Here is a 60,366-nt window from a genome sequence, read left to right as displayed (position 1 = left end):
CCTTCCTAGGTAGGGCATTAATTTAAGTATATTTACCTAAAATTGGTTTCTTATAATTTTGTTTTAAATGTAAGCTACTATTACCTAACAAATCAGCTTTTAATTATAATCTTATTTTAGCCTACAAAAAAATATGTATAAGGTCCTTTTGTTTGAAATGTCACTGTCTTCATTTTTCTCTTTATCTTCCGTTTGGTGAAATGACATAACAAACTGCTGCAAATTCTGTTTCTCACTCTACTGTTGGTTCATATTTGCAGATCATCATAGCTTAATTGATACAATGAACAAATGCCTCTTAAACAACTGTTTTACTGGCCAGCAGAAATAAAAAACCCTTCACAAATTACACTGATAAAAGTCTCTGTCCGTAACACTATCATAACTCTCAAGAATCTTAACAATTTTTTACCAAACTAAAATCTCTACTCTTTTTTTTTTTTTTTTTTTTTTTTTTTTTTTTGAGACGGAGTCTCACTCTCACCAGGCTGGAGTGCAGTGGTGTGATTTTGGCTCACTGCAACCTCTGCCTCCTGGGTTCAAGCGATTCTCCTGCCTCAGCCTCCTGAGTAGCAGGCACCACATCCAGCTAATTTTTGTATTTTTAGTAGAGACAGGGTTTCACCATGTTGGTCAGGATCTCCTGATCTCATGATCCACCCGCTTCGGCCTCTCAAAGTGCTGGGATTACAGGCGTGAGCTACCGTGCCCGGCTAAAATCTCTACTCTTTAATAATTATTAATTATCCATCCAGTAGAAAAAACTGAGGAAAATAAACCTGGGTAATATTTACCCAAGTCTCTTGTTTTTGAATTGCTTCTGTCATGGAGCAAGGTGGCACAGATTTTGATCACAAGAGATTTTGATTTTTCTAAACATCCTTGAATCTATCTAGAGAAATGTGCTAAAGGTACAGTTCAGGAACAAAAAAAGAAAAAGAAAAAACCCAACACCCAATGGTCCCAATTCAACACTGCTTTTTAAAATTAAGCCTATCACACAACGATTTATTTTTGTTAGACATTTTATCATTCTAATTCATATTCCCAAACTTTTCAGGATTTTACTTATCTATCAAAAAATCCCAATTATATTCCTGTTCTTTCCAATCCCACACCCCTCCCCCACAGAAAAAAAGCAATACCTCTCATTCTCTTCTCTGCTGATAGGAGTGTAGAACGGATCACTCCATGAAGGGCAACTGTAAATATCTATCATATTTGCAAACACATTTCCTCTTGGATCCAGCAATTCTTTAATTCTTTTCAGAATCTGACAGTTACCCCTGCAAATGTAGAAATGACATGTATTCACTGAAGAATTGTTTCTAATATCTAAAGACTGGAAACAACGCCAAGTGTCCACCTATGTGTGATTTACTGTATAAACTGGAGTATATCTACAAAATGGAGTGACAGAAAAAATAAGTTTAATTGAATACTGATAAGGAGGAATATCCAGAATATACAGTAAAACGGGAAAAAAAAAAAAAAAACATAAACAGTGCAGAAAATATTGAAGGACAGACCGAGTGAAATGAGACTGTATATTCTCATCTGCTTGTATCTCTGCATGAAGACCGGAAGGATAAACAAGAAACTAATTTAAAATGATTACCCGTTGAAGACTATTAGGAATGGTACTGTACAGGGACTAGGAAGTGTTTCTCGCTGCATTTCTTTTCATGTAGTTTGAGCCATGTAAAATAAATATTTGCTAATCTTTTGATTAAAAGCTTTAAAAATCCAGTGGGAGAGGCTGGGTGTGGTGGCTCACCCCTGTAATCCTAGCACTTTGGGAGGCCCAGGCGGATGGATCACCTGAGGTCAGGAGTTTGAGACCAGCCTGGCCAATATGGTGAAACCTCGTCTCTACTAAAAATACAAAAATCAGCCGGGCGTGGTGGTGGGCACCTGTAATCCCAGCCACTCGGGAGGCTGAGGCAGGAGAATCGCTTGAACTGGGAGGCGGAGGTTGCAGTGAGCCGAGGTTGTGCCACTACACTCTAGGCTGGACGAGAGTGAGACTCCGTCTCAAAAAAAAAAAAAAAATCCAGTGGGAGAATCAAAATTTTTAAAACATTTGATTGTGTAATCCTACAAGAAGTAAGTAGCTTGAGGAAGAGAAATGCTGATAAAGTCGCATTAAGTTTCAGAGTTGAAATTCAAGTTTCTGTATCTAACATTTGTTTCCCTGCTTCTTTAAGGTAGAATTTAAAAAAAACCATATGTATGACATATATGTCAAACCAAAAAATAAAGGAGTATATATTATAAATATATAAGAATATATATATTCTCCTTTATATATTTTGTTTCATATATATGTACACACATAAATATATATATATCTCAACCAGAAAAATACTTGGTTTGTGACAAAAATGCACTTATTCGCACGAATCTATCTTGTTAATGACCAAGAAATATGCTTTGTTACAATCATTAGAGGACAGAAATATACATACATATTTAAACCTATGTAATGAAATGCAGGTTTATGTTAAAAAACCAATGACCTGCTAACTGAAAGAGTCGCACACTAATACTATGATTATTAAACACAATGCTATTCTCTAAAGAAGTAAATAGGTGAAACGATATCAAAGTTCAAAATTCTCTAACTCTTCCACAAAGACTGAAAATCACCTTGGAGTGTATGAACCAGCGTCCTGGCCCCACCAGCTCCGGGCTGGGGCGGGCGCGGGCCGGGAGCGCTTACCCGCGGCAGGAGCGATTCAGCGCCACCACCAGCTTCCCCTGGTTGTGGTGCGGCTGCTGCGCCAGCCGAAAGGTCTTCTTAATCCGCAGCAGTCTCTTTTCGCTCCCATGGCTCTGGGACTCTGTCCGGACAAATCCTGTCCGCGTTCAGCTACAGCCGACCCGCCCACCAACCTAGAGGCAGAGCTCTCCGCGGCGTCTCCTCAGGCTTCTTGTCAGAGAGCACTCCCCCCTCCAGGCCCCTAGGGAGTCTTTACCGCTCAGGCATTCAAATAACTCCCGCGAGAGGAGGAAATCCCGCGAGACTGCCGGCACTGTGTAGGGAAGTGGAAAAGTGGAGCCTGCACCGCCGGCTCTCTCGACTCCCGGACGCCGCCCCGGTCTTACGCATGCGCAGAAGGCCTACCCAGGTCTTTCCGGCTGGAATGTGGAATTTGTGAGGTAAGCCGGAAGTGGTGTTGCGGAGGGAATTGTGGGGAGAGTCGAGGTGCACCTCCGCTGTAGAGACCTGAGGTTTGCGGCGCTGGGCCCGGCCAGGTTGCTGCGTCTGGGCTGGAGGTGAGGCGAAAGAAGGACAACCTCTGATGGGAGTGGACCGGAGTCCGCTAAAGCGAAACACTCCAGGGTTCGTTGCGGGGAAATACAGTCTTGTTTTGCCCCCCATATGAATTGAGGGAAGGTGAGAGCAGCAGCAATCCGGGCCTGAAGGGCGATTATGCTAGGGTCGGCCGAGGGGTTCAGGCCAAAGTTCTTTGGAATCCTAGTTGGGTACCTGGAGGACGAGAAAACCGGTCAGGAGTCTCCTGGGAAGAGGGTCATGTTTTAATCTAGCTAAAGCTGGTACCTGGCAGTTTCCACTCTTAAGGCCTAGTGTACTAACTAATGTGTGCGCAATATCAAAACAGGAAACAAAGGGAAATGCAAGAGGTGGAAGGTAATTTTAAGTTAGTGGCTGTATGACAGTTTTGCAGTGCCTTCAGGAAGGTATCCAGCCTTATAAATCCTTTTTTAATATAGACGATTTTAGACAGACAAAAGGTAAACACGAAACTGTAATACATGTGTACTCACCACTGAACTGGAGAAATAAATCATTATATTAAGTGATTGAAGTCCTTTGTCAGCTCTGCCCCATCTCATTCTCTTCTCTTTTGCCCAAGGAAACCACTCTCCCAACCACCTTTATGCAATCAGTAATGTGTACATCTTTATGCAGCTAGCTTGTTTTACATAATGTTTTTGAGATTTGTCAGTGTTGTGTAACTCCACCTCATTCATCTTAATAGCTGAACGGATATTCTGTTATTTTAATATGTCACTGTTAAGTATCTCCAGTGTCTGACATACTTTAGGACTGTAGGTAGCTAAATGTTAGTTGAATGTATGACTGCTGTAGCATCTGAACTAAGTAAAAAAGAATAAATAGGACTTCGTATGACCCAACAAGAGTATTCCAGGCAAAGGGAATAGTAGCCAGAAGCAGAGACATGAAAGTGCATGAACTATTTAAAGAATTTCCATACTTTTAGCACTGAAATGTGGAATGTATGGAGATCATGTGATGGAGGAGAAACCTGAAAAGATGAGGCTTAACCTTAGAGGATATTATCCTGAAGACGTTACACAAGCTCGGTGCCATTAAATGCTTTTCCAGTTATGAAGAAGCTGATTAGAGCTGTATTTTCGGAAGATGATACAGCACACTAGAGATATATCTTAGGATATAAAAGATTAGTGACAGGGAATTTTAGACTATCAAACATTATAACAACAATCATTGCATTAAGCAAGGAAGACAACCCGCCAGACTAAAAATCTTTTTTTTTTTTTTTATTGAGACGGAGTCTTTGCTCTGTCGCCCAGGCTGGAATGCAGTGGCGCGATCTCGGCTCACTGCAAGCTCCGCCTCCCGGGTTTACGCCATTCTCCTGCCTCAGCCTCCCGAGTAGCTGGGACTACAGACGCCCGCCACATCGCCCGCTAATTTTTTGTATATTTGGTAGAGATGGGGTTTCACCGTGTTGGCCAGGATGGTCTCGATCTCCTGACCTCGTGATCCGCCCGTCTCGGCCTCCCAAAGTGCTGGGATTACAGGCTTGAGCCACCGCGCCCGGCAGACTAAAAATCTTAAAACATTCTCCTAGTCCATCATATTATCACATTCCTAAACAATTATTAATATTTCATGTTTTCTTCTGACAAACTTGGAACATTTTCTACTTGGGCCTCTTGCTTAGATGATACCTCGCATCCTATTCAGTTAAAAAAGAACTTCCCCATGCTTTCATCACCACATCTACGAGATCTGTTCCCTAATATACTGCCACTGCTATATACTACTACGATATATAGACAGTAGTAGGTGAACTGTCTGATTTAGGAGGGAGAGTAAACCCTTTAAAAATAACTTTTTAATACAATAGTAACTGAACTAGTGTTATAAACTTTCAAGGGGGCATTGAAACATGTAAAGTAAGAATATGAAAGAATGGAATGGTTAAAAGACAATTGCTTCTAAGAGAATAATGATCCATATATAGAGTAATGTAAAAATAAGATACTTTTTAATGTATGTTTCTTTTTTTCAGGTAGATTTAGGTTCTAAGCTTTAAAAGCTAAATCTAAATTTACATGTATGTTTTTATAGGATCTTTGTTTCTACTATTTCTTAATATAAGCAGTTTATTATGAAATAGAATCTTCGACAATCCTTTTTTAAATAATATGTTGTATTAGCCTTTGTCTTACATATTTCCAAATTGTCCAAATATAGTTGGATAACTTATTTGTTACTGACTGTGATAAAAATAGAATGTACATTGTACAGTTTACTACAGGTGTCATTAATTTTCTCATTCTTTCAAATACGTTGAGTAACTACCATACAGCAAGCACTATTCTAGGAATAAGTAGATAAGATTTATTAGTGGAAAATCACTAACCTCAATCATATGACCATGTTAGTACACCTTGGTGTATGGGAAACTTTCAACTACAAATATTTGATTACCTTAATTGTAATTCTTAAGGGAGGCTAAATAGATGGATAGCTGAATGAAGTTATTACTTGGAAATGTTGCCATGTAGCCACAGGAGCCAGTTTCAGTGCACACATTTTAAGCATCAGTGTACACATTTGTAGTCTTTGTTGTTTTTGACCAGCAGAACCCACCTGAGTTATGGAATCACACTGGTGTACTTGATCGTGTTGGGGTATGAACATGCTCTGATTTACATTGAGTACTAATTGAGAATGTCTATTTAAAGTAAAGTTCCGGAACTTGTGGTTAGGCCAGAACCTCAGGTTTGAACTTCTCCCCTAAAATTCCTCTGGCTTCTCATTAAAGCTGCTTTCAGAGATGTAAGTAAAGAAAGTCAAACAAAAGACTTTGTAGCACGTTTTGTTTAGCATGTTTTGTTTAGCACTTTTTCTTGAGCTATATATGATAAATAGGGAGAGATGGCAGAAGGACAAAATTGTAGTAGTTTGAGGTTTCTTGGGGGAAAGTTGAAGCATTAAAACATGTTAGCATCCTTATATGAACTTCTAACTATGGAAGAAAGAGTCAATATTCCCTTTCAGGCAGGTGTTTATCTGGTTTAGACTGCCTCAAGGCTGTGTATTGCCCTTCAACTTTTCTTATGCATTAAAAAGAGATCTAGATGCATTTGCTTTCAGCAGTGTAGTTCTGGTCTAATATATTGATGACCACCCACTGTGCTGGGACATCCAAGACATATGTACCATAAACTCTTTAGTCCTGCTATTGTCTTTGGCAGAGGACATAAAACCTAATAAGAAAAGCTTTGTCCCTTTCCAGCCAAGGTTCAGAATTTGTAACGTCATCTTTCAAGGAAGCATCTAACCAAGATTAAGTCAAACGCATCTACCAGGTCCTGAATTCTCTCCGAGCTGCACACCTTTTAAGGTACAATCAGGTGCCATATGTAATAAATCTCTAGCTATTTAACCATCATTAAAGCATTTAGGACTTTGATTTCCTAGAAGAACTCATGGTCTGCAAAATAATTGTATTAAAAGGTAAAAACTGATCAGGAAAAAGAGGTTTAGGGCCAAACTATACAACTTTGTAACTAGACCAATAACACAAAATAACAGTGTTTTTAAATGTACCCAGGATTTATTTTAGTCAGATATGGTAAGAGATGTAGATGTGAAAATGATTATCATGAAAGAAGAAATTTTTATACTCCTGGATCCCTAGAAACAGGAAGCATAGCACCTTACACCATGCAAGGGTACCATACCTAGAAGCAGCAGGGTCAGTGGGGAGAGGAAGTACAAGGAAGCTGCAGGAAAGCCTTTATTCGGTTTTCTTAGGAAGGGATGGGCAAAACTGGATAAGCAGGCCTGAACAGTATTAAAATTGGCGAGTTTAAATAATTTTGGCTGACTTGGGGCACAGGGGATATCCCTAGTTGCCTGGTAGCTGGTCCTGGAGTGATTAGGACAGGGCAATATTGGCCAGGAGTATAAGAACCCAAGATGTCTGTGTTAGGGGTGGGGGGATTCTGGACTGGTTAGTTTGCATAGGAATTAGCTAACCCTGGGAGAGGTAGTACCTCTGCAGTCATCGAGGAACCACCTAGATACCAGATCATTAACAATACAAAAATAAGAAAATACAATTAATGTAAACAGTCATAATAAACATACAGTATTAACACAGTTAAGACATGTTGAATTTTTAATAAACACTACAGTAAATGTAAGACTGCACCCCTCCCAAAAAATTTGAGGTAATTTGATGGAAAAGTGTATAAGGAAAAGTTGAAACTACTGTTACGGTCATAAGACTGAAATATACCATGATCCAAGAGAGCAGTGCAGCACTACCGAGGCAGGCATGACCAAGATAGGTGCGGCCAAGCAAAAAGGAAGTATGTATGGTGAATAAGCTATAGTCCTTCATGGCTTGCTGTATTCTGTTTTGCTAATATACTTTCCAACTCCTGATGCCAACTTCTGGGTTTTACTGTTACTGTTTTTCTGTTTACCAATCTCAAAGTGGTTTGCCTTACAGAAATAGGCCTAAGCCAATATAAGATAGTGATAAAGAGAGCTATAGACTTTTTGCCTCACCATCCATGATCTCGGATATCATAAAGGCCCCCATAGCTGGCAGTGATATTACTTTGTACTGTGATTCTTTAATGTCTAATCTCTGGTCTTATTCCCAGGTCAAGGATGCATTCCAGGAAAGTTCCATAAAAATATACCATCAGCTCCAACCCGATATTTGACCTAGCCATGGAAAACCTCATTGGCTCCTCACTAGATCAGACCATAAAAATGATTCAGGAATGAAAATCTAAGATAAATTCCCACCACTTCAAGATGTTCTTATACAAGTCAACAGTCTAGCAGATCAGCTAGTCTCTTTCATCATCAAGCAGACATACTCAAGGTACCAACACAGCAAAGGCACAAAATGTCTCTATATCAGTGTTTTTCACAGTATATGTGAGACCCATTAGTGAGGCATGAAATCAATTCTGTGAGTCACAATGAACTTTTTTTAAAAAAAACAAAATAAAATGTAAAATACCAAAGTGTTTTGCATGAATCCTTTGCCTGAATTGTGCACATTACAAGGAATGCTGAGTTCAATTTCAATATGTGAGAGGGTTATTTGATGGAGGGGATATGATGAATAGAATGTATATTGGCTAAGAAATGGTTTTCAGTCATTTATTCAGGGGTGTCTTGCTTGATTTTTATAATAGCAAGGTTAATGTTTTACAGTCACATTTTATATTATAATTACTTGCAACTAGTTGTGAAGTCAGATATTCAGTTGAGATTCAATTGCAAACTTTGAGGGTAGTTTTTAAAAATATGTTATTTAGACTATATATTTTTTTATTCTTTTTTGAGTTAATGCCAATTATAACATTTTAATCAAACGGGAACAAATTGCTATTAAAATGGATCATTTCTTTATTAAAAGAAAGAGGAATAGTGAAGTGAAATACACAGAAGCATGTTCAAGTTCATCTGTTGAATCTGGAATTGTGAATAGTGACAATATTGAGAAAAATACTGACTCCAGTCTGCAAACTTCAAGTTCATTTGAGCCGCATTTCAAAAAGAAAAAAGTAAGTGCAAGACGTTATAATGAAGATTACTTAAAATACGGCTTTATCAAATGTGAAAAACCCTTTGAAAATGACAGACCTCAGTGTGTTATTTGTAATAATATTCTTGCAAATGAAAGCTTAAAACCTTCAAAATTAAAAAGGCACTTAGAAACTCAGCATGCTGAACTTATTGATAAGCCTCTTGAATATTTTCAAAGAAAGAAAAAAGACGTAAAGTTATCAACACAATTTCTTAGTTGTTCTACTGTTAGTGAGAAAGCCTTATTATCATCATATTTAGTTGCATATCGTGTGGCAAAAGAGAAAATAGCTAACACAGCTGCTGAAAAAATTATTCTTCCAGCGTGTTTGGATATGGTGCGTACAATATTTGATGATAAATCCGCTGATAAATTAAAAACTATACCTAATGATAACACAGTATCTCTTCGAATTTGTACTATTGCAGAACATTTAGAAACAATGCTTATTACTCGGTTACAGTCTGGTATAGATTTTGCAATCCAGCTTGATGAAAGCACTGATATTGGAAGCTGCACGACACTTTTAGTTTATGTCAGATACGCGTGGCAAGATGATTTTATGGAGGATTTTTTGTGTTTTTTAAATTTAACCTCACACCTAAGTGGATTAGATATTTTTACAGAATTAGAAAGGCACATAGTTGGCCAATATAAATTAAACTGGAAAAACTGTAAAGGAATTACAAGTGATGGCACAGCAACCATAACTGGAAAACATAGTAGAGTAATTAAAAAATTACTAGAAGTTACTAATAATGTTGCTGTGTGGAATCATTGTTTTATACATCGTGAAGGTTTAGCATCCAGAGAAATTCCACAGTCTCTCATGGAAGTATTGAAAAATGCAGTGAAAGTTGTTAATTTTATTAAAGGAAGCTCATTGAATAGCCGGCTTCTTGAAACATTTTGTTCAGAGATTGGAACTAACCATACCCACTTACTTTATCATACCAAAGTTCGCTGGTTGTCTCAAGGGAAAATACTAAGCAGGGTTTATGAGCTCAGGAATGAGATTCACTTTTTTCTCATTGAAAAAAAATCTCATTTGGCAAATATTTTTGAAGATGATACTTGGGTAACAAAATTGGCATATTTAACTGATATTTTTAGCATTCTTAATGAACTGAGTTTAAAACTACAGGGGAAAAACAGTGATGTATTCCAACATGTTGAACGTATTCAGGGATTTCGAAAGACATTATTGTTATGGCAAGTAAGACTTAAAAGTAATCGTCCTAGCTACTACATGTTTCCAAGATTTTTGCAGCATATTGAAGAGAATATTATTAATGAAAACCTTTTGAAAGAAATAAAATTAGAGATATTGTTGCATCTCACTTCTCTATCTCAAACTTTTAACCATTTCTTTCCAGAAGAAAAATTTGAAACATTAAGGGAAAACAGTTGGGTAAAAGATCCATTTGCTTTTCGAAACCCTGAATCAATAATTGAGCTAAACTTGGTGCCTGAAGAAGAGAGTGAATTATTGCAGCTTAGTTCTTCATATACATTGAAGAATGATTATGAGACCTTAAGTTTATCAGCATTTTGGATTAAGGTAAAGGAAGACTTTCCATTGTTAAGTAGAAAGAGTGTCCTACTATTACTACCATTCACAACAACTAGTTTGTGTGAACTAGGGTTTTCCATCTTAACCCAGTTCAAAACAAAGGAAAGAAATGGGCTAAATAGTGCAGCAGCTATGCGGGTAGCATTATCTTCCTGTGTTCCAGACTGGAATGAACTTATGAACAGGCAAGCACACCCATCATAGTAAATAAAATCTTACCTAGTTTTTGTTTTTGCATTTCTTATTTTGTAGTATTTTTCTATGTTATATTTAAATGGTACTATAACATTGTGATACTTTTGTTTTAATTTTGGTTGTATTTAATAAAATTATGTTCATTGAACAAAAATTTAATGAATTTCTGTTAGAGGCCAGGAATTATTCCAGAGACATTTGGGATACAAAAGTGAGCAAAACAGATAATTCCCTAGTAGAGTTTATATCCTGGCAAGGAGAAATTGAAAATAAACCTAATAAATAAGCTTTATAATATGTAGAAGCTATTAAGTGCTACAGAAAGAGTAGTAAAAAGGAAGATCAGGGAAGTATTGGGGAACCAAACCATGAAGGGTTCTGAAGACCATTATTGGGCCTCTGGCTTTTGTCAGTGGACTAGAGAACAGTTGAAGGGTTTAAGCAAAGGAGAGAAATGATCTGAGCTAGGTTTTAATAAACACTCTGGTCACTATTTTAAATGCTTAGGATAAGTGAATTAAATGTTACTTTCCCCTCACTGGGCATGGTGGCTCAGACCTGTAATCCCAGCACTTCGGCAGGCCATGGCAGAAGGATCAGTTGAGCCCAGGAGTTCAAGACCATCCTGGGCAACATAGTGAGACCTTGTTTCTACTAAAATTTTTTAAAAAATAAGCCAGGTTTGGTGGTGCACACCTGTAGTCCCAGCTACTCGGGAGGCAGAGGCAGGAGGGTCGCTTGAGCTCAGGAGTTTGAAGTTGCAGTCATCTGTGACTGCACCACTTATAGTCCAGCCTGAGCAAGAGAGTGAAACCCTGTCTCAAAAAAATTAAATGTTACTTCCCTAAAAAAAACCTTTTCTGACCACCCTAGGGTAAATCCTCCATTATTTTATTTATTTGTTTTCCTTGTAGTATATAATATGTAATAATTTTGATTGCTAATTGTCATTCTGCCACCTTGGAGTATATAATTTGTAATTATTTGATTACTAGTCTTCCATAGTGGGGGAGATGATGTCCATTTGCCTGATACATAGTGTGTATTCAATATACATTTGCTAAAGAATACATGAATCAATAATACCTAACATCTCTAATTTGCAGTCATTCCCAAGAGTAATTATTAAATATGTGGCAATTTTCTTTGCCTTTTTTACTTTCAGAAATCTAACTTTGACATAACTTCTGTAACCATCCAGAAATGACATTGATGTTGCTTCTTCACATTGTTGCTGATGCTTAAGCAATGTATATTGTGTAATATACAACATAGTCTTCAAACTAATTTCAACCTCTGCTTCTCTGTGTACTCCGTTATCCCACTGGGTGATATCATTTGGCATGGTCATTCTCATTAAAATCATACAGGGTAGCAATACCTTTCCATCTGCTACCATGCCTAGCCTTATTTAATTTTTCAGATTTTCTATTCTATTGAAGGTAATTGATTTTTTCTTTTTTGATGCTTGAAATAAAGTGTTGAAAAACAATTCTCTGTGAATAGCTCGTATTTCTGCACAGTCTGAATCCCGTGTTTGACCGTGTTCACATCCAAATTAAGAATGTATAAAGGAAACATTCCAGGATAGTGAAGCTAGAGATAGCACCTCCCGTAAACACATCCCAGGGAAGTAAAGATAAAGCCTTCTCTTTTCTCACACCAGGAGGTGAATTTGCCAACATTCCAGAAATAATGAGTAATCTCTCTGGAGAAGATGGGCAGACATGTCAGCAGCCCTATAAAAGCCTAGAAACTTAAAATTTGGGGCTCCTCTTTTGTAGTGCAACCCACTCCACGCAGAGGTAACACCTGGCCCTTAGTGTATTACATTACAGGAATTGGAGCATGGGGAACACACACAATGCTACTCTGGCTGCTGTTGTGTGTGTGTTTTTTTTTGTTTTTTTTTTTTTTTTTTTTTTTGAGGTGGAGTCTGGCTTTGTCGCCCGGCTGGGGTGCAGTGGCGCGATCTCAGCTCACTGCAAGCTCCGCCTCCTGGGTTCACGCCATACTCCTGCCTCAGCCTTCAGAGCAGCTGGTACTACGGGTGCCTGCCACCATGCCTGGCTAGTTTTTTTTTGTATTTTTAGTGGAGACAGGGTTTCACTGTGTTAGCCAGGATGGTCTCGATCTCCTGACCTCGTGATCCACCTGCCTTGGCCTCCGAAAGTGCTGGAATTACAGTCGTGAGCCACCGTGCCCGGCCTCTGGCTGCTGTTTTTATTGTAAATAAGAAATTGTGTCTCTGATCCAGAGGTTTGTGTGTTTCTGTGTCTCCTTTGTAAAATCTCTTTTACCATGTAAGGTAATATTCATGGGTTTCAGGGAGTAGGATGTAGACATCTTTGGGGAGGCCATTATTAAGCCTACTGTAGTCCACCCTCTGGTCCCCAAAGACTCATCCATCCCATGTGAAAAATACATTCACCCATCCTAAGGTCCCCATAAATCTTAACCCATTATAGCATCAGCTTAAGTGCAAATCTCATCTAAGTTTCAACTAAAGAGTCCCAAATCTTGTATCTAAATTAGATATGGGTGCAGTTCTGAGTATAAATCTATTCTGGGGCAAAGTTTTATATCTAAGGACCTGTGAAACTAGAAAGCAAGTTCTGTGCTCTAAAACAGTAGTGGGACAGAAATACGGTAACAGTCATAGACGTTCCCATTCAAAAAGGGAGAAAATGAAAGCCAAAAAGAAAACAGCCAATCCCTTTCAAAGTCCCATGGGCAAACTCCATTAGGTTACTAAGCCTGGGAATAGCTGTGGCTCCTACACCTGCCCTCTGTACCTGGGGCTCCAACCCTCAGAGCCATCCTTTTTAATGTGGAGTACCACATGTCTGCTACTGAATAGTTTTATCAGCCCATTTCCTGCTGGTAGAATTTAGGGAGCTCGATTGTCTTCTTTCATTTCAACCACTCTGTCTCTTTTAGTCGAATTTCACAGTGTTTCTATTGGTAAACAAAACATTGTGAGTCATAGGGATTCACTCCATTGAGAGAGAGGCTCCTCAACAGATGTTTCCTGAATAATCCTAGCTCTACTTGGGGCTTGTGCTGAGATTGGTTGAGGTGGTTTGTGAGTCACATGCCTCTTCAAAGAGCCCTCTGTGTATCAGAATACTGTAATCTTTTGTGCTTCCTAAGCAGCAGCAAAAGACTTATCCACACTTACAAATAGTTAAGATAATAAATTTCATATTGTGTATATTTTACTACAATTTAAAATTCAAAAACTTTTTAAAGAAGGATGTGCAGCCACATTGTTGGCTTTCTCGCCACAGCATGTTTTCCTTACAGTGGATCTCTTAGCTTTGGCATCTTTTGCAATCTGGATAGGGAGATGTGCTCTGATTTTTTGAATTTCCAGCTTTTCTGCACTGCTTTTTCCCCATCTTTGTGGTTTTATCTGCCTTTGGTCTTTGATGATGGTGATGTACTGATGGGGTTTTGGTGTGGGTATCCTTTCTGTTTGCTAGTTTTCCTTCTAACAATCAGGACCCTCAGCTGTAGGTCTGTTGGAGTTTGTTTGAGATCCACTCCAGACCCTGTTTGTCTGGGTGTCAGCAGCAGAGGTTGCAGGAGATATAATATTGCTGAACAGCGAGTGTTGCTGCCTGATTCTTGCTCTGGAAGCTTGGTCTCAGGGGTGTACCCTGCCGTGTGAGGTGTGAGGTGTCGGTCTGCACCTAGTGGGGGATGTCTCCCAGTTAGGCTACTCAGGGGTCAGGGACCCACTTGAGCAGGCAGTCTGTCCATTCTCAGATTTCAGCCTCCATGCTGGGAGATCCACTGCTCTCTTCAAAGCTGTCAGACGGAGGCATTTACCTCTGCCGAGGTTTCTGCTGCTTTTTGTTTAGCTATGACCTGTCCCCAGTGGAGGAGTCTACAGAGGCAGGCCGGCCTCCTTGAGCTGTGGTGGGCTCCACCCAATTCGAGCTTCCTGGTGGCTTTGTTTACCTACTTAAGCCTCAGCAATGGTGGGCGCCCCTCCCCCAGCATCACTGCAGCCTTGCAGTTAGATCTCAGACTGCTGTGCTAACAATGAGGGAGGTTCCATGGGCGTGGGACCCTCTGGGTCAGGTGTGGGATATAATCTCCTGGTGTGCCGTTTGCCAAGACCCTTGGTAAAGCGCAGTATTAGGGTGGGAGTTACCTGATTTTCCAGGTGTTGTGTGTCTCAATTTCCTTTGGCTAGGAAAAGGAATTCCCTTCCCCCTTGTGCTTCCCATGTGAGACAATGCCTCGCCCTGCTTCAGCTCTTGCTGATCGGGCTGCACCCATGGACCAGCGTCAACTGTCTGACATGCCCCAGTGAGATGAACCCGGTACCTCAGTTGAAAATGCAGAAATCACCCATCTTCTGTGTCGCTCACGCTGGAAGCTGGAGGCTGGAGCTGTTCCTATTCGGCCATCTTGGGCACGCCCCCCCATGTAATTTTTTAAATGTGCTTTTCAATTTCTATTTTTTTTTTTAAATATTTGGGATTTTGATTGCAATTGCACTGAATCTAAAGATCAATATGGAGAAACTTTACATTGTAACAGTATTGAGTCTCCCAATCCATGAAAGTGATATATCTCTCAGAGTAGTCAAGTCTTCCCTCAATTCTTTCTCTCTCTCTTTCTTTTTTTTTTTTTTTAAGAGACAGGGTCTCACTGTGTCACCCAGGCTAGACTGCAGTGGTGTGATCTCAGCTTACTGCAACCTGGGTCTCATGGGTTCAAGTGATTCTCCTGCCTCAGCCTCCCAAGTAGCTGGGACTATAGGTGTGTGCCACCACACCCAGCTAATTTTTGTATTTTTAGTAGAGATGGGGTTTCACCATGTTGGCCAGGCTAGTCTTGAACTCCTCACCTCAAGTGATCTGCCTGCCTCAGCCTCCCAAAGTGTTCTCTCAATTCTCTGAGCAGTGTTTTGTAATTTGCAGTGTATGTGTATTGAGTGTCATTCTTGATCTGGGTGCTGGTTATTCTTTTTGTGAACATTCATTGACCCATTTAAGATTTGTGTACTTTTCAGTATGTTTGTTTTATTTTCAATAAAATGGTTGAATTAAAGGATATGAAATACCTACCTTAAAAGTCCAAAAACCTTCTATTAGGGAGAATCTCAAACATATATAATAGTAGAAAGAATTTTATAATCAATTCTCATATACCTTTCAACCAATAATGATAAACATCAATGCAAGGCCAATCTTGATTTATCTATATCACAATTCCTTACCATTCTCCCCTTTCCTAGATTATTTTGAAACTAATCCCAGACCTAATTCCATCTGTAAATGTTTCAGTGTGTATTTCTAAAAGATAAGCACTATTTTAAAACCACAATACCATAAAATCATTATTGTAACTAGAAAAACTTAACATCGGTTACTGAATATTTAGACTGTCTAAAATTCAAATTCATTGGTTGTGTCATAATTTTTTTTTTTTACAGTTTAAGTTAGTATTTAAACAAACTTCACAAAATGCATTTATTTAGTCTTGTAATTATCTTTTAATTTTTAGGTTTCCCTCCTTTTTCTTTACATTTAATTATTGAAGAAAGTGTTCATTTGTTCTGAAAGATTTTCCACATTCTGGATTTGTCTAATTACAATACCTCCAGCCAGTGCTGTGCTAGTAATTATATAATAATATTTCTGGGTAGGGTTGAGATGGGGTGAATGGGCTCTGCTTTGTAGTATTTTCTGATTTTCTTGATGTAAATACTACCACCATAGTGATTTCAAGCTACCAACATGATGCCACTGAATGCAGAATTGGGAAAAGATATGTAGTAGCACACCTTTACATAATATTTCTACTGTAAAAATAAAATAGATATAAATATCCCCAAGAGCATAAATAATAGCAACATGTAGTAAAATAATTAAGAAGTTGCGTATTTTGGATGTTTATTACCTTTGCATTTATTTATTTATTTATTTATTTATGTATTTATTGAAACAGAGTCTCGCTTTGTAGTCCAGGCTGGAGTGCAGTGGCATGATCTCAGCTTACACACCATTCTCCTGCCTCAGCCTCTCAAGTAGCTGGGACTACAGTTGCCAGCCACCACACCCAGCTAATTTTTTGTATTTTTCGTGGAGATGGGCTTTCACCATGTTAGCCAGGATAGTCTCGATCTCCTGACCTTGTGATCCACCTGCCTCAGCCTCCCAAAGTGCTGGGATTACAGGCATGAGCCACCGCACCCAGCCTGCTTTTAATATAATTTATTTTGTTATAAGTTTATATAATTTAATTTTTAATTATGACTGTGTTTAACAAATGGCTCACACATTTTTGAAAATGTATCTGTCAAATATTGTCAGCCCAGTTTCAGTGCATGGCTGCCTGTGGTATCATTTAACATGTCCCTCTATCCCCTATATTTCCTGAAAACTGTAGTTAAATCTGAAGGTTTGCTAGATTCAGATTAGACAGATAGATAGACAGACAGATGCAAGGATACTTCAAAAGTGGTGCTGTGTATTTCCTGTTGCCTCACACATCAAGATAAAGTCATGTTTTGAGGGTTTGTGAGGTATGAAAGACTTCCTCCCTCAAAACAAACTCATCCCACATTACAATAAACAAGATGAATATGAACAAAATGAAAAAGGAGTAAACCATGAGGGAAAAGAGAAAAGAAGAGGAGTTGTCAGGAACAGAATTTGGGATGGTGGAAAGAAAATGAAGAAGGGGTAACAATTTAGTGGGCCAGTGAAGGCCAAAACCTCAGCTGGCTAGTGGGGAAAGAGAACGTAAGCTGTGAAGAAAGTTGTTTGATACCATGAACCCTCAAAAGAAAGAGGAATTGGAAGAACAGTCTGTCACTAAGATGGAAGTGGGAGTGAATGTAGGGCTGGAAGTCAAAAAAGTAGTTGGAAGTCCAAGAATGCCCTCCCTAATCCTATGCAGCAATATATTTCCTGAAGAATGAACCAAAGATTCTAGGTTGTGGGGTACCAGGTATTGCTGAGGCCAGAGCTTCTACTAAAAATGTGGTGAGAGAGGCGGGATAAGTGAAAATCTTTATACTGAATAGTGAGATTCCTCCATCCACCTTCCCCCACTCAGCTCCACATTGCTAGCATCCAGGCTTATATCCTTCCAGGTAGAAAATAGGAATATTAGGCCAGGCACAGTGGCTCATGCTTGTAATCCCAGCACTTTGGGAGACCGAGGCAGGTGGATCACGAGGTCAGGAGATCGAGACCATCCTGGCTAACACAGTGAATCCCCATCTCTACAAAAAATATAAAAATTTAGCCAGGTGTGTTGGTGGGCGCTTGTAGTCCCAGCTACTCAGGAGGCTGAAGCAGGAGAATGGTGTGAACCCAGGAGGTAGAGCTTGCAGTGAGCCGAGATCACACCACTCCACGCCAGCCTGGGCAACAGAACGAGACTTTGTCTCAAAAAAAAAAAAAAAAAAGGCCGGGCGCGGTGGCTCAAGCCTGTAATCCCAGCACTTTGGGAGGCCGAGACGGGTGGATCACGAGGGCAGGAGATCGAGACCATCCTGGCTAACACCGTGAAACCCCGTCTCTACTAAAAAATACAAAAAACTAGCCGGGCGAGGTGGCGGGCGCCTATAGTCCCAGCTACTCGGGAGGCTGAGGCAGGAGAATGGCATAAACCTGGGAGGCAGAGCTTGCAGTGAGCTGAGATCCGGCCACTGCACTCCAGCCTGGGTGATAGAGCGAGACTCCGTCTCAAAAAAAAAAAAAAAAAAAAAAAAAAAAAAAAAAAAAAATAGGTGTATTACTCTCTGGAAAAATGAACTGTGGAAGAGAAAATGACAGGGATCTCTTAGTGATAAAGTGCAGTATGTTCATCCTACAGGGCAGCCCACCCTTTGATAAATTCTAACCATGTGCCTGAGCCTGCTTCTAATTAGTGCCTGATATGGTATGGCTGTATCCCCACCCAAATCTCATCTTGAATTGTAGTTCCCACAATTCCCTCATGTCATGTGAGGGACTCGGTGGGAGGTAATTGAATCATGAGGGTGGGTCTTTCCCATTTTCATAATAGTGAATACGTTTCACAAGATCTGATGGTTTTATAAAGAGGAGTTCCCCTGCACAAGCTCTCTCTTGCCTGCTGCCAGGTAAGACGTGCCTTTTGCCTTCTGCCATGATCATGAGGCCTCCCTAGCTATGTGGAACTGTGAGTCCATTAAACCTCTTTTTCTTTATAAATTACGCAGTCTCGGGTATGTCTTTATCAGCAGTGTGACAATGAACTGATACAGTTCCTTATATTTTTCTGTGTTTGTAAAAATAATCAGCCAAAAGTCATCAGTTTATTTGAGGGAAACTTCTCACATTAAAGTCAGTCACCAAAATAGAAATATGGCATTCAAAGGAAACAGACGTTGGCAGAAGAAAATTTAAAAGAAAAATGAAAAACCTACATCTGTAATAAAAGCCTCAAAAATATTCACAAAACAGCAAGAGAAGATTATAAAAAGCAAAAAGACCTGAACAGGTAGAACACACCTGTATATATGTATATATAGATATATAGATATAGTGTAAATTAAAAAATCAATAGAGAAGTTGTAAGATAATGATAAATTTATATTCAAGAAAGTATAAGAAGGCAAAGTAAATAAAAAATAGAAGGGGAAAATATAGAAAATTAGAGACTAGGAAATCTAACAAGGAAATCATTCCTATATGAGTAATAAGAATTTCAGAAAGAGAAAACAAATTTGGAGGAGGGGAAATTACCAAAAAATTGAAAAAATATCTCAGTATTTAAAGACATGAGTTTGCAAGTTAAAAGGGCTCATGGATTGTCCAGTACAATGAAAAACAACTACCTTTGCCCAAGTTCATCTCTGAAATTTCATACTCCTAAGAATAGAAGGAAATTCTGAAAACTTCCAGATGGAAAAACAGGCCAAAGAATAAAAAACAAAACAAATAACAACAAAAAAAGGTCAAATAAACAGGAATAGGAAAATGGGTTCAGATTTCTCAACAGCAACACAGAAAACAATGGAACACAGTCTTCAAATTTTTGAAGGGAAATGCTTTCCAATGCAAAAATCTTCCCAACCAAATTCTCAATCAAATGTGAAGTTAGAATAATGATACTTTGAATTCTTATGCAAAAATCTCAGAAACCCAACCAAATTCTCAATTAAGTATGAAGGTAGGATAATGATATTTCAAATTCTTATGCAAAAATATCAGAAAGTTTAGTCCCTATGTATCTTCTCAAGAAGCTATTGGAAGATGTGCTCCATGAAACAAGAAAGAGGAGGAAGTGAGATCTAGTGTATTAGTTTGTTTTCATGCTGCTCATAAAGACATACCTGAAACTGGGAACAAAAAGAGGGTTAATTGGGCTAGGTGCGGTGGCTCATGCCTGTAATCCCAGCACTTTGAGAGGCCGAGGTGGGCGGATCACGAGGTCAGGAGATCGAGACCATCCTGGCTAATATGGTGAAAAGCCGTCTCTACTAAAAATAGAAAAAATTAGCTGGGCGTGGTGGTGGGTGCCTGTAGTCCCAGCTACTCAGGAGGCTGAGGCAGGAGAATGGTGTGAACCTGGGAGGCGGAGATTGCTGTGAGCTGAGATCACACCATCTGGGCCACAGAGCAACTCAGTCTCAAAAAAAAAAAAAAAAAAAAAAAAAAGGTGAATTTGACTTACAGTTCTGCATGGATGGGGAGGCCTCAGAATCATGGCATGAGGTGAAAGGCACTTCTTCCATGGCAGCAGCAAGAGGAAAATGAGGAAGAAGCAAAAGTGGAAACCCCTGATACACCCATCAGATCTTGTGAGACTTAATTCACTATCACAAGAATAGCACAGGAAAGACCAGCCCCCATGAATCAATTACCCCCACCCAGCTCTCTCCCACAACACATGGGAATTCTGGGAGCTACAATTCAAGATGAGATTTGGGTGGGGACACAGCCAAACCATATCATTCCACCCCTGGCCCCTCCAAATCTCATATCCTCACATTTCCAAACCAATCATGCCTTCTCAACAGTCCCTCAAATTCTTAACTCATTTCAACATTAGCCCAAAAGTCCACAGTTCAAAGTTTCATCTGAGACAACGCAAGTCCCTTCTGCCTATGAGCCTGTAATATTGAAAGCAAGCTAGTTACTTTCTAGATAATGATTACCTCCAGGGTAAACAAGAGGTTTACAACAAATAAAATGTAATAATGTCCCAAACAGAAACATCAAAAAATAGCATATAGGCATTGTATTAGTCTGTTCTTGCATTGCTATAGATACCTGAAACTGGTAATTTGTAAGAAAAAGAGTTTTAATTGGCTCACAGTTTTGCAGGCTGTACAGGAAGCGCAGTGGCTTCTGCATCTGGAGAGGCTTCAGGAAGTTTCCAAATGTGGTGGACGGCAAAGAGGGAGTGAGGGGTCTTACATGGTGGCCGAAGGGAGCAAGAGAGAGAGGGAGGAGGTGCTACACCCCCCCCCCCTTTTTTTTTTTTTGAGACAGAGTCTCACTCTGTCACCAGGCTGGAGTGTAGTGGTGATATCTCAGCTCACTGTACCCTCCACCTCCCAGGTTCAAGCGATTCTCCTGTCTCAGCCTCCGGAATAGCTGGGATTACAAGCACGCGCCACCACACCCAGATAATTTTTGTATTTTTAGTAGAGATGGGTTTCACCATGTTGGCCAGGATGGTCTCGATCCCTTGACCTCATGATTCCCACCCACCCCCCTGGCACCAGACTCCAAAAGTGCTGGGATTACAGGCGTGAGCCAAGGTGCCCTGCCAGTGCTACACAGTTTAAAGCAACCAGATCTCACTCACTATCATGAGAACAGCACCAAGGGGATGGTGCTAGACCATTCATGAGAAACCCACCCCCATGATCAAATCACCTCCCACCAGGCCCCACCTCCAACAGTGGGGATGACAATTTAACATGAGATTTGGTGGGACAAGCCATACCAGGGATGCACGAAAGGAAAATCTTGGGGCTCCGAAATTACTAAACTAAAGGGAAAAGTCAGGCTGGGAACTGCTCAGGGCAAACCTGCCTCACATTCGATTCAAAGTCATTCAGCTGCTCACTGAGATATATGCGTAGTCTGATGGCCTCCTTTGGAAAGGTTTATCAGAAACTCAAAAGAAGGCAACTATTTGTCTCTTACCTACCTGAGACCTGGAAGCCCCCTCCCTGCTTCGAGTTGTCCCTGCCTTTCTGGATGGAACCAATGTACTTCTTACATACATTGATTGATGTCTCATGTCTCCCTAAAATGTGTAAAACTAAGCTGTGCCCTGAGCACCTTGGGCACATGTTGTCAGGACCTCCTGAGGCTGTGTCATGGACAAGCGTCCTCAACCTTGTAAAATAAACTTTCTAAATTAACTGAGACCTGTCTCAAATTTTGGGTGTTCACACACGTTATTTAGAAATATGGAAGTAAACACCAGGAACAAAACTTGAAAGGATTAAAATACCTCTGGAAAGTGGATTTAACTTAAGGAGGAACTGAACAGGAGAAAGCAGATTTTGATTATAGAAAGAAAGAGATTCAAATAAAACAGTACAGAACACCTGTTCTGTCCTCCCTTGTGTTTATCAAGTGCTTGCCAGGCGCTCAAAGTTCATTGCTGTCATTACTTTAAGAATTGAGGACTTGGGCCTCCACGTGGTATTCTATTAATACTGGCTCTCTTAAACTGACTGTCTCCAGGATTTTGCATCTATCAGGAAGGGAGATTGTGACCTCTAGCAAGTTACAGTGGGCAGTAGGTATCCATGGAGAACTGGTTCCAGGACCCCCCTGGACAGCAAAATCCACAGATGCTCAAGGCCCTTGTATTAAATGGTGTAGTACAGTATTTGCACATCCTCTCCTGTAATTCACATCATCTTCAGATTCCCTATAATATCAAGTACCATGTAATTGTTACATAAGTAGTTATTACATTGTATTATTTAGGGAATGATGACAAGGAAAAAAAGTCCATACATGTTCAGTTCAGAGGCAAGCATTCTTTTTTTCCTCAAATGTTTCTCATCCGTGGTTAGTTGAATTTGGATGATGAATCCGCAAATCTGGAGGGCCGAACATGCTTAACTTCCCTAAGTTTAAACATTGCTAAAGTGAGAATAATTATAAACTTAGCTAGGAAGGGTGTTGCGGAAAGCAATGAATATTATACTTGCAAAGTGCTTGCCACGTTGTTGTGGTTATTATTTCCTGAAAACAAACAAAAACCACTTATTGGTTGGTGTGAAAGAGGGCATCTGTCAAAGTTGTTGTCCTTTGGAGCCAGAAAAGTCTTTCTTCTATGATGACTCACCTCTCCTCACCTCTCCTCTAACCTCGCGGCTTCTTTGGGGCTCCCTCCCGGAGGCCACCGGTCAAGATTAGCCTGGGCCACAGTGCACCGGTCCTGTTCTGGGTGATGTTCCAAGCTCACTGTTTTTATTTTTATTATTTATTTATTATTACTTTTTTAGACAGGGTGTCACTCTGTCGCCCAGGGCTGGAGTGCAGTGGTGCCATCACTGCTCGCTGCAGCCTCGATCCCCTGGGGTCAAGCCTCCTCCCATCTCAACCTCGCAGGTAGCTGAGACTACAGGTGCGCACCACCAAGACCGGCTAATTTTTATATTTTTTTTTTACAGAGGAGGTTTGTTTCCTATATGTTACTCAGGTTTGTCTCGATCTCCTAGACTCAAGCGATCCGCCCTCCTTGGCCTCCCAAAGTGCTGAGATTACAGGCATGAGCCACCGCACCCTGCCCCAAGCTCAGTCTTGAAATAGACTGGAACGGGAAACGGAAAACAGCGAGGTTTTCCTCCGACGAGCGAGAGTCATTGCGACGAGCGAGAGTCCCGCCCTGCATCAGTTTGCGGAGCCGCCTTAGTAGAAGGAGAGAAGGGGAGTCGAGGAGGCACGGGACTGGAGGGACCGAAGTTCACCGATGGCGGCCCGGGGGTGCGCGGCCTCGCGGCTGCTCCAGCTTCTGCTGCTGCTGCTGCTGCCGCTGCTGGCTGAGGGCGGGGCGCCCGCGCCGTGGCACGGGGAGGGCACCAGCCCACAGCTGCGGGACATCTTCCTGGGCCGCTGCGCCGAGTACCGCGCACTGCTGAGCCCGGAGCAGCGGTGAGGCCGCGGGCCGGGTGGGAAGGGAAGCGGGGAGCGGGGAAAGAGGCAACGGTGAAGAGGGCCCGGGGAGGGGAATACTGGAGCTAAAGGTCAGGGTGAGGGGTCAATGAGAGAGGCCTTGAGGGGAGAGGTGAGTCTGGAGACAGCGATGGTCCTGAAGGATGCGGGCAAGTGAGGAGAGGACTGTGAAGTGTGTCTGCAGGTGAGGGGTGCGCTGTGCGGGGTCTAGAGATGAGGAGTGTGTGTGTGTGTGTGTGTGTGTGTGTGTGTGCTCTAGAGGTGAGGGGTGTGAGTGTTCTAGAGGTGAGGGGTGTGCGTGTGTGTACTCTAGAGGTGTGTGTGTGTGCTCTAGAGGTGAGGGTTTGTGTGTGTGTGCTCTAGAGGTGAGGGGTGTGAGTGTTCTAGAGGTGAGGGGTGTGCGTGTGTGTGCTCTAGAGGTGAGGGTTTGTGTGTGTGTGCTCTAGAGGTGAGGGGTGTGTGTGTGCGTGTGTTCTAGAAGTGAGGGGTGTGTGTTCTAAAGGTGAGGGATGTGTGTGTGTTCTAGAAGTGAGTGGTGTGTGTGTGTGCTCTAGAGGTGACAGGTGTGTGTGTGTTCTAGAAGTGAGGGGTGTATGTATGTGCTCTAGAAGTGAGGGGTGTGTGTGCACTCTAGAGGTAAGGGGTGTGTGTGTGTTCTAGAGGTGAGGGGTGTATGCATGTGTTCTAGAGGTGAAGTGTGTGTGTGTGTGTGTTCTAGAAGTGAGGGGTATGTGTGTGCTCTAGAGGTGAGGGGTGTGTGTGTTCTGGAAGTGAGGAGTGTGTGTGTGTGCTTTAGAGGTGAGGGGTGTGTGTGTGTGTTCTAGAGGTGAGAGTGTGTGTGTGTGTGTTCTAGAGGTGAGGGGTGTGTGTGCATGTGTTCTAGAGGTGAGGTGTGTGTGTTCTAGAGGTGGGGGTATGTGTGCGTGTGTTCTAGAGGTGAGGGGTGTGTGTGTATTCTAGAGGTGAGGGGTGTGTGTGTATTCTAGAGATGAGGGGTGTGTGTGTATTCTAGAGGTGAGGGGTGTGTGCATGTGTTCTAGCAGTGAGGGGTGTGTGCATGTGTGTTCTAGAGGTGAGAGGTGTGTTCTACAGGTGAGGGGTGTGTGCCTGTGTTCTAGAGGTGAGGGGTGTGTGTTCTAGAGGTGAGGTGTGTGTGTTTGTTCTAGAGGTGAGGGGTGTGTGTGTTCTAGAGGTGAGGGGTGTGTGTGTGTTTTAGAGGTGAGGGGTGTGTATGTGTTCTAGGGGTGAGAGGTGTGTGTGTGTTCTAGAGGTGAGCGATGTGTGTGTGTTCTAGAGGTGAGGGATGTGTGTGTGTTCTAGAGGTGAGGGTGTGTGTGTTCTAGAGGTGAAGGCTGTGTGTGTGTGTTCTAGAGGTGAGGGTGTGTGTTCTAGAGGTGAGGGGTGTTTGTGCGTGTGTTCTAGAGGTGAGGTGTGTGTGTGTGTGTGTGTTCTAGAGGTGAGGGGTATGTGTGCGTGTGTTCTACAGGTGAGGGGTGTGTGTGTATTCCAGAGGTGAGGGGTGTGTGTGTATTCTAGAGGTGAGGGGTGTGTGCATGTGTTCTAGGGGTGAGAGGTGTGTGTGTGTTCCAGAGGTGAGTGATGTGTGTGTGTTCTAGAGGTGAGGGGTGTGTGTGTGTTCTAGAGGTGAGGGTGTGTGTGTGTGTTCTAGAGGTGAAGACTGTGTGTGTATGTGTGTTCTAGAGGTGAGGGTGTGTGTGTGTGTTCTAGAGGTGAAGGCTGTGTGTGTGTGTGTTCTAGAGGTGAGGTGTGTGTGTGTGTTCTAGAGGTGAGGGGTATGTGTGCGTGTGTTCTAGAGGTGAGGAGTGTGTGTGTATTCCAGAGGTGAGGGGTGTGTGTGTATTCTAGAGGTGAGGGGTGTGTGCATGTGTTCTAGCAGTGAGGGGTGTGTGTGTGTATTAGTCTGTTTTCACACTGCTATGAAGAAATACCACAGAGTGGGTAATTTATACAGGAAAGAGGTTTAATTGACTCACAGTTCCTTATTGCTGGGGAAGCCTCAGGAAACTTACAACCATGGCGAAAGCCAAGGCAAAGGAGAAGCAGGCGCCTTCTTCACAGGACGGGAGGACAGAGCGAGTGCAAGTAGGGGCAAATGCCAGACACTTATAAAACCATCATATCTTGTAAGACTCACTCACTATCAAGAGAACAGCATGGGGGAAACCACAATCATGATTCAATTACCTCCCATCTGGTCTCTCCCTAGACACCTAGGGATTATCAAGATTACAATTCAAGATGAGATTTGGTTGGGGACACAAAGTCTAACCATATCAGTGTATGTGTGTGTTCTAGAGGTGAGGGGTGTGTGTGTATTCTAGAGGTAAGGAGACTGTGTGTGTTCTAGAGGTGAGGGGTGTGTGTGTGTGTTCTAAAGGTGAGGGGTGTGTGTATATTCCAGAGGTAAGGAGACTGTGTGTGTTCTAGAGGTGAGGAGGGTGTGTGTGTGTTCTAGAGGTGAGGGGTGTGTGTTCTAGAGGTGAGGTGTGTGTGTGTGTTCTAGAAGTAGGAGTGTATGTTCTAGAGGTGAGGGGTGTGTGTGTGTGTGTTCTAGAGGTGAGGGGTGTGTGTTTTAGAGGTGGGATGTGTATTTGTTCTAGAGGTGAGGGGGGGTGTGTGTGTGTTCTAGAGGTGAGATGTGTGTGTGTTCTAGAGGTGAGGGGGGTGTGTATGTGTAGTCTAGAGGTGAGTGATGTGTGTGTGTGTGTGTGTGTGTGTGTGTGTGTGTGTATGTGGTCTAGAGGTGAGGGATGGGTGTGTGTGTGGTCTGGAGGTAACCGGGGTGTGTGAGTGTGTGTGTGGTCTAGAGGTGAGGGATGTGTGTGTGGTCTAGAGGTGTGGGGGGTGTGTGTGTGTGAGTGTGAAGGAGGGTGGAGAGGTATCCCTCTAGAAGTGAGGGTGGGCTAGAGGTGAACTGGGTAACAGCCCATTGCCACCCAGCAGATGTTCAGTCTGAGCCCTCAGAACCCAGAATGTGGTCTCAGGTTGGAATTCCTTGAGTCCAGTCCTTCCGGAATTCAAATATCAGAACCTCTAAATCTGGAGGATTTCTGAAGTTTGGTTCTTTCTTGCCAGCGCCACATTTCTTACTGGTTTTTGTTCCTTCTGTGGGCCCCCGTTTTCTTCTGTTTGCGATGTCTTTCTTGTGCTGATCGTTTTTATTGTCGCACATTTCAGGCAAATAAAAAACAGCAGAGAATAATATAAGAACCACCTGTGTTACACACCACCCAGTATGAGAAACAGAAAGTCACAAATGCCATGGGAAATATTTTTTGAAAACTAGGATGGACGTCAAGAGGGGCTGGCACTGGAGGGTGCACCTGCTTTGCCAGGGGTGGAAGCCTCTTGCAGCATTGGACCTCCCTCCTAACATCACACATCCTGCTGGCTGGCCTGGCCTGGCCTCACCTGGTCCCCTAGGTCCACAGTGGACCTGAACAATGAGACTGCCCCCACTGTTAATTCTAAATGAAGAGGCACCTGCTGTATAGTTGACTGAAATTGTCACCTCCTGCTAGGTGCCATTTCTGCTTGTCTTTGTGAGCCTAGGGCAAGGCTGTATTCCTTAGCTCTGAGAAATCTGTGCAGTACCTTCTGAGAGGCAATTCCAGTGTCAGATTTCTGAATCTGTCACCTGAGCCGTGATAATTTGTTGTCTTTTTTGTAAGCCTACTTCTGCAGAGTCACTATGTGACAAAATCTCTTGTAGAGCTCTTAGAGAAATGGAAATACTTCACATTACATCGTGATGTGCATGTGTGTGTTCTTCCCAACTTGTACTTTTGCACAGGAACAAGAACTGCACAGCCATCTGGGAAGCCTTTAAAGTGGTGCTGGACAAGGATCCCTGCTCCGTGCTTCCCTCGGACTATGACCTTTTTATTAACTTGTCCAGGCACTCTATTCCCAGAGATAAGGTAATGTTACAACCGTCTGGGTAAAACTTTGTTCTCTGTCTCTACAGAAGTGGATGGTGCATGGGCCAGGTGTGAGATTAGCTGTCCCCTGCATCCTGCAATGTCACAGAAACATCAGGCAGCACACATAATGTGTGTGCTGAGCTCTCTGTGGGAAGCTAGCTTTGTTTCTGTATTAGTCCGTTGTCACATTGCTATAAAGAAATGCCTGAGACTGGGTAATTTATAAAGAAAAGAAGTTTAATTGGTTCACGGTTCCACAGGCTGTACAGGAAGAATGGCAGCATCTACTTCTGGGAGGCCTCTGGGAGCTTTTACTCCAGCAGAAGGCAAAGTGGGAGCAGGTGTCTTACATGGCACAAGCATGACCAAGGGCAGAGGGAGGTGCCACAGGCTTGTAAATAACTGTATCTTCTGAGAACTCCACCAGGAGAACAGCACCAATGGGGGAAATCCACCCCCATAATCCAATCACCTCGCACCAGGCCCCACCTATAACATAGGGGATTAAAATTTGACAAGAAACATAAATCTAAACCATATCAGTTTCCAACAGTGATTCTAGATCTCCAGCTGGTTGTGGGCAGAAGAAAATTTCCTAAGTTTGCAAGTCAGTGTGAGAATCAGCACAGGGACATCAGGACATGGCGTACCTGTCACACTGGGCCTCCACATCTGGTCAATTCTAAATAACCTTCATCCTAACTGGCCAAGTGGCCTGAACCTTGAGTAATTCAGAAAACTCTCAATCTCAGTATCCTTCTGGGAAACCAGTCTCTCCATTTAATGGGTCTTAAGATTATATTTATTCAGTACCAGTTGATTTAAGAAAACCACATATCTGTATTCTGTCTACACTCTAAGGTCTAATAAAGTGAAAATAAATGAGAAAATTTCCATAAAATCCTTGCTTAAAAAAATGCCTCAAGTTTAAAGAATGCTAGACACCATTTTTGTTTCTGTGACATAAACATTCTTAACCTGATTTTTTCCACTGTGTGTTATTTGTAAAGGCAAGTAAATGGAACTGTGAGGTTCAAAGATAGAATAGGCTGAAAACATGATTTTGAGTATATGCTGTTTTTTGAACCTCGCTGTCTTCCTGTCACTAAAAGCGCGGAAGCCAACTTTTTTACCTTCTCTTTCAGAGATTCGGTGCTAGTTGATGAACTCAGTAAAGACTTCCTGGGCTATTTGTTTGCCCAGTCATTGGTGCTAAGGGTTAAGGCTGTGACAGTGAAAAACAGCCCCCACCATTGGGGACCTTCTAGTCTAAATATAAACTGATTGGACTACTGAGGGTCAGATGAAATAGTGACTGGGGGATTTGGGTTATTGTTATACGAAAACACTATAGTGGAAACTATGAAGTATAATATGAAAGCAATGTGTTTTTGAGGCACGTGACACTTTAGGAAGTGCTTTCTGTGACTGCATATTATCCTGGCCACAGCTGTGGAAGAAGAGAAAGGGCTCGTGCTCTGCATTTTCCAGAAGTAGAAACTGAGAAACAGGGAGATTGCATGCCTTGGTCAAGATTACATATCTAATACATGACAGAGCCAGGATTCCAGCCCAGGTCCCTTGATCATTTTTAATATAGGGAATCTTACCACATGCATGTATATTTAGTACTAGTGAGAAAATATTCCATTAACATTTGCATGATACCCTGGGAATAAAGGGAGGAGAGATGCTAGCAGTCTTTGAATAAATAAATAAAGACAACGAATAAGAACGTTCAGTTGTTGTGCAGCAGGTCAGAGTTGAATGAGAACTGGGTTGCCCGACCTGCCTTGATGATGTTGTGCCTGAAGAGTCTGATTTTGTGTTGTATTTTGATGTTTTGTTTGTCTTTCCTTAGTCCCTGTTCTGGGAAAATAGCCACCTCCTTGTTAACAGCTTTGCAGGAAACACCCGTCGTTTCATGTCCCTGAGTGATGTTCTGTATGGCAGGGTTGCAGATTTCTTGAGCTGGTGTCGACAGAAAAATGCCTCTGGTAAGACTCCTGCACAAATCACAGGAGACTTAAGAGCTCCTATTTACTATGTATTACCATTTGTGCTAAATGCTTTCATATGCATTTATTTCACTTGATCCTCTCCGAGTCCTCTGAAATAAGTGACAAGAATAGTTAATAATAACAATACTAGAGAATACTTATCTTTTGCGGGTGCCAGTCTAAGCACTTTATGTGTGTGTGTGTATGTGTGTATATATATATATATATACACACACACACATATACTCATTTAATGCCCACAACAGCCTCATGGGATCCTATCATAATCCCCATTTCGATAAATGAGGAAACTGAGGCACAGCAAGATTAAGAAAACTGCTCGGGGGGCATAGCTAGTAAGCAGCAGACAGTCTGACTCCACAGCCCATTTTCTCAACCTTGCACAACTCTGCCTTACTATCCTCATTTGTCCAGAGGGGGAAGATGAGGCTTAGAGAGGTTAAATGACTGGAAGTGGTAAGGCTGGGTCTCAGCCCTGTCCTGATGGATTCTGAAGCCTGTGCTCTTTAACACCACGGCAGGCCGCCAGCAGATATTTCGAGATCCAAGTCACAAGGAAAGTTAGAGTCACAAGAGCTGGCCTGAATGCTCTGCAAACTCTCCTCATTCGTCCAACTGTGGTGCTAGGAGCTGGAGACACAGCAGTCCCTATCTTTGGGGAGCTTATAGTCTCATGGGGGGCATTAGCTCGAGTGATACAGGCAATAATGCAGGAAAAATGGTGTTCTGAGGAGTAGCAGAGTGAGACACCAGCCTCCACCAGGGCATCAGGGAAGCTTCAGGAGGGAGGCTAGCAAGGAAAGGAGGTGAGGGAGTGTTCTCATCATGAAGACTGGAGATCCTTCCTGGGTATCAGAGTCACTTCAAAAGTTAACCTAATATCAGGCCGGGCATGGTGGCTCACGCCTGTAATCCCAGCACTTTGGGAGGCCGAGGTGAGTGGATCATTTGAGGTCACAAATTCGAGATCAGCCTGGCCAACATGAAGAAACCCCATCTCTACTAAAAATACAAAAAAATTAGCCAAGTGTGGTGGTGCATGCCTGTAATCACAGCTGAGGGGGGCTGAGGGAGTAGAAACCCTCGAACCCTGGAGATGAAGGTTGCACTGAGGTGAGATCACACCACTGCGCTCTAACCTGGATGGCAGAGTGAGACTTGGCACAAAAACAAAAAAAAAGAGTTAACCTAATATCAGTTCTGTTTATTTCTCCTCCATTCATTTGTCCATCAAACTAAAATTTATAGTGTCTACTATGTGCCTGACCCTCATCTTCTAGACAGTAGGAACACAGCAGAGAATGAGAGGAAATTAATACCCCATGCTTACATTATAGGAAGGCAGAAAAGACAATAAACAGGCAAGTGAAATATACAGTCTGTCTTAAGATTATAAGGACTATGGAGAAAAATAAAACAGGTCATAAGGACAAAAAAGGTTGAGAGTGGAGGGCTGGGGAGAGGCAAGTGTTGCATTTTTACCTAGATGCCTAAGGAAAACCTCACTGAGAAGCTGATATTTGAACAAGGAGATGAGAAAGAACATTTTCTGATGGGAGAACAGCAATTGCAAAGACCCTGAGGTGGGAGCGTGTGTGACATATTTAACAGCAGAGAGGACAGTGGGCAAAGAGGAAAGTGCAAGCTATGAGGCTGGAGGAATAAAGGAGGGCCCGGTGGCACAGGATGTTGTGAGGCCTCTGCTTTTCACTGTGAGTGAGATGGGCAGCATTGCAGGTTCCAGGTCAAATGGACACAGCCAATCTTTCAATGAAGAACTTCCAGGAAGCTTTTGTTTGATGATGCTGCAGAGGGTGGGGAGAAGGAGGGGAGGAATGTGATGAAAAACACATAAAGAATGGAAGAGCATTCCAGAAAACCACCAGTTATTTCTTCCTCACTTCACTGCCCTTTTCTATCTATGCCCACCTATCAGGGCTCTTTGTGTCAGAAAGAAGCGAAGTCCAGCAGTTCAGGTCAGCCAAATAACTGTATGTGTATGTCGTGGAATCCTGTGGGGCCAGTAGCAATGGTGATGGGGTTTTTTATTTATTGACCCAGAAAGAGGCATATTTTTAAGCGAAAAATAAACTTACATAACCCTGTGATTGGTATGAGGCTATTCAAATAAAAACACATATACACAATACATCTATGAAAATATACACACAGAAAAAAGTCAAGAAAATAGCAAACCCAAACCATTGACAGCAGCTCTTTTTTATTTTATTTATTTTTATTTTAAAATCATTGTTAATGTTTGAGACAGGGTCTCACTCTGCCGCCCAGGCTGGAATGCAGTGGTGTGATCCTAGCTCATTGCAGCCTTGAACTCCTGTGCTCAAGGGATCCTCTTGCCTCAGCCTCTTAAGTAGCTGGACTACAGGCACACACCACCACACTAGGTTGTTTTAAAAATTATTTTTGTAGACATATGGTCTTGCCATGTTGCCCAGGCTGGTCTTGAACTCCTGACTTCAAATAATCTTCGTGCCTCAGCCTCCCAAAGCACTGGGATTACAGGCATGAGCCACTGTACCTGGCCTTGGTTCTTTTTTCAAATTTGTATTTTTATTTTATTTTTGATTGACACATACAAATTGTATATATTTATGGCATACAATGTGATGTTTTGATACATATATACATTGTGTAATAATCAAATCAGGGTAATTAGCATATCCATCATCTTAAACATTTACTATTTCTTTGTAGTGAGATAGTGAGATGTTCAAAATCCTCTCTACTGGTTATTTTGAAATATGCATACACTATTGTTAGCTATAGCCACTCTATTGTGCATTACAGCCCCAGTGCTTATTCCTCCTATGTAACTGTAACATTGTTGACCAGCCTCTTCCCATCTCCCTTATCCATTCCCCTCCCCAGCCTCTGGTAGCCACTATTCTACCCCCAACTTCTATGAGATCTGCTTTTGAAGATTCCACTTTCAAGTGAGATCATGCAATATTTGTTTTCCTGCACCTGGCTTATTTCACTTGCCGTAATGTCCTGCAGGTTCATCCATGTTGTTGTAAATGGCTCAATAGTATTCCGTTATGTATATATGCCATATTTTCTTTTTTTTTTTAATGGAGTCTCTGTCCAGGCCAGAGTGCAGTGGCATGATCTCAGCTCACTGCAGCCTCCGCCCCCCAGGTTCAAGCGATTCTCCTGCCTCAGCCTCCTGAGTAGCTGGGACTACAGGTGCATGCCACCACACCCAGCTACTTTTTGTATTTTTAGTAGAGATGGGGTTTCACCATGTTAGCCAGTCTGGTCTTGAACTCCTGACCTCAGGTAATCCACCTACCTCGGCTTCCTAAAATGCTGAGATTACAGGCATGAGCCACTGTGCTCGGTCTATTTTCTTATCTATCAATCAGTTAATGGACACAGATTGATTCCGTATCTTGGCTATTATGAATAATGCCATTAATAGCAGTTCTTGCTAGGAATATAAGGTCAACTTGTAGATTAGAAATTTTTTTTTCTTTATAGAGTATATGGTAAGCATGTTCCACATCCCATTGATCTGCTGGGGTCTTTAATCTGTCCTTAAACATTTTTAAATGTAATATATTTTGACATTTTGTATATTTTTCAATTGTATAAAATTTCTGTTCTCTGGCTAAGCATTATCACTCTTAATCCTTTTTTTCATTGCATTGACTACTAAGATAATGGCTAACGATTTAATTTTTGGAGACGGCACTTCTCCCAGTAAAGCAAAGGGTTTTTGTTGCTGTTTGTGGGTTGTTTTTGGTTTTTTTTTTTTTTTTTTGAGACGGAGTCTCGCTCTGTCACCCAGGCTGGAGTGCAGTGGCCAGATCTCAGCTCACTGCAAGCTCCGCCTCCTGGGTTCACGCCATTCTCCTGGCTCAGCCTCCCGAGTAGCTGGGACTACAGGCACCGCCACCTCGCCCGGCTAGTTTTTTGTATTTTTAGTAGAGACGGGGTTTCACCGTGTTAGCCAGGATGGTCTCGATCTCCTGACCTTGTGATCCGCCCGTCTTCGGCCTCCCAAAGTGCTGGGATTACAGGCTTGAGCCACCGCGCCCGGCCCTGTTTGTGGGTTTTTAAACATTGCTTTACTAGTGCTCCAGTAGAGAAATAACCCAGCTAATATGCTGATGCTCAGTGGTCAGCTAGGCTCACTCACTAGCCAGCTATTTAGTTCTCTGCCTTCCTCACATTTGTGGTGAGCAAAATGACCAACGTTTTTAGTATCATGGACAAGGTGGTCCCTCACCAGGCTCCTTGTGGATCAAGTGGGAAGTACTGTGGATGTTAAACTTGCACATATTGTGCAGAATGGAGGCTAAGTACGCGTCATGGAACTGGGATATATTGTAAGTTAATTCTTCTCTGAGATAGATAATCTTTGGAATAAAATGTGTTTGTCTACTTACCCCTTAGGAGTCGATTACCAATCCTGCCCTACATCAGAAGACTGTGAAAATAATCCTGTGGATTCCTTTTGGAAAAGGGCATCCATCCAGGTAAGGCTGGGATGATATCTGAATGGTTGAGCGTGTGTGGGACCCATAGAGATGGAATACAGTGATTCAGAGTCTGGGCCCAGGTCATCAATCAACTTCTCTGAGCCTCACTTTCCACTTTTACCACATCATGATTCATGCTCTTTGCTATATAAAGTTGTGAGAATTTAAGGAAATAAAATACTTAATGCAGTGCCTGGCACAGAGAAAACATTCCATAAATGTTGACTATGCATGAGGCTTTTAATTAGTCATTATCATTTCCATTATGTCGTGGTTATCATTAGTATTTCAAAGCAATGATTTCGATTGCTACGTAAAATGGGGCAACTCCTGTTTTATGGAAGACCCTAGTACACCTGAGATCAAGTTGTGGGGATCAGAAATGTCCACAAGACTAATATCAACGGGAGAGGAACTGATAGGAGATGGAGGATAACCTGGAGACACAGAAATGGTCCCCTGAAGGTAGGTCTGTTTCCCAGAGAATGATGTCACCAGAATTGATGACAGCTATCAGTAGCTATAGCATGCCAGTGATTACAGAATTCTCTGTCATGAGAATTAGAATAAAGATTACAAATAAAGAGGGTTGAGTTCTTAGTTCAGTGCCTGGCAAAGAGCTGTTGACTATTAAACATTAGCTAGGTTGACCAGGTGGATGTCAGGGCACTTCCACCCACCACCGTCAACCCCATTTCAGGACTATCCATGTCTTTTTTGGTCTCCTCTTCTACCCTAGATCCTCAGATGTCCACTAGGTAGATTGTTAGTCAGGGTGAGAAGGACCTTGGCCAAATCCTCCATGGTGGCTGCAGTTTGGAGCTAAGCAGAGGATCCCTCCCAGATAAAACATATTCTATTTATTACTGTGCTCTGCTGCCTACCCCAAGAGAACACCATTTGCTCCCACTACCTGTAGGTTTCATCTTGAGCACAGACTTCAGTCAGTTGGCAGTAGCTGCCAGAGCCCCTCATTGAGAACTGGGAGGCTACAGAGATGTCATCATATGAAAGTGGGATCAAACAGTAACTCAGGGGAGATGTCAACATTACATGTAAAGGAACCATTTATTTTACCCAGTGGATCTGCCAGACTTTCAAGTGTGTGCTGCAAACTACCACCTTATACTTCCTCCAATTCTATAATGGAAATCTAATACTAGTGCCCACATTTTTTGAGCCCTTGGCATTTGCTGTGTAGTTGAAGCATGAGGAGAGGTAGTGTGGTATAGTGATGAGAAGTGGATTTGAACCTTAGCAGATAAGTATTCAATAAATGTTAGCAGTTATTATTTTAAATATTTTCATCTTTTTTTTTGAGACAGAGTCTCGCTCTGTCGATCTCAGCTCACTGCAACCTCCGCCTCCCGGGTTCAAGTGATTCTTCTGCCTCAGTCTCCCGAGTAGCTAGAACTACAGGCGTGTGCCACCATGCCCAGCTAATTTTTGTATTTTTAGTAGAGACAGGGTTTCACCATATTGGCCAGGCTGGTCTCGGACTCCTGACCTCGTGATCTGCCCGCCTCAGCCTCCCAAAGTGCTGGGATTAAAAGTGTGAGCCACTGTGCCTGGCCAAATATTTTCATCTTTATGACAATTATATGAGGCAGAGACTTTTATCAGGTAATAACGTAATAAAATACCTTATTTTACAGATAATAAAGTAAGGTACAGAGAGGTCAAGAAGCTTGACTAGGGTTATGGAAGTGACAAGTAGGGGAGCTAGGATTTGAAACCAGGCAGGCTGACTCGAGATCAGACTTTCAACCACAACATTATACAGCCTCATTGCATCTGCATACTTTTTATTTTTATTTTTGTCTTTTTTTTTTTTTTTCTGTGTCACCCAGGCTGGAGTGCAGTGGCACATTCTCAGCTCACTGCAACCTCCACCTCCTAGGTTCAAGCAATTCTCCCACCTCAGCCTCCCAAGTAGCTGGGACTGCAGGTGCGTGTCACCACGCCCAGCTAACTTTTGCATTTTTAGTTGAGATGGGTTTTTGCCATGTTAGCCAGGCTGGTCTCAAACTCCTGACCTCAGGTGATCTGCCCACCTCAGTCTCCCAAAATGCTGAGATTACAGGCATGAGCCACCATGCCTGGCTCTGCACACATTTTTTTAAAAAATAATTTTTTTCTTTTTGTCAGTGTAATAGCGGCTCATAATAGTGATTGACACATATAGAAATATAAATTAATCACCCACATTCCTACCACCTAAAGGCAACCCGTTTAGCATAGTGGTGATCAGGTATTGGCATTTAAGAATTTAACTATGACTGTTAGCACTATTTGGAAGCAATCTGAGACATGGATGACATGGAGTATATTGTTTGGTATTGAGTATCATTTTGCTAGGGAGTGAACCCAGCCACCTATACGTCAGTGCCACATATTTCACCTCTACACCTCCTTCATTCTACTATAAACATTTTATGAGGGAAATTACATGCTCCAGTAGTATTTTGAAGTGGAGATTTTGGAATTTCTGTGGACCTGTCTCTCTGTTGGGAATCCTAGATTCGGCCCACGTATTTTTAACACAGTAAAACTCATGCTCCTCCAACAACTGTTGCATTTTGCTTTGAAAGTAAGCACTTCCTATGCTATTGCAAATACTGTAGACTTTTACTAATGGCTGGTTAATATTTCAGACACTTAAGTATCACAGTTTACTTACCATTCCCTTGTTAAGTATTTGGTAGTGGTTATAATATTTCAGTATTACAAAGAATGCTGCACCACACATCTTTGTGCACAATGCTCCTGGTAGTCCTTAGTGCTGTTTGCCAGATAATTCGGGCTTGTCTTCTGAGCCCACCGTTTGCACTTCCCTGCCTCATGAAATTATTTACATGTGACTTACACTGGCCAATCAGTTGTGAGTGGGAGTGATGTGTGTGACTTTTGGGTGGAAGCCTTTAAGAAGTGGTCCATGATTTGTCACTGTCTCCTCCCTTTCCTGGCAATCAGAGATTTTGCAGATGTGTCCCAGAATGAGGACACATGCAACAAAACCCTAGTGGGCCTGTGATAAACATGTAGTGTGAGCATGATATAAATCATTGTTGTTTTAAAGTCACTGCAGTTTCGAGGTTCTTTGCTAAGGGAGCATAACCTAGTTTATTACAACTGATAAGATACTGCAATTTTCTATTATCTTCTTGGGGTAGATTCCCAGACATGGATTACTGAGTCTATGAGTTTTTTGACATTTCAAGGCAATTTGCTTTCCAAAATAAACCAGTTTGCATTTCTACTAAGCCATATGAAATGCCACATTTATCATATCCTTGCCATTATTTAGAACTGACAATTTGTAAAAATGCTCATTTCATAGCAGAAAAATGTCATGTCTTTATTTGCTAAAAGTACTTGGTTCTTCTCATAGTATTCAAAGGATAGTTCTGGGGTGATCCACGTCATGCTGAACGGTTCAGAGCCAACAGGAGCCTATCCCATCAAAGGGTAAGAACACCAGCACATTCAAACACAACAGAGAATGCCAAAATTTTATTTAATTGTTTTAAACAGAGGCTAAAGAAAATTATCCTAGTCCCCATCTCATGCTTGCTTCTGTAAATTCAGGTAAAGCGAAACAGATGAATGACCTGGTGATCAGAGCCATGTCTATAGAGTTAAATCATTAACAGCTGAGGAATACTGGAATAAAAAGTAAACTAAAAATAAAAGCTAAAGAAGAAAAACTTCTAAAAGCCCTTTATTTTTTTAAGAAAAGTAATGTGTAAATTAACTAAAAACTGAAATGGAAAAAATATCATATTGCTTTAGGGCTTTAAGAAATGTTTCTCAGTTTTTTTGCAGATTATGAAATTCCAAACCTCCAGAAGGAAAAGATTACACGAATTGAGATCTGGGTTATGCATGAAATTGGGGGACCCAATGTGTAAGTTATGGTGATATTGATGATGATAATTGCACAAGTTTGTTTTTCTTTTATATGACAAGATCAAGTTCGTTTAACATTTTCAGTTTGGGGGAAATGACAGCCTTCTTTGTTTCTAATGGGGTTGGTAGAGAAAGACAGAAGCTTGACTTCCTGGGAATGCCACTAGCCAGTCCCGAGCCCAGAGAGAAAACCTCCTTTATCCGGGATATTCTTCTCAGCCAGCGAAGACAGTGTTCCTTTCTGAGTGACTTGGGTAGCTTTGGATGGGCGAGTTCCTTATGCATTTGTGAGGGTCTAAGCCATTTTCTCCTTCTGGTCATTTGAAATTCAAAAGCCCTCACCACTGGTTCTCAGAATTAACCTAAGGACTCTATAATTAAGATGTCATTCTCAGAGAACAACCAGCTCTTCAACTGGGTCTTGAATAACTGGTTAAGAAAACTTTTATGATCCACATTTTCTGGGAAGCCACATGAGTTTATATGTAAATGCAAACTTAAACTCATCCTTCTCAGCAGTGAAGGGCACTGCTGGCACAAACTCAAGATAAAAAAGTTAAATTGATTTGGTTTAAAGACAAGCCAACGAGGCCACAGCCTAAATAAAGCTGGACAGCCATGATGGAGCTTCAGAAGCAAGCTGGGGCCTTGTCCTTCAGAACAGTCCGTCCGTGCTACATGGAGGAAGGTATTACTAACCCCAAGGAGTGGCGGTCCCATTGAAAGTGTTTAGGAGAACCTCAGTGAATTCCCTGTGTCCGTGTCAGCCCCCAGGACTCTCTAAGACTCACCATATAAGAGGTAATTTTTCCCCTGTCCCTTGGGCAATAGATTGTGATAAATTTGCAAACTACTTAATTATACCAAGATCTGCATTCCCCTTCTCAGAAGACAAATTATACTTATTTTTGCATGAAAAATGCATATCGTTGGTCTTATTTTTGTGAGAAGTTGCTCTGTCTAGAAGTTATACTTGCTTGTTGTTTTAATGTATCTGTCAGAGAAAGCACAAAACCTACCTCTAATGAGATAAGGGGATTGCAGTTCAATGTCATCTCAGCCCATCATTTCTGCTGTATGAGAGGTTACAAAAGGAGTCAGAACACCTGGTAGTACATTTGAGCCACAGGGTGGAGGTGCAGGTCATGATCTAAGGAAGTAGGACTCTTGGCTCAGATTTTAGGGAAAACGTATTAGCACCATAATTAATAACATTATAATGTATTAGGGATTATTATTGTTAAATAAGTAGATTTTAGCTGCTCTTGTCACACAAAAAAGTAACTATGTGAGATGATAGATGGTTAATCTGTTTACTACAATAACCAATTTACTCTCTATATGTATCTAATGACATCATGCTGTATATCTCAAATATACAAAATAAAACTTATTTAAAAAATAAAACTCATAAGCAAAGAGCTAAAATCAGCATGGCTAACACCTGATTGTGTTTAGCATGGTTTGGGCTGCCTTTATTCAAATAAATAGTTTATAGTTATTTATTTTTTTATTTTTTGAGACAGAGTTTTGCTCTTGTTGCCCAGGCTGGAGTACAGTGGCGAGATCTCAGCTCACTGCAACATCTGCCTCCCGAGTTCAAGTGATTCTCCTGACTCAACCTCCTGCGTGCTGGGATTACAGGTGTCCACTAGCACGTCCAGCTGATATTTTGTATTTTTAGTAGAGGCAAGGTTTCACCATGTTGGCCAGGCTGGTCTCGAATTCCTGACCTCAGGTGATCCACCTACCTCAGCCTCCCAAAGTGCTAGGATTACAGGGGTGAACCACCATGCCCGGCCTTTATAGTTATTTTAATAACACATTCACTTATCTCTGTGTCCAGGTGTCCTGCAGCCTAAATGTCATTGCTTACCAAAAAAAAAATTCTAAGTAGTGAGCCTGGCCCAGAGTAAGGCATTGTCCCAGGTATTTGCAAAGTTCTAAAAAATGATGTTATTCAACACTGTGCTTTCTTCATTCCTGTAATGCCTGGAATTCCACTTCTGTAAAAATTTCCAATTGCTCATTTTCTCCCTGTACACTCCTACTCTATTAATTTTATGGTGGTGAGGCTGTTTACCATCCCATTTCATGTAAAGTCAGGGTCCTGTTTGTAATATATCGTGCCTAATAACCGCAGTTGGTGGTGTTGTGTATCTACCTCTGTTTGCATTTGTAAATTCTCCCTGCTTGATTGTGACCACTACTGAAAGAGGGTAAGAATCACTGTTGGAAACACATGAAAAAATGCTCATCATCACTGGCCATCAGAGAAATGCAAATCAAAACCACAATGAGATACCATCTCACACCAGTTAAAATGGCAATCATTAAAAAGTCAGGAAACAACAGGTGCTGGAGAGGATGTGGAGAAATAGGAATACTTTTATACTGTTGGTGGGACTGTAAACTAGTTCAACCATTGTGGAAAACAATGTGGCGATTCCTCAAGGATCTAGAACTAGAAATACCATTTGACTCAGTCATCCCATTATTGGGTATATACCCAAAGGATTATAAATCATGCTGCTATAAAGACACATGTACATGTATGTTTATTGCAGCACTATTCACAATAGCAAAGACTTGGAATCAATCCAAATGTCCATCAGTGACAGACTGGATTAAGAAAATGTGGCACATATACACCATGGAATACTATGCAGCCAAAAAAAAAAAGAGAATGAGTTCATATTCTTTGTAGGGACATGGATGCAGCTGGAAACCATCATTCTCAGCAAACTATTGCAAGAACAGAAAACCAAACACCGCATGTTCTCACTCATAGGTGGGAATTGAACAATGAGATCACTTGGACACGGGAAGGGGAACATCACACACCGGGGCCTATTGTGGGGAGGGGGGAGGGGGAAGGGATAGCATTAGGAGATATACCTAATGTAAATGACGAGATAATGGGTGCAGCACAGCAGCATGGCACATGTATATATATGTAAGAAAGCTGCACGTTGTGCACATGTACCCTATAACTTAAAGTATAATAATAATAATAAAACACACACACACACACAAAATCACTGTTGGTACGAGTGTGGGAAATTGCCATTCTCATACTTTATCAGGGTGTAATTTGGCCGTTCATATAAAAGCCTTAAACTGGATTCAAATCATTGATGCCAGAAAACCTGCTTTCAGGAATTTATGCCAACAGAACAAATAATTAATAATGTGTATGAAAATGAAGTTCCAGTCAGTGACTGTCTGGAGGCTGGTGGCATGGGAGGTAAGAATTTACCAAGACAGTTATAGGTAAAGAAAGACAGATTTATTAGAGAAGGTATGAAAATATGTTGCAAGGGTGCAACTGGCAGGTCAGCAAGAGACGAGCTGACTGCAGGGAGACAAAGGCTTACTGGGAATTTTATAGAATGGTGCTTGTGCTGTGTGCTGCAGAGCACTTGTGCAGTTCTGATAACACCAAGGTTGCAGTGAGCTAAATTGCCTTTTTCTATCAGCTGAGTGTCTGGTGATAGGTGGCCTTGGGAAGGTTGTGAGTTATTTGTGCAGGAAGCCTATGTGCCCTGGACCATGAAGAAGGTAGACTTACAGCTTATCTGCTTTGTCTTTTTGCTTTCCCCTGCTCCTGCCAGCCTAACTCCGTTTTCCTAATTAGGACTCCACACCAACAAAGTTTGTTCTAGTGTAAATGGCATTGAAATAAAAGAATCGACCTAGGTCTTCAACAAGAGAGGATGGTTCTATGAGTGTTGGTCTGTTAATGTAAGGGAGACCATGCCGGAGCTAAAAATAATGGCAGAGAAGTGTGTGTGTTTGTGTGTGTGTGTGTGCAGACAGGACCTAAAATAGACTACAAAACACATTGGATAGCAGAGACCCATTGCTATATTTTTAAAATCTTGTAGAAATAAATATATTTTAAAAGTCTAGACCTATATACACCAAAATGTTAACAGCAGCTATCTCTAGGGGTGTGAGATTTGGGGTAATTTTTAAAAATTTTTGTTTATTTGCATTTTCTAATATTTTAAAATTTGTATGTTTTGGTGGCTACTTAAAACTTCAAATGAATATACTGTAGTGTAGGGTGAACAAATTGGCAGGTAGCAATGTGCCGAGCCCCTGGAGCACATTGCAGATATGTGTCACTGTCTGGGGACAGACTACACAGGTGGCTGACACCACGTGCATGCACTGGCCCTGGCTTTCCCAGTGCTCCTGGCTGCCCAGCTTCAGTTCCAGTGCTGGGGTCTTCAGAGCATCATCTCCTGGGTCCCTGCAGGTTTACCAGAAGCAGCCCTTTTTAAACCAGAGACATTCCTCTTTTCTTTCTGAGAGTAGAATATCCAGGAGCACATGGTCAAAAGAAATTATGATTAACCCAGAAACAACTTCCTCTTCCACTCTTATTTGCTTACTTTTTAATTATACATTTTTATGTTTTAGGGAATCCTGCGGGGAAGGCACCATGAAAGTCCTGGAAAAGAGGCTGAAGGACATGGGGTTCCAGTACAGCTGTATTAATGATTACCGGTAGGTGAACTATATATCAATATATAGTTCTTGTAGAGGTGTACTTGTAGAGGTGGTGGGTGATTTTGGAGGAGGTGGGCTGCCGAAAGGGTATTGCTGGTTCTCAGCTCTGAAGGCCATGGGGTGGTGTCTTCTGGGTGGCCTCTTGGTGTGGAGGCAAGGAGCACCTTCTGGCCTGGGTTTGGCCAGGGCCCCACCTACTGCTGTCCAGAGTCCAGCTTCATGACATTTAAAGGACACACAGAGCAGCACTTTCTCATTTGCTCATGCCCAGTTCTCTCCTCACTGTGCTTACTGTGCAGTGAGACACGGGAGGACAGGGACTGATGAGGTTCCTGTGTGTTTGGATCTCTGTGGGATCCTTGTGCATGACAGGTGCTAAGGTGGGAGTTTGTTTGAGATATTTACAGACACATCTTGACCACAGACCAATAGGAAAATAATAGTAACTACCACTTGGTGAGCACCTATGGGCCAGACCCTTTATATACTTATAATCAGATATCATTTATGGGCCTTCTTGCTTGTAATTTAAAAAAAAAAAACTTGGTTCAAGCCCTAAGGTAGTTGCAAGCCATCTCTGGACTCAAATCCCTGCCTCTCACTCTCTCTGCCTCAGCCCCCAAGACTGTGGACCTGCTGATTCTGCAAGGGGCTGGAATCCAACACTGCAAAAGCTGAGTGGCTTTCTTGAACATTTCTGAGTGTCGCAGGGTGGAAATGATGTCAGTGGTCTTCTCTTGTTGCCCAACACCCTTGATTATCCTGCTTCTCTGCCACTCTCTGCCTTCCCAGCAGCCCCATGGACTGGATCATTCTCCCAGCTGAGCAAAGCACCCTAAACGTGTGAACCACTCCCTCCCACTCCATGCCTCCTCAAGACAAGGAGCCCCTCAAGGCTGTTCTGTTATCTGTACCTTTTACTCATATATTATTGCCAATGCCCTCAAAAGTTAGATGTTGTTTATCACCCCCTCTTAAAAACAAAACAAGGGAAATGTCCTTTTCTGGAAATATAATCTATGTACAGAAAAATATACAAAACATGAGTACACAGGTGGATGAAGTTTCCCCCATTTAGCGCATACCTGCAACCAGCCCTCAGACCAATAAACAGAACATAACCAGCATCCCCAGACGCTCCCATTGGCCTCTTTTTGTCACCAACCCCATAGTAACCACTCTCCAGATTTGTAATGTCATTTATTAGTTTTATCTGTCTTTAAGCTTTAAACTCAGTGACAGAGCTGAGTTTTGAACCCAGCTTTGCCTGGCCTTAAAGCATGCTCTTTCCCTCCTGCTACCAAGCTCTTCCTTCCTTAATCAAAGCTCTAGTAGTAAATTTTAAAAAATATTCAATTCTTGGCTGAGCGCGGTGGCTCATACCTGTAATCCTAGCACTTTGGAAGGCCAAGGTGGGCGGATCACGAGGTCAGGAATTTGAGGCCAGCCTGGCCAACATGGTGAAACCCCGTCTCTACTAAAAATACAAAAATTAGCTGGGCGTGGTGGCGGGTGCCTGTAATCCCAGCTACTTGGGAGGCTGAGGCAGGAGAATCGCTTGAACCCAGGAGGTGGAGGTTGCAGTGAGCCGAGATCATACCATTGCACTCCAGCCTGGGTGACAAGAACAAGACTCCATCTCAAAAAACCAAAAGAATTCAATTCTTACTCCAAAACAGCTCAATAGCCAAGCACAGTGGCATGCACCCGTAGTTCCAGCTACTTAGGAGTCTGAGGTGGGAGGATTGCTTGAGCCCAGGAGTTCAAGGGAACAGTGAGCTATGATGGGGCCACTACACTCTAGCATAGGTGACAGAGCAAGACCTGGTCTCAAAATAAAACAAAGCAAACCCCCTGCCATCAACCCCTCAATACCAAACAAAACAAAAAACAAGCTCAACGATGGAGAAAATTGTAGCTAAAATTTTTGCATTCACAACCACTTTGCTTTGTTTTTATGTCATTGGGCTGAGCTGTAATAGCCGGGCCAGAGCCCAAGTCTCCTTCCCCCTTACAGCTGCCCTGGGTCTGGACTTATGTCCTTCCTCTCCATTGGTGTACCCACCTCAGTCGGCCTCAGGGCTCTTCTCTTCCAAGCCTAACTCAGTAAAGAAACGAGGAAGCTCCCATTTCTTTACTGCCCATAGGTTGTTTCTGTGTAGTGTCAGGAGCAGAGAGGATATAATAAAAGGCATAACATGGGAAAGTGACAAGGGTTAACATAACAAATCCAACTCCAACCCAGATGTGAGAACCTCCTGCCCCTCACAATTCAGGTGGCACTGCCTTCTGCCCCACATCAGTTAAAGGTTCTCCCTGAGGTGCTTGCCCATTTTGGAAGGGGCTTATCTTTTCACAGCCTCCCTTACCTCCTGGTTGGTTTCTGCCAGCACTGTGTTGAATCAGATTCAGTGAAACTCCATGCCTGTTTTTGGACATACACAATGACAGATAATTACTCTTATTAAAAATATGTGCATCAGGTAGACATTAATGAAAGGTAGCTGAGTCAAGGACAGAAGACATGGCATGCCATAGAGAGAACAGTATCACGTTCCTGTTCTTCCATAGTCCCCTGCAGTGGTCCTGACACAGAGATCCTGTCTAGGCTTGTCTCCTACCTAACTCCCCATGTGCCACCAAGACCTGGCTCCTGTCTTCATTGCTGCTTCCCTTCCCCACACTTGGTGCCTTGGAACTTCACATCTTCTCCCTCTACTGTGCACAGCAAGTTAGCGTTCCTCTCTGATGCCTGAGCGCTGACCATCACCCATGTGGTTCAAGTCCACTCTTCTGCCCAAAGTACTTATCAGGTCGTACTGTAATGTTATACGTGCATATGGAAGTGGTTAGAAGCTCGGGCCCTGGAGTCAGCCTGCATAATTCAAGTTCAGCCCTTCAACTTGCTGCTATGAGAGCTTGGGCAGGTTACTGTGGTCAGCTTTCTCAATTGTAAATTGGAGAAGATAAAGCACCTATTCCATTTGGTTGTTATGAGGATTAAATGACATGATCCTCACAAAAGATATAATCAAATGTCTTGGTACATAGTAAGTGCTTGATAAATGCTGGCTAATATTTTTATTTGTTTTGTTTTTTCTAGACACAGGGCCTCACTCTGTTTTCCAGGCTGGAGTGCAGTGGTGTGATCATAGTTCACTGCAGTCTTGAACTCCTGGGCCTCCTGCCTCAGCCTCCTGAGTAGCCGAGACTATAGGCGTGAGCCTCTGCACCCAGATAATTTTTAGATTTTTTTTTTTTTTTTTTTTTTTTTTGTAGAGCCAGCGTCTCGCTATGTTGCCCAGCCTGTTCTCAAACTCCTGGTCTCAAGCAGTCCTCCTGCCTCAACCTCCCAAAGCGCTGGGATTACAGACATAAGCCACTGTGCTGGGCCACTAATATTTTTAGAGGAAATAATTTGTGTATTCTTTGAAGTCAGAGAATACTGTATCTCCAGGACTTTTCAGGCAAGCCATAAATGTTTGATGGATGAAAGTTATTTAAATAATCCCTTAAATATTATTTTCTTTCTGTAGACCAGTGAAGCTCTTACAGTGTGTGGACCACAGCACTCATCCTGACTGTGCCTTAAATTCGTAAGTAAATGTCTTAACTCAGGTCATTCTTTCCCAAGATAACCATCTCCTTTCAGAAGTTTTCAGTTCACAAACATGAACATATTATCAAACGGAGATGTAAGTGTGCTCATTTGGTTCTGGTTTGGTGTTATTTTTATTTATATGTATCTGTCTTAGTTTTTGTACAAAAAGCAATCACGCTACACATAACGTCCTGCTGTGAGCTTTCTTCACTTGCCGGTGTAATGCGGCCATCCTTTGAAGTTTGTTCATACTTTCTGTCCCAGTCTGCTAGTGGCTGTAGAGCAATCTGTAGGATGGTCACACCACCTTTTATGTAATCCCTTCTGAATCATGGGCTGGCTTCTTTGTATGTTGTTATAGTAGTTTTTTTGGTATTATAAACAATACTGAAATATAATCCTTGATTATATACTTTAAGCTGTTGTGCAAGTATTTGTGTAGGATAGATTCCCAGAAATGGAGTTGCTGGGTCAAAGAATGTGTATATTTTAAATTTTGGTGTGTTCTGCAAAATTTTGATATGTTTCAGAAAGGCTGTGCGAGGATACACTTCCACCACCAGTCTATGCTGGGAGTGCCCCTTCTCCACTCCTCCACACTATGCATTTTCTACATCCATATCTGTATCTGTCCCTGTACCTATAGTCATATCATTTTAGCCAATCTTAGGGGTAAAACATAGTGCATTATTGTCATTTCAGTTTGTGTTGGCCGGGAGATTTCTGATCCCTCCACTTGAATTCTCTTATGAAATCTATTTACTAACATCATGCTTATCCTGCCAATCCACCTCAAGTGTGCTTTCCTCTATGAGACTTTGCTCATTCTCCATGTTGACTGAGGAACTCTCTTCTCTTTGCTCCCAAGGACTTTGTGCACAATATGATGACATCGCTTTACTCTTCCTAGCCCTGCTGTCGTTCATTCTGTACCATCTGCCTGCCTCACTCTGCCTTCCTCTTTGTGTTTCTCTTAGTGTTTTTCATTAGAGTTGCACATAGTGGGTGCACCGTCAATGCCTGCAGGATCCATTCGTACATCTACAAGGGAAGAGAACTAATCAGAGTGCACAGCAACTATGTGCTAGGTATTTGCTGTGTGCACTACATAAAATAGTATGTTTATCTGAATAACTAGTACATTTAAGAGAGTCAGGCTGGGCATGGTGGCTCATGCCTGTAATCCCAGTACTTTGGGAGGCTGAGGCGGGTGGATCACCTGAGGTCAGGAGTTCGAGACCAGCCTGACCAACATGGTGAAACCCCATCTCTACTAAATACAACACATTAGCCAGGAGTGGTGGTGCATGCCTGTAATCCCAGCTACTTGGGAGGCTGAGGCAGGAGAATCACTTGAAACCAGTAGGCGGAGGTTGCAGTGAGCTGAGATTGCGCCAGTGCACTCCAGCCTGGGCAACAAGTGTGAAACTCCATCTCAAAAAATAAAATAAAATGAAATAAAATAAAATAAAATAAAATAAAATAAATAAGATAGAGAAAGAGAGAAAGAGATAAAGCACATGCCCTGGTGAGCTGGCTTGTCATCCCCATATAGTTCTTCTTCTCTTCTTCATTTAGTAATAGAACCCTTGAATTTTAGATGGGTTCATGGCTATCAAGAATAACTATCCTAGCCTCCCTACCCACTGTGGCCAAGTGACAAGTGCAATTTCTGGGTTTAGCACTTGAAAGGAAGGGGCATACATTCCCTTTCTCCTTTTATGCTGGCTGGTATATGGGCCCACAAGACGTGGAGGTGAGCTGCCTTCAACTGGGCGTGGCAGAGCAACACAGCAAAAGGAAGCCGGGTGCCTCTGTACCATGGCGTCACTCTACCAGCCCTGGAGAGTTACTGAGAGAGAAATAAACATCTATCTTCTCTAAGCCACTGTCATTTAGACAGAAGCCAGACTTTCATTTGATCCGGTGTGGGTAGGTTCATATTCTCCCTTCAGAAGCAAAGAAACTCTGGCTCGGAGAAGTTAATGAAGGACTCACCCAAGACCACCCAGCTAGTGCAGGCAGAACAAGGATCTGAAGGAGTCTGAGAACTGTCAAAATTCACTCTGGCAGATTTCTTGCTCTTTGGGCCGGAAATTAGGACAACAGACCCATCATCTCCAGCATGTATTCTAGGAGCCAACATCCCAGGGTTCGGTGATGGATTTAAGTCCTCTCCTCATGCTCTAATGCTATTCGTTCCCTGTGAATCTGGCATACATCGTTTCTGAGTCCTCTCACAGTAGATAAAGAATAGCCTGTGAACCTGGGTCTCTCCCAGGAGATAAAGAATAGCCTGTGAACCTGGGTCTTTCCTTTCCTCACTTGAAAATGAAGTCCATCCTCACATTGCTGCTACTCAAAAACCTTCAAAGTTCCTTACTGCCAAGTTCAGACTTCTGGTCCCATCTTACAGGTTCATCATGCTCTTTCCAGACACGTCACCCACTGCTTCTCACCTGGAACTTTTATTTCAAGGCTAGTTTTGATCCACTTCCCGTGAGATATTACATGCTTTCTTGCTCATCAGCCTGTGGAAACACCATTTTGGCAGCAGTAAGCACTCTGTTCTTACTGAGTTAGTCAGATGATCTGAAATTGTCAGTTTTCTTATCTACAAAGCCTCCGTGAGGTTACTCTGATCCTTGATCTCAATATTTAAAATTATAGCCTCCATCTCACAACTGTGGCTCTTCAAAACCCCCATGTGACTGTGTTTTTTTCTTTTTTATAGTGTTTATCTTCTGACTGACCTACTTGTGAAGCTCATTCTTTTTTTTTGCTATTCTGTTATTTTTTATTTTTTTTGAGACAAGGTCTCTCTCTGTCACCCAGGCTGTAGTGCAGTGGCACAATTACGGCTCACTGCAGCCTTGACCTCCTGGGCTCACGTGATTCTCCCACCTCAGCCTCCCAAATAGCTGGGGAAACAGGCACTCACCACTATGCCCAGCTAACTTTTAAGTTTGTGTTTTGTTTTGGTTATTTTTTTGTAGAGATGAGGTCTCACTATATTACCCATGCTGGGAAGTTCATTCTTTAGCGCCTCCCACCTGTTAGAACATGGCTTCAGGAAGTCAGGGACTTTGACCTGTTTTGTTCACTGATGATGGTATTCTAAGGACCTAAAACAGAGCTTGCAACCTGGTAGACACTTAGGAATGAATGAATGCAAGAATAGATGAATGAATGAGTGAATGATTGGATTCTACCCTGGAAAGGCATAGATTTAAGAAGAACGATGTTCAAAGGTGCTGGGCAACCAAAAGGAATGACAAATGCTCTACAACAGCTTCCGAGAAGTGCCCGGAGGCTGCATATGCAGAAGTTCTACATTTTGATTGCAAGAAACACAATCCTTCTGGGGGTCACTTATGTGAAAAAGGGAGGAATAAAGTTGTTGAAAAGATTTAGTGGTATAGACTTTCTAAGGAACCTGCAACCTTGTAAGGCTTGGATAGGGAAGTATCCGTGGTGTTAGAATTAGGATTGTATGGGTTTACTCTTTGTCTCATTAATAAGACTATCAACCTATACAGAAACAGACCATGTAAAATTCGTTGTTGTAAAACCCATTGCACCCTACACCACCATTCCTGAAATGGGCAAATGGTGCCATCCTAGCACCAGTGCCTTGGGTTAGCTCCCCTGCTGCAGGAAGTATAAGGAGAACGAGGGCAGCTCTTCTCACTTTTCCTTGGTATTTCTTTTTTCTTTTTTTTTCTGAGACAGAGTCTTGCTCTGTCACCCAGGCTGGAGTGCAGTGGCGTGATCTCGGCTCACTGCAACCTCCACCTCCTGGGTTCAAGCTATTCCCCTGCCTCAGCCTCCCGAGTTTTCCTCAGTATTTCTGAGCACTTTGCAGTGTCAGGCTTCCAGCTGGCACTCTGGAGTGATCATCTCATTTTACTCCAACCATGTTCCTGGAAGGAGGACAGTTTGATTGATGCTGGTTCAGAGAGATTAAGCGGTCACTCAGTGTAACTCAGAGGCAGAAGCAAAACCGACATTTGTCTGTGTGTAAAGTTCTCATTCTTCCTACCACACCACACTGCCTTAAAATGTCTCTGGGGCTCACACCACAGCAGGTAAGTAAGGGGTTTGCAGTTCCTGACCTGTTCTTTCCTGTGTGTGGGCATTCTTTCAGTGACTGTTGGTAGACATTTTTTGACAATTCTGCCCGATTCCTTTGAATGTCAAGGATAAAACTCTCTTTCACTCTGCCAAGTTTTTCTCCAACTTTCATCACCCTGGCAGGAATTTTACTAATCTCTTTTTTAAACATTCTAGTAGTGAATATTCATAGATAATTTACAAAAGAGAAACCACAAATAGCAAATGTACAAAATTATTTAATCGCTCTAATAATAATGGAATACAAATTCAGCAAGGTGTCATTTTCACCTAAACTTTTTTGACATACATTAAAACATAGCAGAAAAGTGTTTTAGAGATGTTATTCAAGCTTGATGTCACTGTAAATTGATAAAGTGCTTTGGGAAAACAATTTGACAATATGTGTCAAGAATTACAAAAGTATCAGTCTTCGACCTAGGTCAGACTTTAGGGTACTTTTGGTGCCCTATTCTAAAGAAGTGATTTGAAATGCGCATACAGCTTATAAGCTCAAATATGTTCACCAGAGCATTCTTTATAATACTGAAATATTGGGAACTAGACCCAAATATCCACTGACAAGTAAATGGTTACATCAAAGGGTACACTTACTGGAGGGAGTAGAATGTAGCTCTTAAAGACAGTGGTAGGATAATCATACGGCAAGCAGAAGACCACGTGAATAATCTAAGAGGAAACCTTAGATTATAAGGTCAATAAGCGCCAACCTTAGCGCTTATAGATTATAATATTGGCCAAAAATTCAGTAGACTTTTAATCTGCAGGATTGGTGATATGAGAAAACAGACATATAGTATTGGAATGAGGACTCAATGTGGCACTGAGGGCCAAGGGCAAACATCAGATCTCTTAACTTGGCCGGAAGTCTCTATCCTAAATGCTCCAGGCCGCAGAGACAGGACTACTCATCTCTACTTGTTTAGGAATAGTGGGGTAAAGGGCTTTTAATCTGCAAAGGTTTCAAATGAAATAAACAACTGTTGATGTAAATCCACCCATTTTATTAATAGTTTTGTGGTAAATTTAGGGACAATCTGTATGTTTTGGTATTTAATTATTGGCAATATTTTAGAGAATGTAGCATATAAGAACAGCTGTTGGATTAAACCTGTGATGCCAGTATATGGGTTACTATTAAGTAACTAATTCCTTTTTTTTTTTTTCTGAGATGGAGTCTCACTCTGTTGCCCGGGCTGGAGTGCAGTGGCCGGATCTCAGCTCACTGCAAGCTCCTCCTCCCGGGTTTATGCCATTCTCCTGCCTCAGCCTCCCGAGTAGCTGGGACTACAGGCGCCCGCCACCTCGCCCGGCTAGTTTTTTGTATTTTTTAGTAGAGACGGGGTTTCACCGTGTTAGCCAGGATAGTCTCGATCTCCTGACCTCGTGATCCGCCCGTCTCGGGCTCCCAAAGTCCCAAAGTGCTGGGATGTAACTAATTCTTTTTCTTTTTCCTTTTTTTTTTTTTGGAGACAGGTTCTCACTCTGTCATCCAGGCATGGAGTGCAGTGGTGTGATCATGGCTTATTGTAGTCTCAACCTCGTGGGTTCAAGTGATCCTCCTGCCTCATCCTCTCAAGTGGCTGAGACTAGAGGCCCACGCCCCCACTACTGGAAATTTTTCTTTTCTTTTTTCTTTCCTTCCTTCCTTCCTTTTTTTTTTTTTTTTTTTTTTTTTTTTTTGATGGAGTCTCGCTCTGTCACCCAGGCTTGATCTAGAGTTAGATCTAGATCTAGAGTTTAGTGGCTTGATCTTGGCTCATCACTGCAGCCTTCACCTCCTGGGCTCAAGTGATTCTCCTGCCACAGCCTGCCAAGTAGCTGGGACTACAAGTGTGAGCCACCACTCCTGGTTGACTTTTGTATTTTTAGTGGAGATGAGGTTTTACCATGTTGGCCAGGCTGGTCTCAAACTCCTGACTTCAGGCGATCCTCCTGCCTTGGCCTCCCAAAGTGCTGGGATTATAGATGTGAACCACCATGCCCAGCCAAGTAACTGATTTTAGGCTTGGGACTTTTAGTAGGAAGTTATAAGAGAATTTTACTAAGTTTTGAACCAGTATTGGAATTTGTAAAATAATTAGGATTAAAGTTTATACATTTGTTAGGTTTACTACAATCAAGTAATTGAGAAAGTTTGGCTAATTTAAAGTCATTTAAATTTTTTTTAAAAAGATGTAATATTTTAATACTTAAGTTGAAAATAACCTGAAGTCTTGCCCAGTGGCCCCTGCTTGTAACCCTAGCACTTTGGGAGGTCAATGTGGGAGGATCACTTGAGCCCAGGCATTCAAGACCAGCCTAGGCAACATGGCGAGACCCTGACTCTACAAGCAAACAAACAAAAATTAGCTGGGTATGTTGGTGTGCACCTATGGTCCCAGCTACTCAGGAGTCTGAGGCAGGAGGATTCTCTAAACCCAGGAGGATCAATGCTTCAGTGAGCTGTAGTCATGCCACTGCACTCCAGCCTGGGTGACAGAATGAGACCCTTTCTCAAAGAATAATAATAATAATAATTTAACCTGAAATAACTTGAGTTTAAAACATCACGTGAATTAAGTAACTGTGACACATCCTTAAGAGTGATTGTCAGAGTTCACTAGGTTTTTAAATAGTACAATGTGATTTATAAATTAAATAAAAGGGCATGGGAAAATTAGGCTTTTGAGTGTATACATGTAATAACAAGAATTAATTTTAAAAATCAAAGTAACTGCAAACAGTGCAGTTACCCCCTCAAGTATAGTCTCACATCAACAAGAAAAGCTTTTTAAGTTACAAAGTGACAAACCAATGCACAGAATATGGACCCAGACAGTAAAGCAGAAGATAGCAAAACAGCATGTTTCTATTTGTGCATGATAATGGATGTAAGTGAAGAAATAGGTCTGAGAAAGTAAACTCCAAGCTGCTAACTGTGGGTTCCTTCTAGGCAAAGGAGTAGGAACTGGCAAAAGATGAAGGGAGACTGTCATTATTAGTGTATTTAATTATGTGCCATTTTATTTTTTAAAAAACTAATGAAAAGTGTAACCTTATGTTAATTAGTTAATTGTTTGAAAGCAAAAGTAATTTTAAATTTTGAGTGAATGAAGTCTGGGGCATTAACTGCATCACAGGTGCAATTGTACAAAATGTCCGGTAGGTGGAGCCCTAATACAAACCTGTGGGTGAGATTTACTTTGCAAAAAAGAAAAGAGGACCAGCATTCAAATGGAGTCAGGAACTTTTAAGGACAGGGCCGCCAGTCCAGAGCCATGGGATATATTTCCAAGCCAACATTAGATGGTTTCATAATTTTAAAAATTCATCTTTTAGTTAGTTTAAAAGAATTAGTAATTTCTGTTTTTACAAACCCAGTGGTCAGATGCTGTTTACTATGAATAGGGTCCATATTTTGGGCGGGCCCTTTGTTGATGTCTTTGTGTCAGGACACTTAAACTCTGATAATGTAGCCATCAGTAGGGAACCTGGCTAACACTGTGTTCCATCCATACAATAAAAATTCATCCACAAGGAAGAATGAATTAACTCCCTGTGTACCAATATGGAAGCATGTTCAAGATATGATGCAACACACGTTGTAGATTCCATTTGTGCTTAGATAAAAGGATATCTAAAGACATTTAAGGATAACTTGCAGGGCAGCAGCAGGTCCTGTTGTTTAGAGAAGGTTTTTGCTGGGGAAACAATGTCTTGAGATGGTATTTCAATGGCATGTGTGCTTAGGATTTCAGAAATAGGAATTAGTTCTATTAAGCAGGTTTAGCATGCATGTGTGCATTGCATTCCTGGAAAGAGAACTCAAACTATCAAAGTTGGTTTTCTATGGAAAATGCAAATGGAGAGACTAAGAGACTTTTACTTTCCACTTTATAACTTCCTATATACTATGTAAATTTCTCCACGGTGTGCACAATTTGCTTTTCTTTTTCTTTCTTTCTTTTTTTTTTTTTTACTGGTAGCAGTATAATTTATTCAAATGTGCCTTAATAGAGGTGCTAGGGCTTGCCTATGGTGCTCTTGATATATAAGGCCAGGACATTCTGCCAGTTTTTCTGCCAGTTTTTCTTGAGCAATGTCACCAAGAAGTTGACAGGCAGGTGAATGTTACACACAAGCTCATTGTCTGTCCTTTTCACGTGGCCAACAGCCACAGCCAGACATAACACCTTCTTCATTTGGAACTTGATTGTGGACTTCATCTCATCCACTTTGGCCACCATGTTTTTGTTGTGTGTGAGCAGGGAGGGGAAATTTCCTGCCTTATTTAGGCCTGGGCCGAGAATTCGTGGGATGTGGTTGATCAGAGACTCTGAAGCCAAAAATGCATCATACTCTTGGCCAGCTTCTTGACCAGTTTTCTATTCTTGTTGAGTTTTCTCAGTACCTTGTTTTCCATGTGGGGGATATCCACAGCCTTCGCCTTGTCACAGTGCTGCTGGTTACTCAGGACACACACGGAGAACTTGGGGCGGGGAGTGGACTTAAGCCTGACGGTGCCCGAGAATCGCTTGTCCTTCTGGGGAGTCATAGTTCTTCAAGCTGATCTGCAACTCCACCGTCTCCAGAAACTTGGGGTCCTTGCGCTGGTTCCGGTGCAGGACTTCCCGCACCGCCTCCTACAGGGTGTCACGGGAGACTGCTGCTCCTGGCTTCTCGCTCCACGTTAACCAGAAAAGAGACTAATACTGCAGATATATTTTTGAGTGTAGATTCCATACACCAATACTGACACTTTCTCTATTTCCTTGTTAATTTGCAGGGCAGCAGCCACTACTCAAAGAAAAGTCCCATGTCTTTATGCAGAACAAAGTGCAGTTCTTATCATTCCCCTCCTTCTGGTGCTGGCTTCCGGGACTCAACTGTAACTGGGAACTCTGTTGCTCTAACCCTCCTCCAGCCCTGCAGCCTCCCCTTGCAATCATCATTCCTGTTCTGTGTATACCAAATGATTCTGTTGTCTAAAGAAGCTCTTTGCTGGGAAAACGATGTCCTGAAATGGTATTTCAATGAGACATATGCGCAGGATTTCAGAAACAAGAAATTAGTTCTATTTAGCAGGTTAAAAAATGCTGCATTAGAATTAAAGCAAGTTATTTTCTTATTTTTATAATGACACAAAGCACTGGGAGTCAGACTGCTTGTATATTATCAAACATTTTTAGAGAATTCTAATAAAGCTGTATTTTACATCATCTATATTTTCCTGTATCTCCAGCGGCACACACACTGCATGCTTGTTGATCACTTAAGACAAATGTATACTATATAAAGTATGCATATATATTTTGTCTGTAAAGATGTCATTTATTTGGTATAAAGATGTTCAGTTACTCTTTCCTTTTTGTTTTGAGAGACAGAGTTTCGCTCCTTTGCCCAGGCTAGAGTGAAGTGGTGAGATCTCAGCTCACTGCAACCTCCGCTTCCAGGATTCAAGCGATTCTCCTGCCTCAGCCTCCCGAGTAGCTGGGATTGCAGGTGACTGCCACCATGCCCAGCTAATTTTTGTATTTTTAGTAGAGACGGGGTTTCACCATGTTGGCCAGGCCAGTCTCAAACTCCTGATCTCAGGTGATCCACCCGCCCCAGCCTCCCAAAATGCTAGGATTACAGGCGTGAGCCACCACACCCAGCCATAATAGTTACTTATAATGAGGGAAAAACCCAAAATGTCCAGTAATATTTACATATTTACTGAAACTGTTTGGAACTTGTATTAGTTTGTTCTTGCATTGCTATAAAGAACTACCTGAGACTGGGTAATTTACAAAAAAAATAAAAAAGAGTTTTAATTGACTCACAGTTCTGTGTCCAGAATTGGTTCCTTCTGGTGGGTTCTTGGTCTCGCTGACTTCAAGAATGAAGCCGTGGACCTTCGTGGTAGTGTTACAGCTCTTAAAGATGGTGTGTCTGGAGTTTGTTCCTTCAGACGTGCCTGGAGTTTCTTCCTTCTGATGGGTTCGTGGTCTCGCTGACTTTAAGAATGAAGCTGTGGACCTTTGCGGTGAGTGTTACAGCTCTTAAATGTGGTGCGGACCCAAAGAGTGAGCAGCAGCAGGATTTATTGTAAAGCGCAAAAGAACACAACTTCCACACTGTGGAAGGGGACCCAAGTGGGTTGCCACTGCTGGCTCTGTGGCCAGCTTTTATGCCCTTATTTGGCCCCACCCACATCCTGCTGATTGGTCCATTTTACAGAGTGCTGATTGTTCCATTTTACAGAGTGATGATTGGTGTATTTACAATCCTTTAGCTAGACACAGAGTGCTGATTGGTATGTTTTTACAGAGTGCTGATTGGTGCATTTACAATCCTTTAGCTAGACAGAAAAGTTCTCCAAGTCCCCACTTGACCCAGGAAGTCCAGCTGTCTTCACCTCTCAGTTCCACAGGGTTATAGGAAGCATGGCTGGGGAGGCCTCAGGAAACTTTTGATCATTGTGGAAGGCAAAAGGGAAGCAGGCATGTCTTACATGGCCAGAGAAGGAGGAAGGGAGTGAAGGGGGAGGTGCTACATGCTTTCAAACAACCAGATCTTGTGAGAACTCTGTCATGAGACAGCACTAGGGGGATGGTGCTAAACCATCAGAAACTACCAACATGATCCAATCACCTTCCACCAGGCCTCACCTTCAACAATTCAATATAAAATTTAGGTGGGGATACACAGCCAAACCATATCAGAACCATTTACATGGGTTTTAATATATTTGTAGAATGGAGTATCATTCAACAAGTAAAAGCCATGTTTACCAATTCAAATGTCCTCCAAATGGTGAATGAATAAACTAACTGGTAAATCTATACCATGGAATACTACTCAGCAATAAAGGTAACTACCTTGATATATGCAGCAATAGGGATGAAACTAAAATGTGAGAGCTGCCACACCAAAAGGCTACCAACTGTATGATTCTATTTATATGAGATCCTCAAAAAGGCAGAACTGTAGGAGCAGAGGGCAGACCAGTGATTGTGGGGGTTGAGGATGATTAGGACTAGAGGGAGGTGCTGACTGCAAAGTGACACCGAGAGAAAAATTTGGGGAGCGATGGAACTGCTCTGTGTCTTGATTGTGGTGGTGACTGCATGAATCCATGTGTTTGTCAACACTCATGGACCTGTATATGAAAAAGAGTAAATTTTATTTTATGTAAGCTAAAAAAATGTTTTCAAAGAACATTTAATCACATAGGAAAATGTGTAAGAGATAAAATATAAAACTTTATTGTATGCTGCAAATGTCTAAAGTATGATACAAATTCAATATATTATGAATGTGTGTGCAGATGATATACATATATTATAAATGAACGACACAAAAGAAAATAAACCAAAAGGCAAAGCAGTTTTCTCCAGACAGTGGTCTTATTTTATTTCTGACTTTTGATATTTTTGTGTTTTCCAAATTTTCTCCAATGAGTATGTGTTGCTTTCATTATCAGAAAAAGAGAAACACAAACGCACACACACACACACACAGACAAACACATCATATGTGTAGTAATTTGACCCGACATAAAACATTTCCAGAAGGGAAAAACAAACCCAAAAGCTCATCACAGACACTTCTGTGATCTCTTTACTGCTTGTTTGACCTAAAGCAAGTGTGGGTCCTTAGGCATGAAAGCTGATGATTCTAATTCTGATGCTCCAGGGCCAGCAAGAGGCAGAGGAACTCCTTACCTTCCTGTAGGGTGCTATAGATCTCTGTAGAGAAAACGACCATGCAGCCCCTGGTGACCCCAGGCAGCAGCAGGACATCTCTCCAGCCCCACAGCTCTAAATGCCAAGCTCTCTCTTCCTTACCCTGCCACCCCCATCTCTGGTGAGATCCTCCTGGCAGTGTCATTACTCAACTTTTGTGGACATTTGACCAAATATTCACTATAAAACTAGGAAAATACACAGCTTTATGGTTATTGCATGTATATAGATATATATTAGGTTGGTGCAAAAATAATTGTGGTTTTTGCCATTAAAGTAGGGGCAAAAACTTGAGGTCAGGAGTTTGAGACCAGCCTGGACAATATAGCGAAACCCTGTCTCTACCAAAAATAAAAAAATTAGCTGGGTGTGTTGGTGTGCGCCTGCCCAGCTACTTGGGAGGCTAAGGCAGGAAAATTGCTTGAACCTGGGAGATGGAGGTTGCAGTGAGCCCAGATCGCACCAGAGCACTCCAGCTTGGATGACAGAGTGAGAATCTCTCTCTCAAAAAAAATAAAAAAATAAAAAAATAAAAATCCTGCTATTTGAAAAACAAAAAAGCCTGATATTACTTTTAATGGCAAAAACTGCAATTACTTGCACCAACCTACTAGAGAAAACACAGTGTATTTAAAACTCAACCTTGTGAATATCTAGAGATCCTCTCAGACATTGCTTTGGGCTGACTTTAGTCTCTTTCGTTTGAAATCACACAATGGCTTTTTAACTTGTTTCCTGTGCCTTCTGCCTCTTTCTCTTCCAACTTTTCATCTCCCATCATTACCCCCACTTTGTGGGGTCTACACACAGGTCTGCCCTGCCCCATGGTGCTCAATCCAGGGGTTGTCCCTGCATTGCAGGAGGGGCCAGGCTACTTGACCATCACCATCGGTTACCTTCGTCATGACCACAGCAAGCATTCACTGAGTTATACTTGTCATGCCTTCCAGTTTCCATGACTAGCATACTCCAAAGCACCTGGCAGAACAGTGGATTCCTTCCTTCGTGGGATGCTATGGGGCCAGGTTTTGGTAGCATTACCGAAACACCAGGGTTTTCTCTAGGTCTTGCTGCTCACTGCACCGAAAGCAAGTCACTGAGATGAGCATTGCCAGAGAAGAAGGCTTTTTCGGGTGCTGCAGCCAAGAAGAAGGGGAGATCAGTCTCAAAATTGTCTCCTCGACCAGTCGACTAAACTTAGGGGTTTATATAGCAGGAAGGAAATGTAACTATATGTGAGAAAATAGGAATGAGGGAGGGGTAAAGAAGAGAAGATGCTAAATAGGAATCATGATTGATGAAGGGTCTGGCATCTAATTGTGTGGATGTGGTGGTCTGGTGAGTTTTGGTTCCTTGATACTAACTGGGTGGCCTAAGGGTCAGCTTCCTGAGGAAGGAATTCAGATAAGACAAATGTAAGTTTCAACCTTTAAGATGAGAGGCTCAATTTTCATGTTTATCCAAAAAACAGTAGACATCACTTCTCTGGGACAGCTGGGGTGGTTTCAGTCGGACACTGCCACAGAGAGCAGGCAGGAGTGGGAACCAGGCCACACTCAGAAGTGTTAAGGAAAGAGACTATGGGAAGCGAGACTGCAGAGAAATGAAATCCATGAAAATCTAGCATGTGGTAGAATGTTCATTTGGTGTAGCCACTGGTGTGTATTGTAAAAGCGGTATCAGCTTCTTACAGAAGGTGTGCTCAGCTGGGCTCCTCTAACCAAGTTGCTTGGTGCTCTACCCAGACGTGCTCTCTACTCTCTCCCTCCTCAGGGTCTTTGAATATGTTGGTCTCTGTGTTGATTTTCCTTCCTGCCCTGTCTCCCATCTGGCAGACACTATGACATACCTTAAACATCACCTCCTCCCTGCATCCTTCTGTTGACCTCTATCCCTGCAAAAGAGCAAATAATTCCCTAACAGGGCCCATCTCCATGGTGTCAGCATTATTTGGGTCCTTGCCTGACTTCACCCTGGGACTGTGGCTTCTTTGTAGACTCACCCATCTTTGCAGCCCTAGCCTAGCCCTCCCTGGATGAAGTAGACCTTCCACGTGTGAACAAACTAAGTTTAATAGAGGAAAACACAGGGTGGGGGATTATTTAGCTTTCTTTTGTTGGAGGAGGCCAGGGAGGGTACAAGGGAAGATTAATAGCATGGTGTGCCATGCTTTCCTGTATTTATGTCATACTTCCATAAAATACTTGAAGTGTGTGATATTGCTAGGGTGCGTGAGGGGAGCAGT

At 42.1% G+C, this 60,366-nt stretch overlaps 2 protein-coding genes, 1 long non-coding RNA gene and 1 pseudogene across 14 annotated transcripts; 2 read left to right on the top strand and 2 right to left on the bottom strand.

Moving 5' to 3' along the window:
* Window positions 1-656: 656 nt before the first annotated feature.
* LOC115894821 lies at window positions 657-3,870 on the bottom strand. The gene is made up of 3 exons (XR_004055011.1): window positions 3,793-3,870; window positions 2,650-3,493; window positions 657-1,286 (listed from the first exon to the last, which is right to left on the bottom strand). It is a non-coding gene; the product is annotated as an uncharacterized LOC115894821 (long non-coding RNA).
* FAM200B (family with sequence similarity 200 member B) lies at window positions 3,045-23,460 on the top strand. Of its 10 annotated transcripts, none has more exons than XM_030923301.1 (3): window positions 3,045-3,162; window positions 6,543-6,650; window positions 7,924-12,124. In XM_030923301.1, the coding sequence occupies exon 3, from the start codon at window positions 8,671-8,673 to the stop codon at window positions 10,639-10,641; it is 1,971 nt and encodes a 656-aa protein (XP_030779161.1). In that variant the 5' UTR covers window positions 3,045-3,162; window positions 6,543-6,650; window positions 7,924-8,670; the 3' UTR covers window positions 10,642-12,124. The 10 variants fall into 10 exon arrangements, with proteins under 10 accessions (XP_030779161.1, XP_030779179.1, XP_030779190.1 ...); XM_030923330.1 differs by lacking the exon at window positions 6,543-6,650 and adding an exon at window positions 23,324-23,460 and having other exon boundaries at window positions 3,149-3,279; window positions 7,924-10,425; XM_030923339.1 differs by lacking the exon at window positions 6,543-6,650 and adding an exon at window positions 23,276-23,380 and having other exon boundaries at window positions 3,149-3,279; window positions 7,924-10,425.
* On the top strand, window positions 23,421-55,610 carry BST1 (bone marrow stromal cell antigen 1). Of its 3 annotated transcripts, none has more exons than XM_010358122.2 (9): window positions 23,421-23,756; window positions 27,592-27,718; window positions 29,583-29,718; window positions 34,162-34,244; window positions 37,639-37,715; window positions 38,062-38,154; window positions 42,585-42,671; window positions 46,211-46,270; window positions 55,178-55,610. In XM_010358122.2, exons 1-9 carry the CDS (start codon window positions 23,575-23,577, stop codon window positions 55,281-55,283), a joined length of 951 nt encoding a protein of 316 aa, XP_010356424.1. In that variant the 5' UTR covers window positions 23,421-23,574; the 3' UTR covers window positions 55,284-55,610. The 3 variants fall into 3 exon arrangements, with proteins under 3 accessions (XP_010356424.1, XP_030779203.1, XP_030779208.1); XM_030923343.1 differs by lacking the exon at window positions 55,178-55,610 and adding an exon at window positions 54,056-54,095 and having other exon boundaries at window positions 23,424-23,756; XM_030923348.1 differs by lacking the exon at window positions 23,421-23,756 and adding an exon at window positions 23,835-23,961.
* LOC115894771 lies at window positions 54,214-55,079 on the bottom strand (annotated as a pseudogene).
* Window positions 55,611-60,366: the final 4,756 nt, after the last annotated feature.

Source organism: Rhinopithecus roxellana, chromosome 2 (genome assembly GCF_007565055.1).
Source record: "Rhinopithecus roxellana isolate Shanxi Qingling chromosome 2, ASM756505v1, whole genome shotgun sequence".
Lineage (NCBI taxonomy): Eukaryota > Metazoa > Chordata > Mammalia > Primates > Cercopithecidae > Rhinopithecus > Rhinopithecus roxellana.
The sequence above is the reverse complement of the archived record's forward strand: the minus strand, read 5'-3'. Positions and strand labels throughout refer to the sequence as shown.

Excerpts from the sequence above, each read along its gene's own strand:
- FAM200B (XM_030923301.1), top strand. The coding sequence starts at position 8,671 with ATGGATCATTTCTTTATTAAAAGAAAGAGGAATAGTGAAGTGAAATAC.
- BST1 (XM_010358122.2), top strand. The coding sequence starts at position 23,575 with ATGGCGGCCCGGGGGTGCGCGGCCTCGCGGCTGCTCCAGCTTCTGCTG. Across the intron at positions 27,719-29,582 it reads ACTCTATTCCCAGAGATAAG|TCCCTGTTCTGGGAAAATAG; the intron begins GTAATGTTACAA and ends GTCTTTCCTTAG. Across the intron at positions 34,245-37,638 it reads GGAAAAGGGCATCCATCCAG|TATTCAAAGGATAGTTCTGG; the intron begins GTAAGGCTGGGA and ends TTCTTCTCATAG.